This window comes from Lytechinus pictus, chromosome 6 (genome assembly GCF_037042905.1).
Source record: "Lytechinus pictus isolate F3 Inbred chromosome 6, Lp3.0, whole genome shotgun sequence".
Taxonomy (NCBI): domain Eukaryota; kingdom Metazoa; phylum Echinodermata; class Echinoidea; order Temnopleuroida; family Toxopneustidae; genus Lytechinus; species Lytechinus pictus.
Window position 1 is genome coordinate 19,072,936 of NC_087250.1, and position 72,089 is coordinate 19,145,024.

The 72,089-nt window shown below is 36.8% G+C and overlaps 2 protein-coding genes and 2 long non-coding RNA genes across 4 annotated transcripts; 3 read left to right on the forward strand and 1 right to left on the reverse strand.

Annotated features, from left to right (window-relative positions):
* Nucleotides 1-12,636: 12,636 nt before the first annotated feature.
* On the forward strand, nucleotides 12,637-15,944 carry LOC135154544 (uncharacterized). Its single transcript, XR_010293926.1, has 3 exons — nucleotides 12,637-12,741; nucleotides 14,246-14,362; nucleotides 14,900-15,944. It is a non-coding gene; the product is annotated as an uncharacterized LOC135154544 (long non-coding RNA).
* A 3,462-nt stretch (nucleotides 15,945-19,406) lies between these two features.
* Nucleotides 19,407-32,927, forward strand: LOC135154545 (uncharacterized). Its single transcript, XM_064101110.1, has 6 exons — nucleotides 19,407-19,835; nucleotides 21,736-21,846; nucleotides 25,221-25,298; nucleotides 25,783-25,860; nucleotides 26,149-26,223; nucleotides 27,053-32,927. Exons 1-6 carry the CDS (start codon nucleotides 19,482-19,484, stop codon nucleotides 29,111-29,113), a joined length of 2,757 nt encoding a protein of 918 aa, XP_063957180.1. The 5' UTR covers nucleotides 19,407-19,481; the 3' UTR covers nucleotides 29,114-32,927.
* A 2,445-nt stretch (nucleotides 32,928-35,372) lies between these two features.
* LOC129256458 (uncharacterized) lies at nucleotides 35,373-39,612 on the reverse strand. The gene is made up of 2 exons (XR_010293927.1): nucleotides 39,021-39,612; nucleotides 35,373-38,026 (listed from the first exon to the last, which is right to left on the reverse strand). It is a non-coding gene; the product is annotated as an uncharacterized LOC129256458 (long non-coding RNA).
* Nucleotides 39,613-41,558: 1,946 nt separating this feature from the next.
* On the forward strand, nucleotides 41,559-62,666 carry LOC129262862 (uncharacterized). The gene is made up of 12 exons (XM_064101111.1): nucleotides 41,559-41,622; nucleotides 46,826-47,033; nucleotides 47,529-47,726; nucleotides 48,387-48,764; nucleotides 50,799-50,902; nucleotides 51,441-51,483; nucleotides 52,979-53,070; nucleotides 54,863-55,036; nucleotides 56,668-56,884; nucleotides 57,666-57,920; nucleotides 59,899-60,008; nucleotides 60,435-62,666. The coding sequence occupies exons 1-12, from the start codon at nucleotides 41,578-41,580 to the stop codon at nucleotides 60,609-60,611; spliced, it is 2,001 nt and encodes a 666-aa protein (XP_063957181.1). The 5' UTR covers nucleotides 41,559-41,577; the 3' UTR covers nucleotides 60,612-62,666.
* Nucleotides 62,667-72,089: the final 9,423 nt, after the last annotated feature.

Here is a 72,089-nt window from a genome sequence, read left to right on the forward strand (position 1 = left end):
AGAAAAGGGAGGTGGTACAAATGATAATCGTGTATATATAGGTTTTACCATGGACCTATGGTTTTGCCCACTATTGACTTAGGTCATGTAGGAGGAATCGATGTTCCCAGCAGCGCCTTTTGTAACTTGCACTAACCTTGCTAAAATAAGTTCATTTCTCTTATAGAAGAGTCACAGAGGAACTCACCATATCGCTCTTGAGAAAACATTTAGACTTTTGAAAGGTATGTTACTTTTAATCTTTTCATCTTTATATCCTTTTAGCATCTTTAGCTCTAGCTTTAACAAGTATACTGAAGAGCTCTTAATCGTGTTGTTTAAAGGACAAGTCCACCCCAACATAAGGTTGATTTGAATAAAAAGAGAAAAATCCAACAAGTACAACACTGGAAATTTTATTATAATCGGATGTAAAATAAGGAAGTTATGACATTTTAAAGTTTCGCTTATTTTTCACAAAACAGTTATACTGCACATCCTTGTCGGTATGCAAATGAGGAGACTGATGCAGTTAAGTATTATTAACTGAAAATGTAAGTGTCTTTGCATTAATTTGATTTTTTTAATCTGTGATAAACACTTAAAAAATCAAGTATTATGTATTATACAACATGTACAGGTATATCATATTACATTTCATTGTATAACAATATCTATTATATTTCACATTTGTTTATTATATTAAATAACATTTCAACACAAAAGTTGATTAATTAAGAATTCATATATTACTTGTTCTTAAAGAATATAAGAGTTTTTCAAATATCAGATCTTTAATAAATTTATTGGCCACTGACGAAGAGTGTGACTTTTTCTTTCATTTTTGACAGCTGGGTCATTCCATGCCAATTCACCCAATGAATGTGCAATTTTGCACCCGACCCTCTCGGAATTCGTTGTAAATTTGATGATAAAAGTAAACACTTTACCATTAAACAAGAATATATATATATATATATGATATATATTGCTGAACATCAAAATGCCTAAACAGATACCTATTCATGAGCATAAATGTTTAATGTTTCATTTGTGAACTGATGAGCTTAATTTCTTTTCATGTGCATGCATACTGTAACTTAAGATTGGAAGAAATCATGTAACTGTTAAACACTTTTACTAACATGAATATTAGTATGTGGGACTAGAGTGAAATTTCATGGTATCTTTGGAAGGGTTTTAAAAGGTGAAGAAATAAAATATCATCATTGGTTTTAACATATTTTGTCAATATCATACAAATAATTAACATACACGAAAATCAAGTTAAAAAATTATTTGTCCGGGGGTCGAACTCAAGGTCAAAGTAAAGGTCAAAGGTCACGACCTTATAAATGGCTCCAATACATTATTTGATGCATGTTTTGGATTCCTCTCTGAATTTCCTAATAAATGGTACCAGTTTCATGAAAATTGGTCAACACGTTACGACGCAGTGGCCATTGAAAGTTGAAGGTCACGCCCCTTTTTTTCAAAACAAGGAGAAAAGGGCGGGCCGTAGCGCAAGAACCGACGGACCAATTGGACTTATTTTTTTTGTTTTGTACGTGGGCCATGGTGAATTTTATGTGTACCAAATTACAACGAATTCTGAGACGGTCGGGTGCAACCACTGGGTGAATCCAGATGGAATGACCCAGCTACGCTCCTTTAAAAATCTACCGGATCTTTTTTCTACTGCATTTGACTAAACCAATTGTGATTATTTTATACATACAAATTATATATATATATATATATATATATATATATATATATATATATATATATAGATAATTTTATTGGAACAAATTCCACATTCTCATCATGAAAAATCGTCATAAGGCTTGTAAAAGATACTTTCTGATAGACGATACAATTTTTTCACTAAATTTCACGGTTGAATAAACATTAGTTGAAATTTGCTATGAATGGATTTTTTTTTACACATTTCTATCAATAAAAATGATCGAATATGATGACAATTTTTTTTTCCGGAAGAGTATCTCCTACAATATTCATAATATCACGGTTCAATGAACATTTAATGAAAACCAAAAAAAAAATCAAATATCCTAGGCAAGTATTGTTTCATTTTGGGAACTAAAATTATCTCATCAAGCGTTTTTTTTCTCACAATGTCCATAACTAGTCAACATGCCTTAATGATTCTAAGGCGTTTAAAATTCACGCATGAATGAACATGAGGAATGTGAATAGCTCTTTTTTACGTTATTGGGAAAAAGTGCAATTGTTAACTATGAATATCTGTCACAAACCTTCTTGCATAGTTCATTTGATTTGATTTTTATGAAAATCCCAATGTCTATTGCTTCAGAGAGCACACAATATTCGAAAATTATGCAAATGGGAAGAAAGTTCAAGGCCTTGGCCCCACTTTGTGCCGTATCGAATGATTATTTCGGAGTGCGCGCCTTTTGGATATTGCCCGGGGGGGGGGCAGTCAAATATATTGCTGTACACACGCGTGACCAAGAAACTTCCAAACACCCCCTAAACATGCTAAACGAGTTTTTCTCTGTGTGCAAAACCCGGGGGGGGGGGCACTCGACCAAAAAAGTAGTGGGTATGTGCCGCAGGCGAGACAAAAAACGGGGGCCTTGGAGCGGGCTTGTTGTAAAAAGGAGGGTCCTCGGAACGGGCTTCGGAACGACAAATGTTTGTGAAAACGGGGGTCCAGCGTGTGATTGCGTATTCATCCCTATGGAACGGGCATACGGGCATGCAGCTAGCCCGGCGGCACGGGCGCCGGCTGCGCTAGCGCAGATGCGATGGTCGGACAGCGCTCGCGGCCGCTTTTCACCAAAATTGCGGCTCTTTGTAGCAGATCAATGCGGCTGGAACGCCGTAACGGAAAATATGCGAAGCTTTGGAGCGGATTTCTTTCTTCTTTTTTCTCGATAAGAAGAAAATAATATGCCTTGGAGCGTCCTTCTTTGTTCTTTTTCTCAATAAGACAAAAATGCTACGCCTTGGAACGGAAATTTGAGTGCAAAATTGGGGGTCCCCTCCGCGGCACATACCCACTATGCATTATATACTGAGTGCCCCCCCCCCCCCCAGGGTGCAAAATGACCCCCTAAACATACTTTGCGGGCTTTATTTACACATTTTGGCCCCTTAACAAGATGTCGCCAAAATATGACCTCGGGGGAAAAAGCTTGGCAAAAAACTTACCCTAAACACGTTTGGCTAGTCTTAAAAAAAAAGCTTTGGGGGAAAAAACATACCCTAAATACGTTTGACCCTGCAATTGACCATTGACCAGTCTTTCGAAACCACCCTTTTTCTTGAAAATCGGTGTTTTTGATACCCATAACGAGTCCACGCGCGGACCGCGTCCAAAGCTGAAAAAAAACACCCCTTTAAACGCGTTTTTTGGTCACGCGTGTGTAGGCCTACAGCAATATATTTGACTGCCCCTCCCCCCGGGGGGGGGGATATTGTCACTCTGAAGCCATTTCCGAAGCTTCATTAAACAAAATAAGGCAGAAGTAACAAAAATCGTCCATGAAACAATAGAGCTATTACAGAATAGCTCTATGATGAAACAAACCCTCATTTCATTCCTTTTAACATGTTTAAAATTTTGATTTCCTCTCTCTCAGACATTGTGTATACCATGGGTGCATTGTTTAAGAATAAGTAGCTCCTTATTCAATATGGTGGAACTTTTTTTTTCAAAATTGTCTTTCGCTTAATCATTTGGCAGTACACCTATGGGCGGAATTCTGTGCAAAAATGAAATTGATTTATTTATGGATGAGTGTAATATTTTATCCCCTGATTTACTATTAAATATCTAAAATATGGCAGAAATTGTACAATTTAAATCATAATCTTAATTGTGAGAACCACTCCATACTGTATTAGTAACACAATTGTAGCCAATTTGAAATATGATATATTTCATTTGTATGGATGGAAAGTTACAAACGACTATACACTGCAAAAACTCTGGTGTTGATTTAACACCAGCCTTGAATCTATATATTTCCACACCAGAGTAAACAACACCAGTTTCGTTTTGGTCTAACACCAGATAGGTGTTTATACAACACCAATTAGTATTAAAACAGCATCGGTTTTATTCAAAACTGGTTTTTTAATACTTCTCTGGTGTGGTCATATATAGATTCCGAGCTGGTGTTAAATCAACACCGGAGTTTTTGCAGTGTAGACATAAAGAATAGATAGATAATAGTAGAGATAAATGAATATAAATTGAACATGCATTTTCATTGTATTTTTTTTTTCAAATGCAATATATTTTCTTTTAATTTTATCTTCGTTTGTTTCTGTTTATAAAGAAAGTTTTATCGGCTCTCCGCTCTTTCTCCGACGAGAAAAAAACATGACAAGTTTGTATTTCCTGCGGTCGGTTGCAGTGTGTGTGCTTCTCCATTTGACTCATGGCGAGTATTGACTTTTTCTTCTTCAAACTTTCTCAAAAGTGATGAATTCAACACATTGAAAAATGATAACCTAAAGGCCACCGCACACTTTACGACTGTTCGCGATCCGATTTTATAACAAATCGCATTGTGCTCATTTTCTGAAAATGTGAATGGAACATATCATTTTATTTGAGGTTAAAATTAATTGACAGAACACTAATATAACCATTTTGAAAGATTGCAAGCTTTTATTTTGGAGTAAAGGCCATATTAGTTTCAATCGTACGACTGCTATGACGTCATTACGACTAGATATTAAATTCGCTTTTATTCTAAGAAGGATGATAGCATAGTCACATATTTGAACATTAAATAGTAAGATATTCAAATTCTATTACATTTTATTCTGAAATCGGGTCGCAGACCAATCGTAAGGTGTACGGTCGCCTTAAAATAGCAGATAATAAATAGGATTAGGAACGAGAAATGGTGATACAAACGTTACAAGCGCATGGAAGCAAAACGCTTTCAGATACCCAAATTGATTATTGAATCATGAATGGGGGTTTTCAGGGATGAGGCAGACCTGACTACCTTGCTTGTGAAAAATCAAATCATTTTTTAGATTGTATTCTCTATTCAAGTCTAAAATCATATTTTTTCTTAAAAAATTTTCTTAAAAATTTTTCTTAAAAAATTTGAAGAACCCATAATTATGTTATGGCCTTTGGTATTTACCTATGATACATTTCTTTTTCATCTGTATAAATTTGTATTGTGTTTGATATTCAATTATAATGTTTACTTTACATTTTGTTATGTTTCTATTTGTACATGTGAACATTCACTTAGTTCAGTCTTTGACTGCTTTTGATTGTATTTTGATAGTTTTTATTGCAATAAATCCAATATATAAAAAAACATCATTCTTACAAGTTTCCAAAATTCTATCTCGGGGGGGGGGGGCTGTTCGTAAGCCTTTCCCCTAAAAAATCTTATTGAATAGGTAAAGCTCCTACTAATTGGCAGCTCTGTTGAGGCTATTTTCTTTGAATCCCTTTTTTCATACCATTTGTGGCTACGTTTCACACTTTACTCGATGTCTTAATGGTTTCTCAATTATTTTGACCGGATGAAACATTGAAATGCGTCATGTGCCGACCAAGAAGATTGTCAGAAGAGTAGGCTACTGACACAAATCAAATAAAATCTGATGGCTTACGAATATTTCAGTGAAATAATAAAAATTAAAAAAAATGGTAGTTCTAAAAAAGCCTTCATAGGATATATTTAACAAGCAATTTTGAATCAATCATTAGCGCATGCGTATGGGTATCTACACTGTTAGAAAATTTATCCTTATTAAAGGTCAAGTCCACCCCAGAAAAATGTTGATTAGAATCAATAGAGAAAAATCAAACAAGCACAATGCTGAAAATTTCATCGAAATCGGATGTAAAATAAGAAAGTTATGTCATTTTAAAGTTTTGCTTATTTTCACACAACAGTTATATACTGGTTATATGCACAACTCAGTGACATGCAAATGAGAGAGTCGATGATGTCCATCACTCACTATTTCTTTTGTTTTTATTGTTTGAATTATACAATATTTCAATTTTTAACAATTTGACATTAAGGACCAAATTGACTGAACCATAAGATGTTATAACAATGGTAATACCGCATGTTCAGGGAGGAATAAAACTTTGTTTCACAGGTGTGACGATACTACAACAAATAACAAGTAAAATTTGAGTGTTGAAGTTGAATTTCCTTTTCTTTTATTGCAGGAAATTGATTATACATTAACAATCATAAATAAAACATAAATAAATATTGATCTTACGTCTCTTGAGATTAGTTCTGGCAATTACGGTATTCCAAATGATAGTATCCAGATAAAAGTCCAAGTTGGCTGACGAAAATTCACAATGATGGCGATGATGAAACTGATGTTGAAGCACGATGAAAAATAAGAGTCACTGTAACGAGTTGAAATGTCGGGGGGGGGCAATCGACCAAAAAAGTGGTAGGGGTGTGCCGCGGGCGAGGCAAAAAACGGGGGCCTTGGAGCGGGCTTATTGTAAACAGGTGGGTCCTCGGAACGGGCTTCAGAACTACAAATGTTTGTGAAAACGGGGGTCCTCGGAACGGATCTCCGTATCTCTGTGAGTGCGTATGCATCCCTATGGAACGGGCAATCGTGCATGACGCAGCTAGCGCGGCCTCCGCCGGGTGCGCTCCCGCTTAGGCGATGGTCGAAAAGCGCTCTACGGCCGCTTTTCACCAAAATTGTAGCAGATCAATGCGACCGGAACGGCGTAACGAAAAAAATGCGAAGCTTTGGAGCTGATTTCTTTCTTCTTTTTTCTCGATAAGAAGGAAATGCTATGCCTTGGAGCGGCTTTCTTTGTTCTTTTTCTCAATAAGACAAAAATGCTATGCCTTGGAACGGAAATTTGAGTGTAAAAATGGGGGTCCCCTCCGCGGCACATACCCACTATGCAATATATACTGAGTGCCCCCCCCCCCCCCCCGGGCCGTGAAGACGATGTTGATGATGATTAACAATCAATTTCAGTAATCCTTGGGTTGAAAAGCGTTCATTAAACAGGTTGATGATCTCGATGAGAACTGAGAATTCCTCTCTCAAAATAACTGCAAACTGTTCATTGATGGCGGGTAAATAATTCCACAGAAGATAAATGTTCCAGGTGGAAATAAACTCGGCTCTGACATAAAGTCTGGTGTGAAACTCTGAGTTCTGATCAGATATGATGAAGTGATCTGATATGATGTCCTTATATACAAATTATTCACTATTCTAGAGGTTTCTAGTATTCACTATTATGGAAGGTTCTAGTATTTAAAAAAAAAAACATTCTCCTTTCAGGGGCAGTCAAATTCCAGAAGACTCGTGAATGACCTCATTGAAATTAACAGTGTCAACAAAATAGCTAAGCCTATTGTTAATTTCCACTACCAATACAAGTCTATTATAAAGCAATCTCTATTCAGAAATAACAAAGAGTATTCAAAGATTAGTGTCCAACAAAGCTGTAGTGGAACATTCTTGATCATTCTATGCTATAAAATATCCTTATAAGAGGAAATAACTAAATAAATGAATGTAATTGCTCTTACAATTATTCTTATAAGTAACACAGGACAATGAGGAGAAAATTAGAATAATTCATATTTCATATAATAAAATACAAAAGAAATAGTGAGTGATGTCATCAGTCCCCTCATTTGCATACCGGCCAGGATGTGCATATAACTGTTTGTTGAAATTAAGCAAAACTTAAAATTGTCATAACTTTCTTATTTTACATCCGATTTTGATGAAATTTTCTGTGTTATGCTTGTTGGATTTTTCTCTTATTATTCAAATCAACTTTTGGCCGGGGTGGACTTGTCCTATAATAAAAGAAGTTCCTGCAGCGGAATCTCGAGAACACCTGTAATCTTATACCAGATTGCGTAATCTTACAGGAAAATAGGATTTGGTGTATGGAATCGTGGAGGCGTCGTGGTGTAGCGGTTCTGACTCTCGCCTTGTAATCAGAGGTTCGTGTGTTCGAATCCCACCATGGCCTAGCGTCCTTTGGCAAGGCGTTAATCCACACTTTGCCACTCTTCACCCAGGTGTTAAACGGGTACCCGGTAGGATGTGAAAGCCTATATGTAGTATGCCTAGCAATTGAGTCTTGGAACTCTTGTTGGAATGCTCCCCAGGGAGTGGAGAATGTGTATACATTGTATGCGGGCATCCCGGGGGGCCACTTCCATTGACGAGTGGATACCATGCGCGACCACGGGGTCTTGAAAAGCACCCTAAACACGTATTTTCCATATTCTTAAAATGCACCCCTTAACAAGTATTGGCGTGTGAAACCCTACCCTTAACGAGTATTGGAAACAAATACTATTGGCAAGTATTCCCAGAACTGAGCCCCTAAACAAGTACAGCGATGTATTTTCCATATTCTTAAAATGCACCCCTTAACAAGTATTGGAAACAAAACGATACTCCATCATACTCTTAGCAAGTATTCCCTGAAATGAACCCCTAAACAAGTACAGAGATATTTTATTGTTATGTCACGTGTCCGTCGATCGGTCGTCGGTTTTACCTTTAGACACCATTTTTTTGGTTTAGTACGGCCCCACCTTCCACACCTCGCGCAAATCGGACTCTAAACACGTAGTGTTGGGGCAAAAAGGCCAAAAAGGACATCCTTTAGAAAACATTTTGATTTTGTTTTATCATCCCCGCATATTTGACCCTAAACACGTATATTTTTCCGAGCGAAATAGATACCCTTTTTTCAATATTTTTGTGTTTTTGACACCCTTATCACGTTACGTACGTAACGTGCCCTATCTTGAAAAAGACACCCTTTTTACGTGTTTTTTTGGTCGCGCATGGTATCCACTCGTCAATGTAAGTGGCCCCCCCGGGGCGGGCATGCAAGGATCCGATGACCGGGGTAATAATATGTCTGTAAAGCGCTTAGAGACGTCGTTCCGATGTATTAAGCGCTATATAAATGCGGACTATTATTATTATCATTATTATGGAATCTTACAAATTTCCTTAACAAAACACCCTTTTCCCATTTTCGAACAGACCTGTTCTGTTAACTTGCAGAAAATTTCTGTTTTATGAATTTACAAAATGATTCTGTTATTGCTTTCTGCAAAATCTTCTCTCTTTTTTCTGTTAAATTACGGTTTTTTTTTTTTAACACCCTTATAAAAATCGCCAATGGTATTTGAATGGTGGCGAATGGTAGTTGAATGGTGATCTGAATGGTAAATGGTACGCGAATGGTATTTAAGTGGTGTTTCAATGGTAAGTTCTTAATGGTAAGTGGTAGTTGAATGGTGATCTGAATGGTAAATGGTACGCGAATGGTATTTAAGTGGTGTTTCAATGGTAAGTTCTTAATGGTAATTGGTAGTTTATTTAATGGTAAATGGTATACCATATACCCAATGGTGTCTCAGTGGTATGTGTCTAATGGTATGATTGGTATGATGAATGGTATACCATACCCAATGGTGTCTCAGTGGTATACAATGGTGTCTCAGTAGTATGTGCCTCTAATGGTATGATTGGTATGATGAATGGTATACCATATACCCAATGGTGTCTCAGTGGTATTCAATGGTGTCTCAGTAGTATGTGCCTCTAATGGTATGATTTGTATGGTGAATGGTATACCATATACCAATGGTGTCTCAGTGGTATACAATGGTGTCTCAGTAGTATGTGCCTCTAATGGTATGATTGGTATGATGAATGGTATACCATACCCAATGGTGTCTCAGTGGTATACAATGGTGTCTCAGACTCTCAGTAGTATATGTGCCTCTAATGGTATGATTGGTATGATGAATGATATACCATATACCAATGGTGTCTCAGTGGTATTCAATGGTGTCTCAGTAGTATGTGCCTCTATAATGATATGATTGGTATGGTGAATGGTATACCATATACCCAATGGTGTCTCAGTCGTATTCAATGGTGTCTCAGTAGTATGTGCCTATATAATGATATGATTGGTATGGTGAATGGTATACCATATACCCAATGGTGTCTCAGTGGTGTCCAATAGTCTCAGTGGTATATGTGTAATGGTATGATTTGTATCAATGGTATACCATATGGCCAATATGGTGTCTCAGTAGTATGTGTGCCTAATGGTATGATTGGTATGATGAATGGTATACCATATACCCAATGGTGTCTCAGTGGTATTCAATGGTGTCTCAGTAGTATGTGCCTCTAATGGTATGATTTGTATGGTGAATGGTATACCATATACCAATGGTGTCTCAGTGGTATACAATGGTGTCTCAGTAGTATGTGCCTCTAATGGTATGATTGGTATGATGAATGGTATACCATACCCAATGGTGTCTCAGTGGTATACAATGGTGTCTCAGACTCTCAGTAGTATATGTGCCTCTAATGGTATGATTGGTATGATGAATGGTATACCATATACCAATGGTGTCTCAGTGGTATTCAATGGTGTCTCAGTAGTATGTGCCTCTATAATGATATGATTGGTATGGTGAATGGTATACCATATACCCAATGGTGTCTCAGTCGTATTCAATGGTGTCTCAGTAGTATGTGCCTATATCATGATATGATTGGTATGGTGAATGGTATACCATATACCCAATGGTGTCTCAGTGGTGTCCAATAGTCTCAGTGGTATATGTGTAATGGTATGATTTGTATCAATGGTATACCATATGGCCAATATGGTGTCTCAGTAGTATGTGCCTATATAGTGGTATAATTAATGGATAGTTGTTGGATAATTGTAACGCAATTGTGGCTTAGTGGTGTGTGCCTAATGAATGCTATTTATGCTAATGGTGAATGGTATGCCCAATTGCATTACCCAATAACATAATTCCGAAGATTTAAAGAAAAAAAAGATCAAAGATTAAAAATTAGAATTATTAAAATTTTTGAGTTGTGACTTTTATGCGAGCAGCTTCCCCAAATCAGGCCCATTCGCTCATGATGGCAAACATGGTCTGTTGCATTCTTTTAAATTGTCTTTGTCTTTATTAAATAAAAGGCCTATATGTGTTTAAATATTATTGAACCAGTGCTTAAAATACAATTTGTTATATTTTACAATTGTACATATTACCTTCTAAATTTGTATCTGATGCATTGAGTGCAAAAATAAAAGGAGTCAATGAAATCTTATTTGATAAAAAGGGTTTTTATTGTACCTTAATATCAACGGACAAATTATTTCACAGCCGCTCCCGAAAGGGAAGAATATAATCATCATTTACCGTAAAAATCTTGAAATTAAAACATGCAAGTTTTAAAGAGCATGAACAAGATGTGTATTGTACTAAATAGAAAATTGTACATTTCACCATCCTTTCTTTTCTCTTTTTGTTTCTTGGTATAATTTGAACGGCACACCACCTCTCCTATCTGTACGGTATACAGTTTTTTTATGTAACCCCCCCCCTTCTTGAAAGTTTTGTTCTATTTTTAAAATTAATTTTCTTATTTAATTATGGCCACTTTTCATAAAGAGAGCTATGGGGTGTTGCAAGAAAATATTTGCAAATTTACAAGTGATAGACTAATTTCATCTAAAGTAAACCAATTTATAGATTTATTGATGGAAGAAACAATAAATCAGTTGCAAGTTTGCAATGAAAAGTAAGACTTTCAATTGATTTTGGAGTTTGAAATTGACTTGCGTTCAATTGCAAATTTCTTGCAATGTCCCATAGGTCATTATTTTGCTTAAAATGAATTCACTGTTGGTTGTCTTCCTCCCCCAACCCCTATTGAAATTCCCATCGACAGACCCTGATTTTGGTCTGCAACGACCAAAGCCCCCTCCCGGCCAATTTATATATCGCTACTACTTCTTTTGATCATAAACCGTTCCTCTTTTTTTTTCTTTACAAATTGTGTTTTGATTATGTTTTCTCACTCATGGATGGTGTTTATAAAGAGGAGAGCTATTCTAGGCCGGCCATTACTTGCTTAATTGAAATGATTTGTCTGTTATTGTCTTGCCCCCCCCCCCCCAGTATCAAAATTCCCTGCCGCCAGGCTAGTACAATATGTAACAGAAAAAAATCTAATGAACGAAATTCTCAATTGCAATTCAAAACAAAAGCGAAATTAAACAAAGAGAGAAAAGGAAAAAAGAAATAAGTAAAAAATATATATATCGAAAAACAGAAAAATAAATTTAAAAGAAGAAAAGAAAAAGACTAAGACAAAGAAAAGAAGAAAGACTGAACAGAAAAAAAGAAGGAAAAAGAAAAAAAGACAATGGAAAGAAAAAAAGAAAGACATGGAATTATAGAACAGAAAAAAATTGAGCAAAATTATTTTTTTCATAGATCCTTTCAAAGGATAAGCAGTGGCAAAAATTGACTGCATGGTTAATTGCCAACTGCCAGAACCAATCAAGAAAAAGACACCCCTGATTTGGTCTTACATGCAATTCACTCCTCCCCCATATCGGGATGTATCTTGGCTAAGAAGCCCCCTCCCCCTGATTTGGTCTTGATTTACCCCCCCCCCCCCCCAATATCGGGATGTGTTGGCTGCGCTGCTAGCTAGCTCGCTCTATGTATGTAAGTGTTGTTCTCGCACGCGCGCGCGCACGTACGCATGTAACCGCCAATTGCAATATTTGAAAAAAGAACCCGATCAACCACTGTTTTGCTGTCCAGAAGTCCGTCTATAATTCATCATAAACTAAAGGAACACAGGTCAGATTCGGACAGCGACTTCAAATCCATTCGCAGAATACGCTAAACAGTAAGTTAGATAACAATTTTCTTTGATATTGTTTTCGTAGTTAGTGGCTCGGCCTGATTTTCTAGAATGTTACTGTTAGTGTTACTGTTAGATGTCGTTGTACTGCCACGGGGTTTCACTGCCACCGTACCGCCACTGCCCCGTTGGCGCGGGCCGGGACACGTCTGTCTCTGGCGAGATGGATTATGGGTGCGTTAATATGCTTTGTATAGGCTGAGGTGAGCTGAGCCGAGCATTGTCATTGAGTAGTAATTCGCTCGTATGGCCTGATATCTATATTTCAATGTTTTACAAAACCATCTCTGAATACCGGTATGAATTTATGAATGAATGACTTGTTAAATTAATGCTGTACAGTGCAGTACTGTCATGACATTGACTGTCAAAGTGTCAATTAGGCCATTGGTTACTGCACAAGCCGCGAGCCGATGCAAGTTAATCGTGTTTTACACGCTATGAAAAAGCCGATTAAGTGTAAACACGGTATATATTTCCGTTAGAAATATTTGCTGTAACTTTCAAAAGGAGGGACACACTTGTGTAAAGACGCCATATTTACATTAAACACATTGACCCGAATTCACAAAGGTGGTTTTGAAAACCCACGGTTGAGTCCATGGTGTATGCAGATTTCCTGTATAAATTACGCTTAATTTAGCACGTATCTGGCGCGTGTGTAAAAAATGTCCAATTCTGATGCGCGCTTTTGTCGCAGTGCGCCAAATTGACGCCTGTTACCATGGTTAGATACGCTATTTTATTCATGAGTCCACTGTTTGAAGAGTGGACTCGTTAATTCAAAACAGTGGACTCGTGATTAAAATAGCGTGGATAACCACGGCAACAGGCGTCAATTTGGCGCACTGTGACAAAAGCGCGCATCAACATTGGACATATTTTGATATACGCTGTAAATAAGCTTAATTTATACAGGAAATCTCCATAAAACATGGACTCAACCGGGGTTTTCAAAACCACCTTTTTGAATTCGGGCCATTGACTATTGCTCTCAAGGGGGGGGGGGGGGCACAGGTCAATTGTGCCCATCTGGATCCGTTACTGTGATTGTCAATACCAAGAAAAGAAAATCATATTGAATGTTATCAATTAATTGATTAGGCTTACCTTTTGAAAACTGCTGCTCTGGAAATATGACTTCAGATCATTCTTTTTCTATTAGATAATTTTCTCTTGCATATCTACATGATTGCTGATCAAAACACGTTACGCAGCAGAGTAACTGTGTTATATTGATCTATATATTTCCAGCATGCACACACAGAAAATCTTTGGTGGGGGAATTTTATTTCTGTGACATCAATTTCAAACATATTTTCAAGTAAATTTGCTGTATATGTTGAAATAAAAATTATCATGATGCTGTATATGAGTGAATCATTGCATTTTGGAGCTTAAAGAAAGTATACTATATTAGTATTATATTTTTGTTTTTATCTGCACATGCATATTTTCCAACACTCAAATTGATTTTATTTCATTTAAGATTGGACGACGGATACACTGGATGATAATGTAGATGGTCCAGGATTATCTGGGAAGGAAACTACAGGTGTTGAACACAGAAAACCGTTTACAAGAAAACAACTGGAGTTTGTGAAAGGTAATTGTGTAAGAATTCACTTCAGTGGAAAAAATTGCAAAGCTTCATTCAATAAAACAGATTGTACTCCTGCAGTGGCATAGCTGAAAAAAAAACCTGCGAGGAATGGTAAAAATACTGAAAAAGACCAAATGTCATCCCCATTTATAGGATTACACGTCCTTTCTAACACCCCCCTGGAAAAAAATCAATATGCTGGCGGGGGGGGGGGGGGGGGTGGACACTTTGGCCCCAGGTATGCATGTGGTATGGTATTTGTCATCATTTGGGCAACCTCCCGTTAATATAACGGGTTATTTTCTGCTAATCTATGGTTAAACATGAATTTCTTTATCATATTGTACAAAATGTTTTGTTGATATTTGTTAATTGGTACTATTCAATTGAAGGGTAGTGTATTATGCAAATTTCTCGATATTTTAGAAAAATATATCAATTTCTCAAGAAAGCTTGCACGCACGACAAGCATTGATGTTTTGAACCCGTAGCTGACGTACTGTCCTTTGCATTGTTTTCATCCCATATTCCTTATTACAGCTGCAAGAAATTAATCTTGCCGGGTACGCATTCACTTCACCTTGGTCGAGTGCAGCACAGTGGATAAATGTGTTGCTGAAGGAAAACACCATTGCTAGGATTCAAACCCACGACACTCTGTTGAAAGGTGAGAGTCAGAACCACTAGACCACGACGCACCCACAGTTAACAAGCTGATGTCATACCCCCACTTGTTCTTTTGTATTTTATAACAAGAAGTCATGTTTATTCACATTTTGACCTCCAAGAACTAAAAAGTGGAGTGAAGATTTATTTAATGTAAACGCATGCATTGCTTGAAATCATTTTATGCTACGTGGGACATATCATACACACGTGTACGAAAATATGAAATTATTATGATTTCATTTTATAACATAAGCCTAACACATATTCCTGACGATCATGTGCACATACCAGTAATTTTTCCCAAAATGTTGCTAAACCTTCAAATCAAAGACTTTATTATCAGATTTTAACGAAATTGTCAACATTATGCTTTTCTGATTAATTCTCTTCCTACCTAAATCTCCCCTTTCCTCATGCTTTCTTTCTATGGACCCTTCATTCTCCTTATAACTATGTTATATGTAAAATGTAACCGGTCGTCCAACCCATTTGATTGAAGGGCTAGGTACTCTAGACTGAAAGTTATGTGATTTAAATTCAAAGAGTACATCAGACAAAAAAAAACACTGAAAATTTCATCAAAATTGAATGAGGATTAACGAAATTATGACGAATTAAAGTTGTTATTTTTTGGTAAAACTGTTCTCTGCAAGTCCTCATGAATATACAAGATCCCAATTTATATATTTTTTTGTATTATATGAATTCAAATTTTGTCAAAGCTAGGTTGTAAAAAATTACGATTGACTACTGATATACTGTGTAAGACAAAAATTATATTATTTCTCACACATAGTTGAGTTATTCATCTGATTCAACATAACAAAAATAGACAAAAAAGAAATAAGTGGGAATCTTGTATATTTGAACTATGGGAAATAGTTAAAAAAATAGATGTGCTACTAAGAATTATTTTCTATATGATTTGCAAAATATTAAAAAAAGATGTCGCTATTTTTCTAGTTTTTTTTCTATTTTCATGATATATTCTTTATTATTCTATTATTCTATATATTCTATTTTTGATATAGATATTATTTATTTCTTTACGTATCTTTAATGTATTTATGATAAACTTTTGGCATGTTTCTACAGAAAATCATTAAAAACGATTTATCTTTTCCGGACTCGAAAAACCTTATCGCCCTTAAACCAACCTGCTTCTACAAACCGAATAATCTGATTAACTCGCTTTTCGCGTTGCAAATACGGCGGAAATCGGAAAATTCAACCTATAACCTCACGTTGCATTGTACATATGTCCAAAATTGCATCTTAGGAAAATTTTCAAAATTTGTGGTAGATCTCACTCAATGTAGCAGGTATACGTGTTGCACGATCAGCTGGCGAGATCGAAAAGGCCAGAATGTGCAAATTTATGTACTGCGAAATTGAACTTTTGGGATTAAGCACTTCCGCCAGACACGATACGCTATTTTGCCGTGTGTTTTTACAGAAAAGTTGAACGGATTAACATGGCAATAACCACCTCTCAGAGATGGTTATGAGAAACCATATTTTGCTTGAAGCAGTTTATCAATAAACTGCATCGCGTCTGTTTCTACAAAATTCTACAGGAAAGTTTTCCAGGATTCTGGATACTTACGCGGGTAATACCTTTTAACGATTCTATGTAGAAACACGCCGTTTGATATATCTTTTAGGTGAAAAGAAAATAGAGAAATATTAGGAGGTTCTATTTTTATGGAGGTACTATTTCCCCCCCCCCCTTTTGGGGATATTTATTTCCTCTAAGTTTGGTACTCTTTACCTTTAATCATTTGGCCATGTGAAGGCTATCACACATTTTGAGTTTAATCTTCGAAATTTGGTGTTCATCAGTTTGTTGTCCAAACTCTGTCTTACATTTAGATTTGTTTATAGGAAGATTAACATAATATCTATGTGGAGTGCAATCATTGACCTCTTGTAGAGTCGTGCAGTCACATGTATTCATAATGCTGGTGCTTTTATGCCATACATGTACTTGTCAATACTGGGTTCCACTCTTTTGTACTTGAACTTATTAGTAAAACAAATATTTTATTAATGTCATTGAAGTAGCTGTGTGAAAGCAATTACACACAACAGATTTAAAATCAAGGTTATTTGTTTGCAGAACAGTGGTTTTGCCAAGTACTCAATCCACGTAAAAAGCCATCAGAGAGAACATGTTTATTCTTGGAAATGTTATTCATTTGTTGTGTTTTTCAATTAAACTCTGTCTTGATACATGTTTATTTTAGATACCAAGATTGACAGAGTATAGATGTCAACGAGGAGCAAAGTCATATATATTCATAACTTATGTGCTTTAATTATTAAGTCTATACTTGTGAATACTGTGTTCCATTTATGCTGTACTTAAACTTCTTATAGTAAAAACATTTGACGTTCTTGAAATAACTGTTTTCATCATTTTTTTCTTGTGCATACTTAATCCATTATCAAACCTACCATTAACCCGAGCTATATATGCTGTTCACCATTGGTCTACCATTCACTGTACATTATTGACCTACTATACATTGTACACCTTTGGTCTACTGTCTATCATTCAGTGTAAACCATTGGTCTACCATTCACAGTACACTTGTGGTCTATAATGTATGGCCAATGGTGTAAATTGAATGGTTGACCAATGGTATAGAGTGTATGGTATGACAATGGTGTACAGTGAACGGTAGGCCAATGGTGTACGGTAAATGGTAGGTCAACGGTGTGCGGTGTATGGTAGGCCAATGGTGTACAATGTATGGTAGGTCAATGGTGTATGGTGTATGGTAGGCCAATGGTGAACTGTAAATGGTAGGTCAATGGTGTGCGGTGTATGGTAGGCCAATGGTGTACAATGTATGGTAGGTCAATGGTGTATGGTAAATGATAGGGCAATGGTGAACGGTGTATGGTAGGTGAATGGTGTACGGTGAATGGTGTGCGGTGTATGGTGAATGGTAGGCGAATGGTTTATGGTGAATGGTACGCGAATGGTGTACGGTGAATGGTACGCGAATGGTGTACGGTGAATGGTAGGTGTACGGTGTATGGTGAATGGTAGGCGAATGGTGTATGGTGAATGGTACGTGAATGGTGTATGGTGAATGGTAGGCGAATGGTGAATGGTGTAAGGTGAATGGTGGACCAATGGTGTCCAGTGAACGGTGGCTGAATGGTAAATGGTAGGCCAGTGAATGGTGGCTGAATGGTGGTCAATGGTAAACCTGTCTATAGTGGCCATAGTAGATCAATGGTGAATGGTGTTTGATCAATGGTATATGAATGGTAAATGGTGCTCATGAATATGGTAATAGTAACGTCCCAATTATTTAAATTAGTTTGAATGGTATACCATTGGGGCTTGAATGGTATACCATTGGTGTATGATGGGTGCTGTGCGAATGGTATTCCAATGGTATATCAATGGTGCTTCAATGGTGTATGGTGTATGGTATTTCAATGGTATACCATTCAATTTTTTTTATAAGGGCAGTGTAGGTCCCTATAGATTATTATCTAGATTACCTTCTTATATACCATGCTGACGACAGAACACGTTTTGAATATTTATGTTGTGCCTCTATGACATTGCATATTTTTAGGTGTATTGAGAAAAGAATCTATTATATCAAACTTTTGTCCTTTTAAGGTTCTGTATTTGCTGTGCCTTATCAAATAAATGACGTCACTGAGAGCAATATATGGTCGCCAGTAGTCTCATCTACAGACCCGTTACCGAATGTTGGCGTCCCCGTTTATACGCCAATATTCAACGAAGGTATGTGTTGAATTTCAACTATTATAATATTACCATTAGTATAATGTTTTCTTGAATTAATTATCAGATAGAACAACATATATATAGCTTATGTTCATGATTATGAAACAAAATGTTCAAAGGAAATTTATGCCTACAAAAAAGTATTTTCTTTTATGCACTGGCGGATCCAAGGGGGGCACAGCCGCTCCCCCCCCCCCACCCACTTTGAGAGGCACAGTTAAAATGTGTAATGTTAAAATGCCATTAAAAACAAAAGTTTGGCCCCTATGAAAGTGAAGGCAATTTTTAATGCTTGTCACCAAATTTCATCATGGACGAAGTGTCCATAATTTTTGGTTGGAATCCTTTTTTTGCTGGTCAATTTTTTTCATGGACGAACTATCCTTAAAGGAGAATGAAACCCAAAATATAATACCACATAGTATCATTGATTAAATTTCACTGATCAAAATAAAATAAAAATGAGGCAAAACGGTTTCCTATTTCTCATGATATGCCAAGTCAAAGTTATCAATATTTAGATATTTGAAAGACCCGTGGAGGTCGCCATCTTGCTCAAACTCCCCATATCTTCGTGGGGGGTTGTGACGTCAGCAACGTACAACTCGGTGTCTGATCTAGCGCGCGCTTGTGATATATTGCTAGTGGATAACACATGGGACTAAGCTGATCAGGATGGTTTACTGCCAGGCGTTTGGCTGCCGAAATCGGTCAGGAAAGGGCGCAAAATGCAGCTTTTACCGCATTCCCGATCCGGAGAAGAGGCCAGAAATCTCTAAAAAATGGGTGGCTGCACTAAAGGTAGAGAAATACAACAAGCCTTCCTACAAAATCACGAGAATTGATGTTGTTTGTAGCGAGCACTTTACCGAGGACTGCTTTGAGAAGAACGTGATAGAGTTGCCTGGGAAAGCTACCCCAAAACGACTGAAATTGGATGCTGTCCCTTCAATTTTCCTCCATCATGCCCCCCAGCCGAAAGTCCGGGAAAGTACGGAGAAGAGATTGGCAAGGATAGAAGCTCAAAAAGTAAGTATAATGATTTTTTTCCTGTTTTGTCGCTTGTATGTATCTTTGCACTGCACTGAGGTGGCACGACGATCGTCTCAAGCAACGTCAGTCAGTCGCGTCGGTATACAATACTCGGCCTCGGCAGGTCTACCGCGCTACCATGGCCGTGCCATGGGGAGGGTGAGGGAAAGCCTCGGCATCCTCGCCGACATATTGCTGCAGCTGCACAGTGCACATGCACCCGTCCCGAGCTGAGGCTGTGCCCTGCGGGGACAAGTTGCTCACTACATCGTATCCCCGATTATTTAGTCAAGAAGTAAGACTTACATGTAAAACGGTGTTGAGAAACAGGCCTCAGTCAGTCAGTCATGCCTAGTTAGGGACAGGGTAGGCTGGCGCTTTGTAACTTAGAATCTTAGGCTTGGCTTTGTATCTTGGTCTCGTTTTGTATCTTAAAAGCTCCAAAACAGTGGAGGGATCATTCTAAGTCTAAGTAAGAGAGAGAGAGAGCTGCCTACCGGCAGAATTAGACAAGACTCTAAAAAAGTAAATGTGAATAATTTTGACTGTTTTTGTTAATTTTCATACCGGTACCAATGCAATGGCAAGATACTGGTACAGATTTTGAAGAAATTTGCGAGGCCAGCGTAGCCTTTATAACATTTATACTATAGCCTATAGGCCTACATCATACACAATTACATGTACATGTATAGTACTCGCACTAATGCAAGGTTAGTTGCACTAATGCCAACGGGCCTAGATTTATATTAGTGAAAACTAAGAACTGAAGTTGTTTTTGTTGTATTATTTTAATAATATTATCTCCTCCATGTCCATGTTATAAAATAAGTGTGATATCTTAGCATGGTTTTATTTTTGCAGTAGTAAGGTCCTCCTAATTTTAGATTGCATTTACATGTAATTCCTGATGTTATTGGATTTCATATTAAATCAGTACAGGCATTTTAAGCATACTGTCTTGTTGAAGAATTACATTACAAATTCTTTACAGTATTCAGGTACATGTAATTTGTTTTGCTTTTTTTTTTCTATGTTGTAATTTTATATTTTTTGAGAGAGAGGGGGAGGCCACAAACTGTAAATGGGATTTTGATTACCCGGTACACACACACAAAACCCCTGGCCGTAATGTTTATGTTCACTGTACTTAATGCGAGAGCTAATGTGTTCGGGTCTTTTAATGGTCCGCCCCGCAGTCCACGTCTGCCCCGTTTCAATTTTTTGATAACTTGTAATTCAAAAATCCTTTAACAGATCAACTAACTTCAAACTAGCCTTGAGGACTCCATGTCTGATATTTCTTAATATTTTGACATAAACTTCTTCAGACATAGAGCTTTGAACCACCGGCCATGAGACACATGTACAAAGATGGATTTCCCTAGGAAATCCATAGTTAGAGGGTTAAATCGGTTCGTAGGGGTGAATTTTATTTATGAACCTTCATGCGCCTAATGCGTATAAAGGAATAAAAAAAATTCACTATATATAAAAATAAGACGTTTCTTTATAACAGACCGATCGCCTGGAGATCCCTCAATCCATTTGTCAACAAAGCAAATACAATACAGCGTGACCCTTGAACCGCTTCGTTATGAGGTACATCCGATTAGCGATGCTGTTTTGAAGAACAATTTATAGATAAAAATTATTATTTCACAAATACTAACATTTAATACATGATTATAAATAATTAGTATACAGTAATAATACTAATTATTTATAATCACGTATTAAAAATAATAATTTGTATCTATAAATTGTCCTTCAAAAAGGCATCGGGGGGAGGTAGGCCATCAAGTTTTCTGATGTATGATACCTTACAAATTGATAACATACGATAGGGTAACTTGGATATATCATAATACCAATAATCTATAATTTTATGTTTCAGTATATCCAAACAGTCTTGTCAGCACCAACCAGTGGAAATGATGAACAAACTTTTCCGAGTAACATCCAATCTACACGTACATGCACCTCTGCTTTTGCATCTCCTGCACCGGTAAGAATATTACACATTTCATTGGAAAAAAATATGGGGAGTTATATGTACCTTTTGCCCCTATCTTTTAACTTCCATGTATAATGCCCATGAGTCTTGAAGTTGCCCCACATAATGGTGGTTTCGTTGCACTTTTTTTCAATGTTCATGGGGTTTTAGAATATGTCAGTTGAACATAGAGATCTTGTCATAAAATTGGTATCATTTTAAAGCTAGAAATAAAATGTATACCCTGTCATTTTTGAAAAACTAGCGCAATAGCACATAAATTCATGACACTGTGATTGATAGAGCAAGACATGGCGAGATTGGTTAAGGGGGTGGGGTACATGCGAGTCTGTGAAAGTCACATTTCATATTTTAAACATAACTGGTATACCGGGGGCTAGAGGCTTTATTTTGGTTTCATTTTAAAGCTTGAAGTGGGTAGTATATACATCTAACACTCTTCACAATTCATTTCAATTATTGAATAATTTTAATTAGCAATGAATTTAAAAAAGAATTCTACAGAATTTTTTTCTCAAAAATTCTTGATTGTTTGTGCTAAATGGAGATGTATGAAATTGGTAAAATAAAACAAGGGTCGTTAGAGGTGGTGGAAGCTGTGCAAATTACATGCATGATGTTAGTCACTACATGATGTATTTCATTGTTTTTTCTCGTGTGAAATGAGGTTTGTTTACCCATGTACATGTACATGTAAAAGTACATGTAGATATAGGAAAAATACATTTTGCTTTAATATATTTATTATAATGCACCCAAGGATTGTGGAATCACTAAATTGTCAGAGAAATTACATGTACATGTACATTGTAATAAGTGAGTCATATGCACTGCACACAGAAACGTATGTCCAATTTATGGGACTGCAGACAAATGTTTATTTAGCTGATATATGTCATATTTTGATTTTGTCAGGACATCTGAAGATAAATCATTTGCAGTCCTGCTTTGCCGTAATATTCTCCCTATGTAAACTTAAGTTGTTACGTTTATTTTTTTTAAATACATTTAACGCTATATATGTTATTTAAACTGGTGGGGTTCAGATAAAAACCTTCCCCCAAAATTGCTGAAATGTCGCATTTAATATCGTTAATCCAGGATACAGCCAGTAATTTTCCTATTTTCCCTGACTTTAGTTTTGTGTAGTTGGAAACAATCTACAAAATGAAAAATATTCCCTTCTTTCTCAACTCTGAAAGAGATGAACTACATGTACATGTACACGTACCATGTGTTGCTCATTTTCTGGACTTGAAAAATAAAAATCCTATCAATATCACCTTCAAGATAGATTGGTAGTGCATTATGGGTAAAGGAAAACTTGATATTGGAGTGGTGCTTTTTTTCAAGTGGAGAAAATGAGCCCAAATGCATAAATGGATTCAATGTTAATGATTCAAGGACTTACATTTGGCTTATTCTTTGGACAGCTCCAAGGTAAATGAGTGACATTCAGAAACAAATTTTAGCTTATACATGTACAAACAATTATTTGCAAAGAAATGTTACCTGACATTAGTTGCTGAAACCCACTTTTCAAAATAATAACATTTGTTATTTTGATCCCCTGATTTAATGAGATATGAATATTCATGAACATGGTTACATTGTGATGTAAAATTGACATTGCATATTTGAAGAGAAAACATATTGGTCAAATTCTTTGAACTTTAAATGGCTATCACAATTTTGAGTTATTGATTGGATTATATGTTGTTCTAGCTTTAATATGCTGCATTACATCAACAAATTTGTGGACGGTATTTTTCATGTAAAACATAAACGCATACCCAGTTACGGAGTGACATCCGAAATATTCACACAAAGGCAACGTGAAATAAACTTATACTTTAAAATTTTTCTCTTGATATGATGTAAAATGATGATCTTCAGATTATCCAAAGGAACATTTTAGCAAACAAGCAATAGTTTTCTCGTAAATAGAAATTCATGTACAAAACAATATATGTAGTCCCATGTGTAGAATTGTTTGTATGGATTAGATTTTCTTATAAGGAGATGCATAAGAAAAAATGACTTTGATTAGAAAAAAATTGATCCATATTTGAAATAGAGCCAATTAAATTTCTTGGGAAATGTCCACTTTTGCTTGGAATTGCCCCTTTGGAATAAAATGTAAGTGTAGGACTTAAGGTCTATTAAATAAGAATCTTATAGTTTGTACAGCCCAATTTTTTTGTGGTCCCACATGTAGACTTCCATGTTTATCTTGAGTGACCTCATCTCAAAGTACAGAGTCAAGAAAGAAGGGAATGATAGAATGAACTATGATAATCATTTTTTGGATGTAAAAGTGTGAAATTTCATCAACTTTTGTGGGGAGCTCTTTTTGTTTCAAGGGGAAGTTAACCATGACAGAAAATTTATTGTAAAAATAGCAGAAATGTGATAAAAAATATTGCTGAAAGTGTGAGACAAATCCATCAAAGGATAAAAAAGTTATTAAATTTTATTTGTTTGAATTGTGACGTCATGTGCAAACAGGATTCTTACCTCGCAAATGGTAAATAATCAATGAAATGTCATTTTCTCAGAATATTGAAAATGATTTTTACTGCACAATTTGTGTATCAATAGACATATCACTTCACACTGATCATGAAAGGAAACGAACATAAATCTTCAAGAGCCAGTAAAAAAATTAAATTAATGCATTTTATATTACGTAACACATAGGGCAGCTTCTTGTTTATGTCAGAAACCAAAAACTTCAATTAACGAAATCTTTGAATAGATTTTCCTCAAACCTTCAATATTTTTTATTATTCTGCTATATGTAGAACTAACTTGTCTTCAGGGTGAACTTGCCCTTTAACTTCTGTTAAAACGGTTGTCACAATAGATGAAAGTTCATGCCTGTAATGGTTGTTTGAACAGCATTTAAAGGTCAAGTCCATCCCAGAAAATGACGATTTGAATAGAGAATAATCAAACAAACATGATGCTGAAAATTTCATCAAAATTGGATGTGAAATAAGAAAGTTATGACATTTTTAAGTTTCGCTTATTTTTCACAACACAGTGATACATGTAAGCACAACTTACAACAACAGTGACATGCAAATGAGAGTCGATGATGCTCCTCACTATTTCGTTTTTTTTTTTATTGTTTGAATTATACAATATTTCATTTTTTAAAGATTTGACAATAAGGACCAACTTCATTGAACCGTAAAGTATTAAACAATGTTAATTGCACGTGTTCAGGGATGAATTAATTGTTGTTTCACACGACAACAGGGATGCATAAGTACATGAAGATGCTTTTTTTTCCATGTGTGATTCCAGTGAAATACAATGATTTTATTGACATTCTTTATTCTCTTTGTTGTTCTATACAGTCAACCAATTCTCATCCAACTAATGACGAGCTTCGAGAGTCTGCTGAAAAACTGCACATTCCTTCATCCCTATCAAAGGTTTGTCTTTAAAAAAAAACAATAAGCAGTGTATGTACACTAAATTCCTAGTTCAATGGAAATTTCAGTTATTTGAGAATTGTAATGAGAAAGGTAAAAATTGTGTCATGATATCATGTTACAGTTGTCTGTATTATATTTCTTTGTTGTTGTAGCATATAAAAGATGGGTTTTTTTTGCATTGCACCATTACTATTATTAGGAGCTTTATCACTTTCACAGTTCATTGTTTATTCATATTTTTGCCACATTCAATTCCTAGTTCAATGGAAATTTCAGTTATTTGAGATATGTGATGAGAAAGGTAAAAAAATGTGTCATGATATCATGTTACAGTTGTCTGTATCATGTATCATATTTCTTTGTTGTTGTAGCATATACAAAATTGTTTTTTTTTGCATTGCACCATTACTATTATTAGTAGCCTATCACTTTCACAGTTCATTGTTTATTCATATTTTTTTCCACATTTTAAATACTACAGCCAACACAATCTTATCCAGCCCGTAGCAAGCGTGAACTTACTAGCGATGAAGAACTCACTCCTTCATTCCCTATAAAGGTAAAACTTCTTATCAGTGTACACGCTCTTGAATTAATATAAAGTGGACTAATTCAAAGAAGGGGGGAGGGGGTCTTCTGAGGTGAGGTTAGAACATTGAATACTTTATTACCAAATTATTATTGTCGTAAGGGAGAATCGGTTGGGTACCAGAAAGATGCTCCTGTACTAAAGCTTATCTGTTATTAACCAGCTTCATATTAGAAATGTGACACTTTGCAGTGTAGCTTGTCAAAATCAATTTTATAATTGAATGATCTAACATGTACTTTATTGTAATCCTTACAGGACCACCTTTCGCTACAATCTCGGCCTCGTAAGAAGCGCAGACGAGGATCTAAAAAGAAGATGTGCTCCGATAAGGTAATATTCCCTTAATTTTAATTATGTTGACTAATAAAATGTTTGATGGAATCACAAGGGAAAATAAACTAATTTTCTTCAGTAATTTCCATGTGGAATCATATTTCAAATTGGAATTCTTACATGAATGTGTCTTAATTGGATTCATTTTCAAAAGTTACATTCTGGGGTAATATTTTCATACAATTTGTTTTCAGAGAGCATAGAATTTAGTTATTATAGTAAGACATTCTCTGTCCAAAAGAGCACTTGGATTTCATCAATGTGCTGAAGTACACTTGGATAGTGATTAACCACACATTTAATGAACATCCTTGGTTTTCTGTCAAAAGAGCTGAGCAAATTGTGAGTTTGTTGGGAATGCAACATCATGATTTGAATATTTATATCAAATTTAATTATCTATGAAGACATGATTGAAATAAATTGAATAAAGAGAATTTCTGGCATTCATTATACTTGTACGTGTGCACAAGTTTCCTCCCGCATTAAAATGATCTGAATGGTGGAACTGTGGGCAATTTTTCTAAAATTTTACCTCTAAATTTTGTTGATTCAATAAAAGAATATATCTATCTTAGTAATTGCTATATGTTTTTGTTACTTTATTTTTGTATGATAACATCAATAATTATAATTGTTAGTATAATATTAGTGATAGAAGTATTAGCATTGCTGCTGCTACTATTACTAATATTGGCAGCTATTTTTAATAACTTTTAATTATCAACATCATTGTAAATAGTACGTTCAGAGTTTGTGCTATTGTTATCTTGATTATTAGTTTACAAGTTTAGGGAACTAATCTATGATTCCATTTTCTTTTCAGGAAAGAACCTTCCAATCTTCAGACTCAAGCACACAGACATGCCTTGAAGACATTGATGACAATGGACTGAGGGAGGAGAGCACACAGTGGCCTCCAGACTTTGATGCTATCAACATTGACCATAATTACCCACAAACACAGTTGCCAGTTGTGTGGCCATGTTGTGCAAAAAGTAAACTCAACAGCAAGACTCAAGGGTCATCACCTTTGACCGAGCCATCGATGGCTATGCCTCCACCTCCACCACCAAGCCAATCACCATCTGGCTCCCCACCCACTGCACCTGGACCACCATTACCCAGCATGACCGTAACTACCTCTCAAGAATCGGTATCAATATCACCTAGACCTTCACCAGAATCAGAATTGCACGTTCAGCCCAGTGAAATATTGACACCTCTTTTGTCTCCCAAGAATTCTTCGATGTCAGATGAATCATCTTCTGATGAACTAACATCGTCGCAAGATAGTTCTTCTAGTTCAACTTCCCTTTACAACACCGGCACATCAAGTGACCCTTCTTACCTACCTTCTGATGAGGAATCCTCCAGCTCAGAACCAGAAGATGAGCCACCACAGCTTCGCTATGTGAAGGAAAAGAAGTTTCTAGTGTTTGAGGAATGTCTTGACACTTTGTTATATTCACAGAAGTGTGCTAAGTGTGGTTCTGGACAGATATGCGAGATAAAGAAGTACTGTGTGGGCACAATGCTTGTAGCAGACCTCACATGCTTTTGTGGAAACGTGTTCAAATGGTCTTCACAACCGAAGATTGGGAAACAACCAGTTGGCAACCTTCTGACAGCGTCTGCAATACTTCTCAGTGGCAAGACTTATGAACAGTTGCGATTCTTTGCGGAACTTCTCAACCTCCAATTCCTATCCCACACCACCTTCAACTCCATCCAAAATGCAGCCCTCCTCCCCACCATAAATCACTTTTACGAAGAAAACATCTCTTCTGTAAAAAGGGAAGTAAAGTGTAGAAATGACCAGGTAGTCTTGTGCGGAGATGGGAGGTGTGACAGTCCCGGATACAACGCCAAATACTGTACATATACATTTATTGACATGAAGTCCAACAAAATCCTGGACATGTCCGTTGTCCAGGTGACTGAGGCATCAAGCTCTGTTGCCATGGAGAAGATCGGTTGTCAGCGGACATTAGAGAAGATATTACAGGACGGCATCAACGTTGCGACAGTAGCAACCGACAGGCATACGGGAATCCGTAAGATGCTCAGGGAACTTTACCCGTACATCATCCACCAATTTGATGTCTGGCATCTCACCAAATCCATAGGAAAGCGGCTAATAACAAAGTCCAAGCAGAAAGAATGTAGTGAGCTTTGTCAGTGGACCCAGGCCATAAACAATCATATCTGGTGGGCTGCTCAACATTGTAGAGGAGATCCGGATTTGATCATTGAAATGATCCAGTCGATCACCCATCACATATGTAATATACATCAATGGAATTCTTGTGACCAGTATCATAACTGCGCACATAGAGAATTCACCGAAGAGGAGATCGAGGCAAGAAAATGGTTTGTTCCAGGATCCAAGGCGCACACAGCTCTCCAGGAAGTCTTATTCGACACCAGGTTGGTCAAGGACATGAGACACCTAACCCAGGCTTGCCATACAGGGTCCATAGAGGCTTACCACAACCTGTATCTCAAATATGCTCCCAAGCGTCTCCACTTTAAGTATCCAGCAATGCTTGGGCGTGCCCAGCTTGCTGTTCTGGATCACAACCACAACGTGGAAACCAAACAAGCCACTGTCAAGTGCCCAAGGAGAGGTACAGCACCAAAGGGTAGCCCGAGATATCGGTATGTGTTCTCCAAACACACTAAGGAGTGGATCCGGAAGAAGGTCCCAGAAGACAAGGACTACACTTACCTCTGGGAAGTTATGGTTGCAGTGCTTGAGGTGAAAATGGGCGAATTTCTACCAGAAGATCCCATCATTCCACATCTTCCAGAGAACATTGCGCCAGTACCTCGTCCTCCTCGTGCTGAAATTGACTCTCGTGCAACGACTAGGTTCACCTCTTAGGAAGAAGTTAACTACAGGTTGGATGAGAGGTCACCATGTAACTTCTGGTGATTGACCCCCAGCCAGTACCTCGTCCTCCTCGTGCTGAAATTGACTCTCGTGCAACGACTAGGTTCACCTCTTAGGAAGAAGTTAACTACAGGTTGGATGAGAGGTCACCATGTAACTTCTGGTGATTGACCCCCAGCCAGTACCTTGTTCTCCTCGTGCTGAAATTGACTCTCGTGCAACGACTAGGTTCACCTCTTAGGAAGATGTTAGCTACAGGTTGGATGAGAGGTCACCATGTAACTTCTGGTGATTGACCCCCAGCCAGTACCTTGTTCTCCTCGTGCTGAAATTGACTCTCGTGCAACGACTAGCTTCACCTCTTAGGAAGATGTTAGCTTCAGGTTGGATGAGAGGTCACCATGTAACTTCTGGTGATTGACCCCCAGCCAGTACCTTGTTCTCCTCGTGCTGAAATTGACTCTCGTGCAACGACTAGCTTCACCTCTTAGGAAGATGTTAGCTTCAGGTTGGATGAGAGGTCACCATGTAACTTCTGGTGATTGACCCCCAGCCAGTACCTTGTTCTCCTCGTGCTGAAATTGACTCTCGTGCAACGACTAGCTTCACCTCTTAGGAAGATGTTAATTAGCTTCAGGTTGGATGAGAGGTCACCATGTAACTTCTGGTGATTGACCCCCAACCACAAACATGGTCTCTTCAATGTCATTTATATGAATACTACAGTAATTGAAATTTATATGTGGACCATTTATGTTTCACTTGCAGAAAGATACTGATGAGGTACAGATTTATAATACTTGATTTTATCACATTACTTCCAGAATTGACTCTAAAAAGTATATGATTTCTATTCATTGATGTCATGTATATGAATTCAAGACGAGAACAAGCGTTACTTTACCTTGCAGAAAGGTGACGCGCTTCATATTGGATGAGAGGTCATTACGGTTACATAACTTATGGTGAGGGACTCCTTACGAACACATGCAGTATTTTCTCTTTAAATGTTAAGCATAAAAGTTCACGAAGGAGATGCATCCAACGTAGTTGCTGGATAGTTACCTATGCAAATTCATTTACGTAAATGGGCCTCATGTGTAAAAATTTCACTGATGTAGCCAACAGGTTGTTGTAAGTGTCAACAAGTCATACATTGTGGGATTGAAGATCCAATACATTATTAGACATGAAAGTCATATGTGTTATGGACAAAGTATTTGAGATATTTTTGAGACAGGAAATATACATTATTGTATTTTCAGTTATTTTGTGTTCCCATTCACTCCTGGTGTTGATCTACTGTATCAGGAAGTAAATTTTTGATGTTCAGATGCCAGAATCACAGAAATAACACTGCCGAAAGATTTTATTGATGCAGTTTATACTCTGATAATTGTAGGTTGTTAATTGAATTAGTGATGTAATTTATATTCATATTTTATTAGTTTCTATGTAAAAAGGACCTCAAAATCCCAAAGTCTTACAACTGGCTATGAATGGATACCAATTTTCAGACAAAAGTAGGAACACTCTCTTACAAAAGAAGGGCCCATTTTTTTGTAATTTGTCTTTATTTTGATCCTACATGCAAGTAGCATCCTACATGTTCTTTTACATCTGTGGGAGTTGGCAATGCAGTTATTGTATTCCATCTAATATGCGCAGGCACATTAGGGTACACTACTACAATTGTCAGAGTTCCCAGCCCATCAGGGATTTTATTTTTATTTTTTTCCATTTGGAAAAAATCAGGGAATTTGATCAGACCCAAAAGTCGAAAGTACATGTACCTCAAATCAGGGAATATGCCTCAAACGAGGGAAAAATAGGAATTTTGATCAGCCCAAAAGTCGAAATCATGGTAGTCAGTCCGACTCTGTTATATATCAACATATCAACCTCTTGCTGTATAAGGTGAGAAAATGATGGCTGTATGGGGAGAAAGGAGGCCATAACATGCCTGTGTAATAGTACCAACTGAATCGTACATTATTGTTTTTATACAGAAATACATGTACATGTATTTCACGGCAACGACATAGAAAACATGCAAACCTGGGAATGGGTATAATCAGGGAATTTGTTTTATCGAAAAGCTGTGAACCCTGATTGTAATGTTTGTGAGGTTGGACTCCCACATACATGTAGCTGTGCAGCATTTACATGTAGTTACATATATCTCTTCATTGCATGTCAAAATGGTTTTTACCTAAGTTTACTTATGGAAAATAAAGTTTGTCACAAGTTACGTGTAATTTCAACATGTGTTCAATCGATTACAGTGCACTTGAACTTGGTAGTGAAAAGTGTTACATGAATGTAAAGTTTGACAGAAAATAGTTTAGTGTGTTAAAAAAAAAAATCAGTCACACCACACACTTGTGTGACTACATTTTGGTCTGAGACTGCCAAATCGAAGCGTTATCTTTCTGTGAATGATATTCTCAAAAAGTGCACCTTAGAGAATACACAACATGAGATTGGCAATTGTCACTCATGTGATTCTAACAGAATCTATTAGAATATAAACTGTTTTTAAATGTAGAATTTGATACTTTGTATTATAATGATTCCTACGGAAATTGCTCAATAATTTGCAAAACAACTGTCTGTTTTTCTGTCAGGCCTTTCCCCATCTCTCTGTTATATTACAACACCTGGCCACACGTTCGTTTACAAACTTATTTCAGCTTGCTGTTACTCGGTTTTCACACATTTTCCTTATTGATTTGCAAATCTTTTTTCTTGAAATTGTTGCTCCATCTGACTAGGCAACTTTGCCTCCGAGTAAGAACCGCCTGTTTAATTTGTACATACATTCAGAAGATTATTTTTTAATATATATAATGGTATTAGTATTTCTGTTGTCAGCCTCAAGGTACACAGAAGAGTGAACTCATATTACTCTTGGTTATGTATGTAATCTATGTTGACTAGAGATGATATGATGTGCCCTTTTTCCATGAGAGGACAAAATTTGTCATACTTATGTGTTTTTTATTGGAAATATTCTGTTTTTTATACATTTACTTTGTTTTGATGAAATTACATTTTTTGCTATGGTAAAATTAGTTTGACAAGAAGTGATGAATAAATCTGTACTAAAATGTTCTTTTTAGTAGATATGTGAATTGTAAATTTTAGTTGGGACAGCTCCCCCATTTAGTTATTGTGCCTGTAATGTTTAGTTTTACAGATTGTCACCAATGCCTTTCCTTATGGCCAGTGATTGAATGATAGAAGGCATCATGCCCAGTCCAACTTGTGGGAAGTTGAACTTAGATCATGTGTACTTAAAAAATTCTTTGCTCCTAATTTTCCATGTAGTTGTATGCATAATTACTACAACTTTTTAGAATTTGTAACACTCTATAATGAACCTGTCAGGGTTTGCTTGAATTCTCATTTAACTGTTTCTCTGCATTTTCTTGTTTTATATGTAAATTACTGTTGAACATGTAAGGGAGTAACTAATTTTCTCAATGAATCATTTCCGGCTACTTCAACATTCCCAATCTCAAATTTTGTTTTAAAACATTGTGTTTCTCATGCAGTTTAGTTTTTCCCCCTTTACTGATGAGTGACTGCCACTTTTCCTTCTCCCTATAAAGAATGAATTGTATCTGGGAGGGGGGGGGGGGTAAATTTAGCTGGAACATGTATTCTGTAAGATTAAAGGATGGTGATTGAGGAGTATGTGCATGTATATTCTGTCTTTTTGTGGTTTTGATGGGTTTCCCCCAGTTAATATAATTACTGCACTGTTTGTGAATTTTACAAAGTAAAAGTTTTTTTCATAGTATTGCTATGTGTTCTGCCTTGTTTGTCCTTTTTTCTGGTGATGGTTTACATTCATTATCACATTTTAGTGAGGAATAGTGCATAGAAATATAACCTGAAGCATGTTAAAAAGCAATGAAAATTATAACAGTAATACAAAAATTATAGACATTAATGATTAATTATTGCTGCTAATAGTTATGTTGACAAAAAAATTCAAGCACCAAACTTTTTGATCAGTACTCAAGGAGAGAGGGCCAAAAATAGCTGAAGATGTAAAAGGGAGAAGAGCAGAGTGAGCGAGAGAAGGTGAGAGTGAGGGAGAGAGATGTAAACTGGCGAAGTTGAGCTCATCTTGTTATGGTAATATGGAAATGTGTACAAGTTGAAATAAAAGGTCAATTCCACCCAACATCAAGTTTATTCATTCTATTTGGAACAAAGGGGCTACATGAAGAAGGTCCTGAAAGTCTTGCAAAATACATGTACACAAGAAAGATATTTCCAAATTATGATGACATTGTACATGTACAGCAGTTTTGGAGAGCAGTTATAAAATGACATAGTCATAAAAAAATTGGCATCAAGAGACTGCGAAAAAGGTTCTCAATGTCACACCCTTAATGTATATATGTTTTAATTACCTTCAATTTTATATATATTTATATGCGACTTGTATATGTTGGGATCAACTTGATGTTGGGGTGGATTTACTTTCGAACTGCACCATTGGAAAAAAAAAATGCTTACAAGGGCTTACCCTGTGACCTGCTTACTCAAATGTTCGTGTTATCAGTTTACACGTGTCCATGTATGTTGAAATACATATGAAGAGCTTGATTCCAAAAGGGGCTAAATGCACTTTTGACCAAAATTGGTCTTGGGTAAAAAATTTTACCCAAAGAGTGGGAAGGTTGGTAAAATTTTTTGGTAAAATGTTTTGTTCCAAAAAGAGCTAAATCCAAAACAGTTTTGTTCCATAAGGAGCTTAATCCTTTACCAGGTCAATTACTTTTCATATAGTCATGCATTTTAATTTTTAGGTACATGATGTGGATACAAGTGCACACCATCAGTGCATATTTTGTTGAAAATTACAGAATTTTACAATTCTCATATTTTTTTATTTAGCTGCTTTTGGAATAAAAGATCAAAAGGTAGCTGTCTGTAGAAAAGGTTTTTTTTCTTTTTAAAATTATAAATGGATAAACATCCAAAATGATGTAAAATGTACTCTGATTACGTGTTGCTTGTTAAATTTCCAATGTTGAAATGGACAAAAATGGGCATTCAACCATTCCAAAAGGAGCTAAATGCATGATTTTCTTTTATTATTAATAGATATTGAATGCTATATTTTTTCAAACATGATTTAATTCATTTGAGATGACAGCACTATCGTATATATAAATACTGTATATATATGAAGAGTTTAGTTGCAAAGGGGTTAGGTCCACTTTTTCCATTCCAAGAAAAACCATGTTTTTTATTCTCACTGCAATACTCTGAGAAACTAAATTGTCATGATGTACTACTCTATCATGTGAACATAAAATTGGGTATAAAAAAATCTACCCATCTTCAATTTTTTCTATATATTCTTTTAAAAATTATCATTGTGGACCTAACCCCTTTTGCAACTAAACTGAAATGAATCCAATCTATTTTGATTAAATAGGTGATTTTTCTTTGCCACTTTTATTCACGTTTTTATGTGAATTTCAAATTTTCGTTGTTTTCATCAGAACGACTAAAATTTAGAGGATTTGAGACAGAAAACAATAAAAATTTATGAACAATGGACCTAACCCTTTTTGACAAATGAGCTCTTTACAGCTCATTTGTCAAAAAGCTTTAGAGCTCATCAGTTTGCAAAAGGGGATAGGTCCACGCCAAGAAAATTATTTTTTTAATTCTCCCATATTGCAATATTCTTATGCGAAACTAAATTTTCATGATACCCTACCATGAGAAAATAAAATGGGGTATAAAGAAATCCACCTGTCTTGATATTTTTGTAAACTATTCTTTTCCAAAAAAATTCTGTGTGGTCCTAACCCCTTTTGCAACTAAACTGAAATGGACCTAACCCCTTTTGAAAAAAAAGTGATTTTTCGTTGCCATTTTATATCACTTTTTAATGGGAATTTCAACTTTTCTTTGGTATCATCTTATAGAGCTACTAAAAATCTATACATTGAGAAAAAAAAATCAAATTTGATGAAAAATGGACCTAATCCCTTTTGCAAGTGAGCTCTTCATATATCAAAATAAAATAGCAGTGGATCAGGGAAAATGGTGAATTAAAAATCCTTGATTTACAGAATAGCTCCAAAAGTGGATTTAGCTCCTAATGGAATAAAATTCTTCATATCCATGTACACAAGACTACGTCCTCTTTCTCACACAGGTATGATTGTTACCCAACAGTCTACATAATGCACATCAATATGTTTTGAGTCAAATATGTTTTGAGTCAAGTATTTTTCAAATTTTATTAACATAAAATGACACACATATATGATAGAAATTGTAACTTTTTTCTACAATAATGATTTTAATATACATGTAAAACAAATTAAAATGGCATTTATTTACATGTACAGAAACAACTGAAAATAAATTGGTGATTGATAATCCTAGCCCCATGAGTATGGAACAGTTCACAAGCACTTTACAAAAAAGGAAAATAAGCAGTTATCTCTGTTTTAGTGACTGTTACTAAATGTCCGATATATTCTAAAAGTGTGTTGTGCACCTTTTCATTCAAAGACTAATGATACAGTACTTAGTGTGTGCTGCATTTTCTAAACGATACTACAAAATTAAAAAAAGAAATTTGATCTTCATTTTTTACCATAAGCATTGTAATAACAGGTTGCCATTACAGCAAATCCATTTCAAAACACACATGCATGCATAATGTAGGTCGCATGTATGATGTACATTCTAACTCGAGTGTGTCAATTTAAATTAAAATTGCTTTACAAAGTAATACAAGTTAGTGTACCAACATCTATTACAAAATGCAACATTTCATTCCTATTTTAATATATTCCAACTGTACATGTATTTGTCATAACAATGGCAGTGCAACCATATATATTTTTTCTGCATAATCATATCTCATCTGAGAAATATGTCGAAAATAAATGTAATTACTTCAAAGAAAAAAAGGAAGGGACAGAGTGCCTGAACTGCATGTCATTTTATCTGCAAAATAGAATGACTGAGGCAAGGCTGACCACCCACCCACCCATTTCCCTAAAGATGCATTAAAATTTGGAGAAAAAAAATTATTAACATAAACATATATGAGGGGTGAGCAAGATTTGCAACAAATATGACCAGTCACCACTGAATACTGGTTTAAATGTATATGTATATCAAGGTTTTGACAAAGGTGAACAGCCATGCAACATTTAAAACCTCCCAACTGGAGCAATTGACCTTGCATTCAACAACAACAACAAAAAGCTTTATAAACATAATTTTTCTCACTAAAATGTGTATGCCAGGAGCCAATGTGAAACAAATAATTTTCACAATGTCTTTTTTTATATGGTTCCAGACAGTCATGTGTAAATTGACAATTTTTTCTCTCGTAGAAACAAGACAATGCTATTCTGCACTCAAGTGATGGTAGTTTTCTTGACCTTTAAAAAAATAAAAACTTACATGTACATGCAGCCTTCAACAATATAATGTATCCGTTGTTAAAAGTACAACATGTAGACAAATCCAGAGAGAACACCTTACAGGTACATGTAGAGTCATTAATCTTTCATAATGCAATGTACATGTACAACCTTTTAATTTTTTTATAAACATTGAACTGCATGCAATGAATGACCTACTCCCATTGTGTTGCCAAAACCTTCTTTGTCAAATTTGTCATATAAAAACGTAATGCATAAAACAAACATAAGTAAATCTTACATGTACTGCAATACAGAAAACAAATTAAAATGAAAGATTATAAGAAAGCTAACGTGGGCATCCTCCAGCTTATAATTTGGAAATTCAAACTGTAAATTTGCCCTTCTGTCAAGTTCTGTGTACCGTAAGTTCTTACATGCAAGTACCAGGTAATTTCTTTCACACAATATGTTTTCATATTACAGAATTTAATGTTCTGTGTATTACGAATCAGACAATGGATTCAAACTTTAAAAACATGTACATGTATTCTTAAATTACAAAAACTAGACACATGCTCAAACATTATGGTACAGTAGTACATGATGTGAATTCTGCATGTACAATGTATGAACCGCCATTGTCTCTAAAGCTCTAGATATTCCTGTCTGACCCTAAAATTTTAGAATGAATGCAAGAGTTATATGTACATGTAATTTCATTTTTAATCCTGGAAAGGTGTAAAATCACTATTTTGATGTAATTCATTATACAGTATACAAAAATATATATGAAAACTTCAATTACATGTAGACACATTTACAATAAAATGAATAGGCATTTGATACAGCAAAGTAGGAAAATAATGTATGGACATACATTATGGGACATTATACTGTACATGTGTACTGCATACTGAATCTTTTCAACATGCACTCATTATCAGAGTGAAATCTCATGAGCTAAAAGAATGTTGCTACAAAATGTTTTCAGACTTATATAGCATTTGTTTTGTTCTACATACTAGCATTATGTTCAATGATGTGATTTTATTCTTCAAAAAGCTTTAGTTTGTCAGTTTTTAATGCTATTTTCTGAATTACAAAGTGGGAAGAAAAAAATCACTTTCAAAGCTCCCATTTGATTCCCAACTTCATCCCATGACAGCTTATCACAAAATTGTCTTAATGTACACATATTAACTGAGAGCAAAAGAAGGCAGGAGTTTCATTTGGGATATAAGAAGGGTCATATAACTGTATGCTGTAGGCTAGCAAAAAGGTTCATATTGCAAAATGTTCTGGTACCATCTGCTGCTCACCATCATCACCAATACTAAATCCTGTATAAACACCGTCCGCTGCTGGGTAGATGGAATGAATTTTCAAGACGGCGCAAGATGGTATCACCTTCCTCACACCCCTTCCCAGAAGACCATGAATCCAATAGGTGAAGAGACGATATGCAGAGTATCTGTAGGATCTGGTGGGGAAAGATGTCCAAAATAGAAAAAATTATTAACAAATTGTAGTATTTAAACATTTGTAAAAATAAAAAAAAATTTCTAAAGTGCATTGATTTTCTACAGCACATGATCTTAAGAGACTTCATCTTGGTGAGTCAGCCCTTGTAATATTTCTTTCATGTTGGTCATGCGTGTAATGTGATTTTGATTGTTTGATTACGCCTACGGTATTCAATTTTGACCTGGTGTGACTACAGGTGGACTGGACAAATCCCCATCCGGGCTAGCCAGGCGGCTTCTCGAGAGTAAAAATCATTTATTTCCGACATTTCTGCGCCATCGGGCAAGTCTCTTCTGTCTTGTCATATTTTTCTCATTTTTTTGATGAATTCTTGTTTAAAAATAAAATCGATGGCGCAGAAAGGTCGGAAATGAAGTTGCATCCCATGTATACCCAGTTGATGTGTGTCCGGACGATCAATTTTAGAAAGTCATTTGGAAAAATTTACAAGGCCAAGGGAAGTTTTATCAATTTTTAGTACAAAATGTCAGGAAATATTATAGAGAACAAGAAGATGATTACAACTATTGAATTCATATTTTTAGTGTAATCCAAAGACAAAAAAGAAGGCTTCAAAAATATAAAGTGTCCGGACACCCGACCCCCCATCCTACATGATTTAGGGCTAACGTTAACATTAGATCTTTTAGAAGTAGAAATCTCGGGGGAGAAAGTTTCAGGTTTTGGCGGCCTACATGCACGTGAATGGATAGGAATACCTGGCTTCATTGGGAGTAATCTTACGTCAGTAAATGATTTTTACTCTCTAACACTAACAGTTAGAGGCCGCCTGGCTAATCCAGACGTCCCCCAATTTATACTGTACTGTACATGTATATGAAAGTCACAAATGATTGAATTGATTGTTGCAATGATTTCTCTGTAGGCCTGTGCACCAAACTATTTGGATTTTGGACATAAATGTCAATAAGAATTTTATGCTATCTTACTCATTTTCAAGGATCCTTGGCAAATTGCCTCGGTGACCTCGCTTGTCCAGGCGGGCAACAAGCGCAGTTCTCAGCACCGCACGCTCCAGGCAAACTTTTGAAAAATCTTCATTATCTATAATACAGTTCACAGACGGAGACAAAAATTGGCGGCAGTTTCCTATCTCGTGGCAACATATGCACTCTATTTGCGTTGGCATCACTCTACAATTTCCACAACTGCACCAGTTATCGTTGTCCAGTCTATCTGGTGGTGGTGGCGGTGGCTCAACATCGGCTCCGTTATTGTCTCTCTCGCTGCTGCAACCCGTGCGCCGACGTTCCTCTGCTCGTTGAGCAATTTCTTCGGCCGAGTATTGCGGCTCGAAGTCGTAGGGTCTCGGGCCTTCCATTTCACTCAGTACAAACCGTCCGCGATTGCCGCGATAAGTTTAGTTTTATTTAAAATCAAAGGTAACAAATAATGAAAATGTTAGATAAACAGAAATAAAGCACGATAGTCAATCAGTCAAAACTTCCAACACGATAACTCGGTTCAGCCTTCCGTACGCGGTGTTTGCAGCTAGCTAGCTAGCTAGCGGTAAGCTTTGTCAAATTGGCCAATTTGAATATCGTAAATAAATGTGTAAAAAAAACTCATCAAAGCTCATCAATTTGTGTTTTTATACCATAAAATAATTAAAATACCTTATTTATAATATTTTTAAGAGTATTAGATCTATATTTTATTTATTTTTGGTAGAAAGGTATCTATATTATGCAAACATCGTGGCGGTTTCAACCCGTATAGCTATGCACATTGAAAGTGCTACCGAGACAGTTGTACGTCGATGACGTCACGAATTTGAACGAACCCCGAAACAATGGCGACCTCCATTCAGAGACTTCGAACCTGAAAAAGCCCAACTTTGAAGAGGTGGTACTCGATACTGGGAAATCGGATTTGGGTATAACTGGAATCATTTTGATTGTCATGTTCTTATCAATGATACTATGTGGTATTATATTTTGGGTTTCATTCTCCTTTAATTTCGGGTTGAAACCCTTTTCTGTTTATTTTCATTTTTTTCATCTTTTTTATTTTCTATTTTTGGGGGGCTTGTCAAATTTTATCTCCGGAAAATGTGCCCGCCCCCTTTAAAAATCCTGGATTCGCCCCTGCTCTAGAGCTTCTTCACAAGCCAATAGGAGAAACATGAGAAAGGATGCGAGATAATACGTAGGCCTACGGAGTAGACTATACTGTAATCAAATATAAAAGTCTTACAATGGGCTAAAACAGAAAAAATAAACGATGGATTATGCTTTTACATTTTTATAAATGATAATAAAAGGGGGTATCCACCCTTTCACTGCTCGCAACATTTTTTCCCAAACGTCCTATTGCTCCCACCACACTTCAATTCTGGTGTAGGGAGATCTATCTACTGGCCTATATAAATCCAATTATTCAATCAGTAACAACATTGATTCTTACTGCATGTATATCAATATATAAAATACTTAAGGGAGTAATAGGGTTTGGGCATTATAGGGTATTAGGGAAAAATATGGAAGCCAAGAATACGACTTTTCCTTTCTTTATTTGAATTGTATGGTAGCTAAATCTTAGTCTGATATGTTTATAATTGTGCGTCCCAGAAAAAACGAAACTGAGATTTATCGATGATTTATCATAACTTAATCACAAATACAATAGACAAGTGACCTACCATTGTAAAGCTTAGTATCTCCTCCTTTATCTGGAATTACTTGAATTATTTCTCATTCACGCATGAGTGAGCAAAAACAATTTGAAGAGGGGATACTAAAAAGTCATTTAGCAGGTTGTATCTGGGTTTCAAAAAAGAAAACCCCATTTTCAAAAAGTTCAATATCTGCTCTTAAACTGATACCTCAATTACAGAAAATGGTCAAGAAATAACAAAGTTCTGGTTATTTGAAATAAAGCTTGAATTTCAATAATTTCATAAAATAATGAGGCTTTACAGGCTAGCATTCTGAGTCACTCGAACTTCGTTTTGTTGACGATCAGCCATGCATTAAAGTCTTTTGTAAACCGTGCGATAGCTTCTTTGGGAAACCGGTGAAAACACGTTTATTTAATGAAATTATGGGAATACAAGCATTGTTTCGAGGGAACAGAACTCTTTTTATTTCTTGACCATTTTCTGTGATTAAGGTATCAAATAAAAGAGCAGATATTGAACTTTTTAGGCATGTGATTTTCTTTTTGAAATTCAGATTACCCCCGTCAAATTAGTTTTTGGTATCCTTTCTTCAAATTGTTTTTGCTCACTCATGCGTGAATTGTCTATTGTATTTGTGATTAAGTTATGATAAATCATCGATAAATCTCGGTTTCGTTTTTTGTGGGACGCAGCTATAGCTAGAAAGCGTGAATAATCATCTAGATTTAACATTCTTAATTTTATGCTACAATAAATAAATCAGACTATTTCTTAAATGATAGTCTCAAATTTCTCCAGCCTTAGTTCTGTTTAAAGTTATAATATCGCTAATCTTTCCTACAGATGCAGATAAGCAATGGGAAAGGATGCGAACATTTCCCCGTGTTTCTTTCGATGATGAATCCGGCTCGGTAAATTTCAATTCGATTTCTATGAATACATATGTTTTCTGACGTATTCCCCATTTTTTACATACATTTGCACTGTGTAATTACTTTTTGTACGGTATATAGTAGACTATTCGCGAATTCGGCGTGGACGTAAAGAATTGATCATGTCATATAGCAACAGCACATTTCTCAATCTGAAATCTGTGGCAGCAGAGTCGATTTGACAGTCCCATAGGCTCAATACACCAACCTAGAAATGTTCTTTCCGATGAAGTTTTTTTCTTGATTCGTGTTCCTATGGCGTCCTAGAACAAATTTAGCTTGGTTGCCCAAAGTTGCCGCTTGGGCAATTTTGATAATTTGCATGAATTCAAAATTGCCGCCAGATGCCATCTTGAAAAATTGAATTTTGATCCCCTTGCCCAAGAATGCCGAGTAATACCTCTGTTTAGGGGTTTTGGAGTATGTAGAATCTCTTTCTGCTTTCTATTTTGCAAGGTAATGTCATCTTCAGGTCAAATCCAAGATGGCCGGCAGATGATGCCATTTTGATAAATTAACTTCTCAACCCTTTTTCCCAGAATCATGAATAATACCTCTTTTCGTGAGTTATTTGGTATGTTGATTCCATTTCTGTTAATAATTTTGCAATATAGGATCATCTCCAGATCAATGTGCAAGATGGCCGCTAAACGCCATATTAAAAAAAATACTTCCCGAGACTATTGAACCTTGAAGAAGTACTCTCCCCAATGAGGCTAGTATGTATAGGAGCTCAAGTAATGGGATTTCAGTAAGAATTATTCATTTCTTTTAATCACTCCATTTTTAGTTCGAGGTCAAGTCAAATCTAAGACGGTCAGATGGTTGATAGATTTCGTCATTAACCGCTCACTTTAGAATGAAAACATTCAAGGTTTGGGCTATGATCTATTTCGGGAGCTTTAATTAATCCTTTTTGTTCTGTCAAACCATACTTTTCTAGTGAAAGGACTTCAAAGTATTACTTGAATTAAAAAGTGATTTTTCCGTATTTTTTTCCAAAAAATAGTTAACTTACTAACTTCTTTTATAATTACCATTGGACTTTTCGTACTGAGCCATTGACTTGGTCAGCAGGAGTGCACTCTTTATAGTCTCCTGCAAAAGTTAGGCTCCCCAAGACTGTTCCATGGTCATTTCATTCAATGAGTACACTTTGCTACATCGCTGGAACATCTGGAAGCCTCCCTCAGTTCCTGTGAGCAGTGGCGTGAAGCAAGAAAGGGTGCGCCTGGCCCTGACACTCTTTGGGATTGCTTCCCCAGTATGCATTTGGCAAATGCAAAGAAGGCTTCTAGGAAACTCTTCAACTTCGACCGACTAGGTACTAAGCAATGGACAGGATGGTTCCCATTCGTGAGATGTTGTACGGACACGATATCACCCCTGCCTCTCAAGAAGTGGGACTACAAGACCTAGTCATATACAGCTACCTGGCCTGTGCATGTAAGGAGTTTGAATCACCCATCAGCCTGTGAGACAGAAATCCTGATCGACTCAAGACACTGATTGTCCTCTAGATACCTCTATCAACAGCATGCAGACGTCTGGTTGTGGTGGACTCCTCACCTACCTATCTGTCTCTAGCTCCCTTTCACTGGACAGGGAGATAAGCACCAGGATAGGAAAATCTGTCAGTCATGGCCAAGCTCCTGTACGGAAGTAAGTCCTAGAAAACGTACGCCGACCAAGAAAAGTGGCTTAACACCTTCCATATGTCATCTGCGCTTCAAGACAGTGGTTGTGGCATGTTCGCCGCATGAAACCTTGGCGAATCCCTTCTTGAATTTGCCAAGGTAAGGTGAGCTGTGTGATTGGTCTCACCCCATCGGTAGATCACACTTCGGTTCAGTGGCGTACCTTGGGTCATGGTATTGGGGGGGGGGCACCAGCAAAAATTTCGAGTCACTTAGTTGCCAGTTATACTGACCTAATAAAGATATTTTAAGGACATGCAGTGCCATTAAACGGATATGTATCTCACTGATTAAATAATGCGAGCGCGAAGCGCGAGCTCAAACTTTTTGATATTCAGAGCTAAAAAGGGACATTATAAGCACATTTTTTGTAATCATGATACGTAACTGTCTCGCTAAACAAACAATGCGAGCGCGTAGCGCAAACTAAAATTTTTGTATATATTGACCCTAAACAGGGACATCTTAAGGACTATATTTCCGAATCCATTAAGAGTATAAATATCTCACCATAGTCATCTAATGCAAGTGCCATCCTTTGCTATCATACGCATCTTACTAATCAAATACTGCAAGCGCGAAGCGCGAGCTGAAAATTTAGGAAATTCAGACCTGAAGGGGGGCATTCTAAGGCTTGTTTGTAGGAATTCACTATTAAAGACCCTACGTATTTTACTAACCAAATGATGCGAGCGCGAAGCGCGAGCTGAAAATTTTTGATATTCAGATCAGAAAAATTGACATTTTAAGGACTGATTATAGGAGTTCATGAAGAGCAGAAATCTCACCAATCCACTAATGCGAACGTAAGCACGGACAGGCAATGTTTTATATTAAAACCTTAAAATAGAGCAATCACTTTAAGTAGTCATGAAAAAATAAATGTCACTACATAAAACAATAATAACTGGAATTGCGAGGAAATATATTTGGTGTATATTTATTTGAAAACGGGAGGTTTTAGTACAACAGGATTATATATCTCGTTAAACAGTCTATGCGAGCACCAGGAACAATGAAGACACAATGAAGGAAATTATGTTTCATAAAGTTATGAAAGAAATGCTTCTTATATAACATAACATAATATAACATTGTTATGAACAATAATTTTCTTTCTTTTTTTTTTGGGGGGGGGCGGCCGATGGGGGGGGGGCACGTGCCCCCATGCCCCCCCCCCCCCCCCCGCAGTTACGCCACTGCCTCTGTTACAGAGACACATACAAACGTGACATAAAACTCGCCGGCATATACACTAACACTTTTGGAGATGTAGATGATAGTCGCAATTCCATGGAAAGCTACTAAGTGCAGGTGTCAAGACATCAGAAAATAGTCGGAATGCTAGATTGGCAGACCAAAGACCTAGCAGGAAAGCTAGGGCAGCATCTCTATCTAAACCTGTCTCAGCGCCATCCTCCTTTATCTGTAAAAATTTGCTCTAGAGACTGCCACTCTAAAGCGGAGCTCTACAGTCACTCACGAAAATGTAAGACTTAGCGCTACACCATCGTCTTTTAAGGCGAATTGAAACCTACCAATCATTGGACACATTGATTAAAAAAAAAAATATTGAGAAAACACTTAAAATAAGACTCTAAGCCTCTTCAGTACAAAAGTATGGATGGACAGTAAAACAAATAAAAATACATGCGAAATGTATCATAGCCCAAACCTAAAGAGGATTTATCCTAAGGTGAGCAGTTAATGTCGAAATCTGACATCTCAGATGTGACTCCATCTTGACCTAAAACTTACTGAAATCCGTTTACATTAGCTCTTACACGTATAAGCCTCGGAGAGTTTTTTTTTCAAGATGGCGGTTTGCGGCCATCGTAGATTTGATCTGAAGATTATCCTTTATGCAAAATTACAATATTAATTGAATCAACATACCAAATGACTCACGAATAGAATTATTATTCATGATTCTAGGACAAAGGGTTCAAAAGTTTATATTTCAAGATGGCGTCATCTGGCGGCCATCTTGGATTTGACCTGAAGATGACATTATATTGCAAAATAGATAGCAGAAATGGATTCTACACATCCCAAAACCCCGAAACAAAGGTATTACTCATTATTCTGGGGCAAGGGGATCAACTCTAATTTTTCAAGTTGGCATCTGGCGGCCATATTGGATTTGACCTGAAGATGACCTTATATTGCAAAAATGATAACAGAAATCGATTCTACACCCCTCTAAACCCCTATAAAGAGTCATTACTCATCATTTTGGGGAAAGGGGTTCAAAAGTTAGGTTTTCAAGATGGCATCTGGCGGCCATTTTGGATTTATGCAAATTAGCAAAATCGCCCAAACGGCAACTTTGGGCAACCAAGCTGAATTTGTTCTGGGACCCCAAAGGAACACGAATCAGGAAAAAAACTTCATCTGAAAGAACATTTCTAGGTTCGGAAAATGTCAAATCGACTAACATCTACGTCCGCGAACAAGACGGTCAAGATATTAGGACGCACCGCCAGTGTTCCATACCATGAAAGTTGATATGCCAGGCATACTCGATACATGCCTCGTCCTGTTTCACTCTACCAACTGAAGGGGAAGGTGGGGGTAAGTTGAGCCATTGTTTGCCTTTTTCCTGATAGAAGTTATATGATTCATAATCTTGTGGAAATAAGCACCTTGACTTAGATTTTTGGGAAACACCTTTATACCTACATATAACATTCTACCACCACACTGAAAGTCGCTGTCACCTTTGGAAAAAAAATACTTGGCTCAAGTTGCCCTACCCATGGGATAAGTTGAGCCACCTTCTGGAGTAAGTTGAGCCACAAGAAGTCAGAACTATGTACAAAAGGTATGGGACAAGAACCAGCATGACAATTTTTTACTTGGCTCAACCTACCCCAGTCCAAACTTAGTGTGATATTTTCACATCCACATATTCCTTAGGCATCCATCATGCAAAAGACTAAAACAAGAATGAGGATCCATACCTGGACTAACAATATTGTTATTATGCCTTCACTATACTTAAAGATGCATATGGGTAAAGCGCTTATCTATTTCACCCACTTTTGGGGGGGGGCTGAAATTTATATTTTTTCCTCTGAAATTTTTTTATTTTTTGTTTCAACGTTGAAAACAATATGGTGGGGTTAGGGAGTTATGCAATGGGTCATCAATATATGACACCACTCATTATCGGCCTGGGGGTGGTGGCCTAACTTAAAGTAACCCCGCCTTCCCCTACTGTGAACATAGAGCAGGCTTTATGACGTAACTCCGTATTGATCAGTCCACTAGTGGAGTAACAAATGGAAAAGTAGCTGTTTGTTTTTTGCTTTACACCCGATTTTCATCTTGCCTGTAATAATTCTTGACTCTAATCAGGATAGCAATTAATGAGCAACGTCCTATTATAGTCACTATTTCAATTATGGGCAAAAACTCGAATGGAGAATATTCAATTGGGCAAGTTAATATTCCAAAAATATTTTTTATTCCAAAATACCTAGGCTCGCATATCATGCCGTACTTTTACAAACATGACACAGAAGCGAATCTATGAGGTTTTTCGTCATTTCTACGTTTACGATGCTTTTGTGAGAGACGTGCAGACTGGGACACGAGCGATGTTGCAGTCAAGCTTTTCTCGGGAAGAGGGTCTCCAGCGAGTGACAAAAGCTTTGATTGACAGGCTCATATCTACCGGACAGATGACAGGTACTAAAATTGTATTGTTCTATTTATCATTTAGAATTTAGCCCTATACCAAATGCAGACGGCCAATTATGCCTCTTCAAATTCAATCCGACCAAAGACAAAATAAAAAAAAACTGCTCGGTAGCGACCACCTTTGGCTCTTTTCTCCCTGTTTTGATCTTAAAATATGTTTTCTTGACATAAATCTATATTTTTATGTTTGTTCTTCCATCATAATTTTCCTATCTGGAGAATTTTTTTGTAGTACGCGTTTTTCTCCTGTTCTTTATTTCATGTCCCTTTTGCTAAAACCTCGGTAGGCCTATCCCCCGTACCACACGCGGAAAGGACTGAGAGTGGGGTCGTAAGTTATTGCAGAAACTTATTTTTTTTATTTTGTTTCGATAGTAATTTTTGTTTGCATTTGAAAACAATTGCAAGATAAATTTATGGACCAATGAAAAATTATCTGAAATATATAAACAGAAATAAATATATATATCTCTTAATCGGTAGAATCATCATCATGCTTGGTGCCCGCTTACTCATCCCCTCTCCTGCTCATCCAAGGAGCTTGCCCGCCAGAACTTGGAATCAAGTGCGACACAGTATGCGAGTTTGCTTGCAGTGACAGCAGCTACACATTGGTGGGGAGTTCTACAATAAGATGCCAGCCAAACGGAACTCTTTCGGATAAATTTCCCCATTGTAAAGGTGCGTGTGTGTTAGCTTGATCAATTAAGTACACTCTTATAATAGTTGGGCAAAAAATGCCCAACTCTTTAATAACCCTGGGCAACATACTGTCCACACTAGTATTTTTAGAGCTAAATTTCCCTTGGTGGGTACAGAGGCTCGCTTATAGCGAGGGCTATTTCATATTAGACGTTGACAGAGGGGTTGACTTCCTGATTTCCTCAGCCAGTGTTCACTGGGTTGAGTTCGGGGTCCGTTCGGGGTCCGTGGGAACAATTGCTCTCTCAAATGTTAGCTTGGGGAAAGAAATATTTTTTATATCGACGTCCAATCCCGTCCAATCTGGACTAGGCCATGGTCTTGAAGGGATGCAGTGCCAAGGTCGTTGAGACTCCAAATTCTAGTCTTTCGGATCCTAAAGCCCTACTGTTTTAGAGAACCAACTTTAAAGCACACTGAATGTTTTGATGAAAAACGTATTTGTTTTCCCTTTCAAAAACGCAAGTTATCACACATTCCAATTCCAAATGAGTGAACTTAACCGATCAGAAATTTATTTGGGTTCATCCATCCTCTCCGTCATTGTAGGCCAATGCTCTATCGGAGACAAATCCTCAAGATTAGATCTAATGTCCGATAATTTCCATTCTTTGATTTCCTCATTATTTCATTAAACAGCAAATGAGGAACATACCACACAGGTCACCACGACAAAGACAACATCTACTCCACATCATGTTGTACACACCACTTTACCATCCACGACAACAAATACACATTCCACCCCGAGGAGATTTACCACAAGAACGGCGCAACCTGAAAATGGCACTACACCGGGAAGTCGCACAGGTCATACCACACCATCGACAACAGGAATGCCTTCGACGACTGGTTCATCAACTACCTCCGAAGATATTAGTACAACCACACGTTCTCCTACAAAGAAGGACCCAACGTCAAAGGCGGTACCTACCATGTCTACCAAGGCGGATAGACCTACAGACAAGAGTTCTTCTACTGTGTCTTCTACAAGTTCTGTTCCTGGCTTGCCCCATAGTAAGTTCTGCGATGTTCGGAAACAGACAAATTCTCGACCTGTTTTTCATCCTATGTTTCTTCCCCCCGACGCATAATGCAAGGTATATGCCCCCCTTCCTCCCAAAATCCTGGATCCGCCCCGTCTCCATCACAATCTCACCTCCTAAAAACAATTTTGCCTACAGATCTTAAAAAATGCTGAGTGAATACATATTTCACATAAATATCTCGGGTGGTATTCTGAGATCTATTTTATCTTAGAAGAAAATATTTATTCTCCGTTAAAATAAGTGAGATAAATACCCTTAAAATCTCTCCGAATTTGTATTCTAAAAACCATTTGATCTTCATTTTATCTCTGTAAGACACCTATTTTTGAAGCAATATCCAATGAGAAATGCGGTTTTATACAGTGCGTCCCACAAAAAACGAAACCGAGATTTATCGATGATTTATCATAACTTAGTCACAAATACAATGGACAAATGACCCACCATTGTAAAGCTTAGAATTTCCTCTTTCATCTGAAAGTACGAAGATTATTTCTAATTCACGCATGAGTGAGCAAAAACAATTTGAAGAGGGGATACCAAAAAGTCATTTGGCGGGCTATATCTGAGTTTCAAAAAGAAAACCACATTTTCAAATAGTTCAATATCTGCTCTTTAATTTGATACCTCAATTACAGAAAATGGTCAAGAAATAACAAAGTTCTGGTTATTTGAAATAAGGCTTGAATTTCAATAATTTCATAAAAATTAAGAGGTTCTCCAGGCTAGCGTTCAAACTCACTTGACACTCCGTTTTGTTGACGATCAGCCATGCATTAAGTCTTTTGTAAACCATGCGTAAGCTTCTGTGGGAAACCGGTGAAAACACGTTTATTTAATGAAATTATGGAAATGCAAGCATTGTTTCGAGGGAACATAACTATTTTACTTCTTGACCATTTTTTATGATTAAGGTATCAAATAAAAAAGCAGGTATTGAACTTTTTAGGCATGTGATTTTATTTTTGAAATTCAGATACCACACGCCAAATGAGATTTTGGTATCCTTTCTTAAAATTGTTTTTGCTCACTCATGCGTGAATAGGGAATAATCTAAGTAATATCAGATGAAAGAAGAGGTTCTAAGCTTTACATTGGTAGGTCATTTGTCTATTGTATTTGTGATTAAGTTATGATATATCCTCGCTTAAACTCGGTTTCGTTTTTTCTGGGACGCACTGTATAGCTCTCTCATCTCATTCAACCAATGAAAATCCATTCCTTTATCAAAATGCCATTTCGACATTTTGATGGGTGTCACGTGACGTATTGCATGAGGAATCTGCTGCGATATTACGATTCGTGACAGGTGACGTAATGTATCGTCATGTGTCAGAAAGCTGTGGTAGTAATGGACGGTCAACACATAATGCCACATTCTGCAACAATGATAATTTGATCGTTGGCGTTGCATTGCCGGTAGTAGCAGAACCTCTCAATGCAAAGGTTTCTTAATATACAACTGGTTTAAATTTCTTGCCTGTATTTATGTAATAACAATATGTTCCTTTGAATAGCGCAGCTACTATAATTGCATATACTCTACTGAGCTTGATACTTGGTATCATATCATTTACCCCGGCTGTAGCTGAGGCGCCGTATTGTCGCTAAAGCATTCAAGGAATAAATCCTACCGGGTACCATTCACCTCACCTGGATTGAGTGCAGCACAATGTGGGTATAACTAAATTTCTTGCAGAAGGAAAACACGCCATGGCTGGGATTCGAACCCACGTCTCTCTGATTGAAAGACGAGAGTCGTAACCACTCGAACACGACGCCCTCACATTTTTTTTTAATGCAAGCTTAAATAAATGTCACGCGTACTAGTATTTGAAATTAGGGTGATATGATATCATCATAACCGTTAAACGTGTATTGTAGCCGGGTTTTTTTTTCTTCATTTCAACCGACAACAACTACAACAACAACTACAACAACTAAAGCACCCGCCACCACTAAAAAAATTACTTCGATCAATGTCGTTTCGTTTTTCTTTTAGGATTCAGTTCGTTGGCATTCATTGGTTTATCGGGAGTTCCTCTACTTCTTCTGCCAGTGATTTTCGCTATATACAAATTAGTTTACAGACACCGCAGGAAAAAGGTAACCGTACAATACATTTTGAATAATTTTCCTTTAAAATAACTATATCCCCCCCTTCTCGCTCGAAACTGATATTTTTGGTCTAACGCATTAAATTACAGTAATAACGAATGCATGCGTTGTATATGATCAGGTCCACTTATTCCAATATGTATATGTTTGATGAAAGTATCATACTAAATAATTAGGGCTTTGATTACTGTGCAAAGAATACATGAACTGTGCTCTCAAACTTATTTTTGGGATGTGGCAATTGTAGCATTTTGGTTTTGAACATAAATGATGAAGATTATAGTATTATCAGTAATGTATTTGCCGAAAGTAATGAACTTTTTCGTCCCTTCCTCTTATTTTTTTCTTCCAGATATACACATTCCCAAACCCCAACCCTAAAACAGAACACGAAACATTGGATATCCTCCTAGTTTTGAGTAAATGGTTTCTTTTTTTTTTCTTACGATAATTACAGAACACGATAATGAAACCGATTACTGTTAATAATGTTAATGCTTAGTACAATTTCCACCTTTATTTGCAGTATTTGATACTTGATGAAACTTCGGGGGAAGATGATTTAGATGGTGAGTACATCGATGTAAAAAAAAAATGGATATAGCAACAACGCACTCCTTGAGGCCACCGGAAACGCTAAAAAAGTATGATGGTGGTCCCAAAGTCTGCGCACCTAACGATTTTAGTTAAGATTTAAATTAATTTCTTTTTATTTCACAAAATCTATCAGTTGATAATGTTTCTTGTATTATTATGAGTGTGCCAAATATAAAAAAATTGAAAGAAAAATATGATTTTCTTGGAAAAAAAAACCTCGGGCAGTCATTTTCAGACTGAACAAAAAAAATGGTGCCCTATGACTACACACCCATTCACTTTGTACGCCCCTCGGGGATTTTGATTAGAAAGGCTGCATTTTGAGACTGTCAAATGTACATGAAATGCCCCCGGTTCATTATTTTCCACCATTTTGAGTCGGAGTTTTTTAAAATTAATATCTGTACTGCATGTGTATAGTGTTCGTTGCGTATCTTCTTTTATTAGAATTACGCATATGCACAAAACAAGGGGGACTGCGCAGACTTGGGGGAACTCGCCAGAATAAAAAAAAAGGTGAAGCGCGCACAAAGTTCCACACTTTTCGCTTCCATGTGCATGTTTTTTTTTTCATTATTAGCGTTGGCATGGTCCTATATACTGTTGATCGTTCAAGATTGTGTGTGCACAACGAGCTCTATCCATTTTTTTTTAAATCAATGGGTAACATTATCTTCTCGCTCTCACATACCACGAAGGTACGAAGGCTAATGGTTCATTTATTTCACTGCTCACTTACGACGGACTTGAATTGAGTTTAATTGAACTGGTTTATTAAAACCAACACAAAGAGGCAGCTCTCAGGCTGAATAACAAAATCAGGAGAAATTCTATAATTATGAAAAGGTAAGACACAAATCATGAAGCAGGTTACTTAAAAATTATATCTAAAAATTGATAAAATGCAAAATGGTAATGAAATAAGATAATAAATGAATAATTAGTCGGGGTTTTTTTTATAAGAGTTTGATATCAAAATACAGAAACAAAAAAATGGAGCGAATCCAACAATAATATATAGATATACAATCCAAAAAGTGTATGATCAGTTAATACCTAAATCAGTGTAATTGATTTAGATAAATAATAAAGAAACCGTTGAAAAGATTAAATTGGATCCCAATTGGAGCTCAATTTTAAAAAAATGCGGTTCTACTTAATACTCCAATACTTCATTTTTTAAAAGAAAATAGTCCTGTAATCCTTCCATTATCACCATACTGTAGGACCCATATAACAGAGCATAAAATCCAGTATGTCGTAATTTGAGTAATATTTTTAGTACATGTAGTAATACTAGGACATACAGAGTATTAGGCCATGTGTGTCTTTCCCTCTCTCCCTTCCTCTCTCTGTCTATCTCTCTCTCTCACACACACACTTACATTTTCTCGACCTTGCTCTTTCTCACACACACACACACACATACATTTAATTCTATTTTTTTGTCGTGTCTTGTTCACACAGACGTTCCATTTGATTGCGATGGATCCTATACCGCCCAAGAAATCAAGCAAGCCATCCTGACAGATATGTCTATAGAACTGAACCGGAAAATGGTAATTGCTTTTATTTTGTATCAGATGTTTCTATCCTGTTCTCTTATTATTATTATTATTATTGTACTTCTTCTGCTAGTTCTTCTCCTTCTCCTTATTCTATTATTTTTTTTCATTATTATCATCTTTACGATCATCATTACTATTCTTCTTCTCTTCATCCTTCTTCTTCTCCTTCTTCTCCTTCCCCTTCTTCTTCTTCTTCATCTTCCCGGGGGGGGGGGGAATACTTGTCTTGTTTCCAATACTTGTTAAGGGTGCATTTTCAGAATATGGAAAATATGTGTTTAGTGTGCTTTTCGAGACCCCGTGGTCGCGCATGGTATCCACTCGTCAATGGAAGTGGCCCCCCGGGCTTCTTCCCCTTCTTCTTCCCCATCCTCCACCACTGAGGTCGGAGATCAGTAGCAGGGTGATGATGCATGAAGGGGTGCCCATCAGCAATCAATATATGGCATTTCATGGCATTAATCTATGAAATTGTGGTTTTATTAATGACAACCTGTATGACTGTATGGCATTTTGGATACAATGATTGGACCTGAAGTGACATTATAGTCCTTATTCTGAAGTCGGGTTTAACTTAAACTCGGGTTTAAAAATGTGGTTTAAGTATGGATAGACAACTGTTACATAAATTACTAACAGTAGAGATATCATATTTCAGCTCACTTGGCTCTCAACTCTCAAGTTATTCATAATTGTCCAGGAAGTATACATAGATGATTATCTTCACCATTGAAGAATCAGGAAAGAGCACAGTAAATGTAAGAAATATACAACTTAATAAAATTTTTGAGATATTGGCTTCCCATTATTTTATCATAGAGTTAGACCATGGTTTAAGTTCACCCTGTCTTCAGGATACGGGCCATTGCGCCCATTTAGAGAAAGAGCGGATATTATTGATGCAATGTTAAGAAAAATAAATGAAGGGCTGGGTCTCAAATGTGTGTTTGAAATTGGTTGCACGTAGAGTTGTGTATGGAGTTTCGGTTTAATTATTTCTGAAGTGGGGCCCTGACTGACAAAGCTAGATACTAATTGTAAAGATGAAATTAAAGGGATGGTCCAGGCTGGAGATATTTATATATCAATAAATAGAGTAAAATTCACAGAAAAATTGATCAAAATCGATAACAAATAACGAAGTTATTGAATTTTAAAGATATGCATTATTCAGGTGAAACAGTTCTAGGCAGGTCTTCATGCATGTTCATTAGGTGGGCTGATGATGTCATATCCCCACTTGTTCTTTTGCATTTTATTATATGAAATTTTTCTACCAAGAACTAAAACAATTGGATTGACAACTGATTAAATGCATTAGTTATTTATTTCCGCGACTAATTTCATCATAATGGAGACATATCATTTACACATGTATGAAAAAATGAAACAATTATGATTTCATGTAATAACATAATAAAAAAGAAAGTGATGTGACATCATTAGCACACCTAATGAAAATTTATGACGATGTGCATATAATTGTTTTCACAAAATATTGATAAACTTAAAATTCAATAACTTTGCTAGTTGTTATCTGATTTTGATTAAATTTTCAGCATTTTGCTTTGTGAATTCTATTCTATTTATTTAGATATAATTATTTTCAGCCCGGACCATCCCTCTAAAATGTCGAAAACGCATTGCACACGGTAATAGAAAATAGGTGTCAAAATATAACAGATTATGTTAGGTGATTGTTTGTAATTTCTGTGGTTTATTTGATGATTTTTTTCAACTTCTGGTACCTTCTGGTCTCTTATTACATCATACTATCTTTTAGTGCTACGCCATGGACAAACCAGACAAGGGAGTTGCTTTCATCTTGAACAACTACATATTTGATACCTACAGAGCGAATGAAAGGAAGGGATCTGATATTGATTTGATCAACGTGAGGCATGTCTTTAAGGAGATTGGATATGCCCCTGAAGAAGCTCAAAATCTAACTGCTGAGGTAATACTTTTTGCCTATGAACTATGTGAATATTGAAGTACCCTCCCCCCCTCCCCCATTAAGTTATAATTGCTGATCCTATAGACACACTTTCTTACATCTTACGTACAACACGCTCCTGCGACCTCAGTGACCCACACACGTTACTTTGTGAATTCATCCAAATTAGCAAAATCCACACCCACACGAACACACTAACCATTAGACACATAGCTTATCCCTTCCAGTATGTGTACCCCACGCCCTCACTCAACACACTCACATCCACGCTGACCCTAGAAAACACAGATTTGTATCTATTCAGCATGCGCACTTCACACCCACACACACCCACTAACCCTACAAGAAACACAGATGTTGTATTTATAACAGCATGTATACGCGTACCCCACACCCTCACCCACACACAACCAATTACCCTTAGAAACACAGAATTGTATCTATTTCAGAATGTGCACCCATATTGTCACACTCACGCTGACCCTAGGAAACACAGACATATGTATCTATTCTAGCATGTGCACCCCACGCCCTCACCCACACACACCCACTCACCCTAAGAAACGCAGACCTGTGTCCATTCCAGCATGCACATCTAACACCCTGACCACAAGACACACTGGATTGCATATACTAGTATCCATTCCCATACAGCATGCACATCCCACACAAACACACACACCCTCCCTCTTTCAACACACCCCGCTGACCCTTCTCTGTGTTTTACTCACCCACCCTAATCAGGTTAAGAACAAAGAGAGAGAGAGGGGGAGGGGAAAAGTGGTTGGGAGGGGAGGCAACAACATATGTACATGCATATTTATATATCTTTTCATTTCTCGTTTACCGTGTATCCTTATCCCGATCTAGAGAAGAGGTGTTATGTAGAAAATTTGGATATTATCTAAATAAACCATGGAGGTAAAAAATTTAGGTAAATGAGTATTAACCTTGTCAATATGCATTTTTGTCTCCCCTGTATCAAACACGCCGAAGTTCTTAATCGTCTTAAATAAGATATATAAGAGTGCGTCCCACAATAATGATAGATTTAACAATTATTAAATATATTGTTTACTATAAATTTGATACTCATGGCAAAATTGGAATCTCATCCCGAATTTGAAACCAACAGCCAAGCACATCGTTCACGCATGTCAGATTACAAACAATAAAAAAATATTGACGCTTATTAGAAACGATCTGCGCAGAAACTTACGTGTATATCTTAATCCACTCTCATTTCAGGGATCGTCGAACAAGCACGGTCGTCGTATCTTGAAGAAAGATAATTGAATTATATGATTATGTAAATAAAATATCATGATTTATTTGCCTTCGAAGAAAAAAAGACATGGGTAATCCCGGTTTTCTTTTTTTCTGAGACGCACTGTATACATACATACCCACACCAACACATGTATATATATGTATATATATATATATATATACATATATGTGTGTGAGGGTGTGTGTGTGTGTGTGTGAGTGTGCGTGGGTGTGTGTGTATATAAAATTTGAAATACAAAATATACTGAATGTTTGATGTGAATGTCTTAAGGGTCTGTGGCTGATTCGCCAAAGGAGAATTTGATATTAACCTCTATATCTTCTTGTCATTTTTTTCAAAGGAAATAAGAATGGAGCTAAATAGCTTAAAACAGAAAATCCTGCCCTCCCACACCTCAGTCGTCTTGGTCTTCATGAGCCATGGGGTTCCAGAGGGCATTCTTGGTACTGACCAGAAGGTCGTAACCGTCGAGGAAATCAAGAACATGTTCTCGGGGAACAACTGTCAAGCCTTGATCGGAAAACCAAAGATCATGTTCTTTCAGGCCTGCAGAGGAGGTAATTATGCAAGAAAGGGCCCATGCCCACCCCCTTCCCCCTATAAAAAAAAAATGTTGTATTTCCCCCTGCAATAATGCAAACATTTCATATACTTCATAGGATGTGAATTCATCGTATCAATTTATTTCGATTCAGTGGAGCCTTATCATAAAAAATTATATCTTTATATTTCATATTATAAAATACAAAGAGTCTGTATGTGATATCGGCTCCCTTGTTCATGTCATTTGCATACTGACCTAGATGTGTACATATAACTGCTTTGTAAAATTAAGTGAAACTACAAAAATGGCTCACCTTTCTGACCTTAACATCAGCTTTTGGGGGGTTTTCAGTTACATGCTTACCTCTCGTTTTCCCCTATTTGTTCAAATCATCTTATTGTTTATGGACTTATAGCTTTTATAAGAGTTTGGAGACAGGGAACAAATTTGATGGGTAAATCGATAATATTGAACCTATTATTCAATTTTAACCAATCATATATCTTATATGTGCATGTGAAAGCAATTGCCACCAACCATGGACCTGTACGACCACACACCATCAAACCGAGGACGTTAATTTCGTAATACGTGGACAGTACTCAATTCTGTAGACACTCTAAATGCTTCAAATCCAATTCAGAGGGCGCTACAGCACTGTAAAATAGTAAATTGTATTCTCCCCTATCATACCCGGATGCAACTCACAAGTGTCCACTCTTGTAAGAGTGTGTGTCCCCGCTTTCCTACGTTATGGCAGGGAGCCTGTTGTACCTTTTCGTCTTTCTTTACAGATAAAGTTACTCCATGTGCTTCCTCGAATAACACACCCCCTGAAGCAGGGACCGAGAAGTGCGATGGCATCGTGAGCACTGATGGGTTAACACGTGGTGGAAGAGTTGCACTGGCCACAGACGATGTGGAAAGTTTGAAACCAGATGGGTCCATGGACAAACCATCACCTGGTAACATCAAAAGAAGTGAGGTGGATACGGACGGTGGGGTACCAGATAATGCCGATGTCTACATTGCTCATGCTACTTCAGAAGGTAAGCGCAGTGGTTTATTCTCATTTGGTCCAATGTCAATTCGTCGAATATCCACATGGTCTAATTGCCATTTCGTCTAATAGCCAGTTGGTCCAATATCCATTCAATCTGTACACCATTTGGTCTAATTAGACTTAATGTTAATTGTGCAAAATGAATGAAAATAAAATGGATATTAGACTAACTGGTTACGAGACGAAATGGTCATAGACGAACTGGTGACTCGACGAAGTGATGATTTGACAGTGGACGAATTGGCAATTTACCAGCGTGGTAAGGGAGAATAGAAAGAGAGGAAGAGAGTGGAGTTTCTATATAGTTTGGCTCTTACCAAGCTTACGAAAGAGTGGACCTCCCAAGGCTTGTGTGGGATTGTAAAGATATGTGTGAGAGATAGAGGGAGGGGGTAGAGAAATATGGTGTATCAGTTAGGGGCGGCGGCCAGGGGGCACTAGGATTTGGATGGGTAAGCGTGTACGTGTTGCCCCAAAAATATGAAACCACACCCTTGACAACGGACGTTGGGGGCTCTTTGGCCCACTGCAAATGGGGCGTTTGAGAACTGGAATTTAACATGAAATGAGGGTCTTTAGAACTGACGACTGAAATGAGCGGCTAAAGAACGGGATGGTCAATGAAAAGTGATGAAAAATTATATGCTTGGGAACTTCTAGCTAGCAAGGCGTTAAAAGGGGGTCTTAATTGTAAAAAAATACTGTCGCTATACGTCAGTGCCGCCCCCTCCCCCCCCCCCCGAGGCCCACGGGTGAGATGAGTGATAGGTCTTGTGTGGGGGTCGTAAAGATATGTGGGAGAGGAGGAGGTAGAGAAAGATGGTTTGTATGTTAGGGGGAAGGACGTGAGTAGACATGTGTGTTACGGTGGGCATGATCGGTGTGCCATACTGATTTTTCTATATATTTATAGTTAACAAAATTATATTGCAAAGTGAGGCCCAGAGAGTATTAATTTGAGAGGTGCAGCCAGGAAATAATTACACACAGGAACACATTCATGATGATATGACGTAGAAGATGAGCTCACTAGGTGAAAGGAGAGGGGGAGGGGGCTAATGGAGCATTCCAAGCAGTGGCGGATAAAAGTAGAGGCACATTCCCGGACCGTGCCCCTACCCATTTTGTGAGGCATACATAATATTTCTTTTTGTCGAATATGTCGTGTCTACGCAAGTGGGGACATTCCTTCTTTTCTTTTTTTTTTGCTTGTCAAACTTTTCCTGAAACAAAATGACCTGCATTTTGGAGTGAAAACATTCTATTATTTTTTTGTTTGTAAAAAAAAAATCCCTTCCATAAATCACCATTAATTGGCGGTGAAGACCTTTTTGAGGGGACTTATTATATTTCGTAAAAAATCCCCCAACTTTTTAAAACCTTTGGTCCCCCCCCCTCATTATTTTAAACTTAATCACAATCTTTGAATTAATTGCTAAATTTACAATTGATTGCTCGTCTACTACTTGCGACAAGTATAAATTGATTTGTTTTCGTTACGATTTACGTATAACTTTTATATTTTCAATTGACGGTGTGAGAGGAGGCAGACAGAGAGGGTTGGTAAAAAGAAACACTACAAAAAGGGAAGGACAAAAGAACGTTTAAGTTAATGAATGCCATCGTATCTCTTATGTAATGACATAAGCTCAGAACCCCGTCTTACGAAGAGTTGCGATTGATCTGATCAATCTTACCTCAATAGAAATCCATCAATGTCATAATTTTTTTTATACAGAAAATATGCACAATGTATTTTTGGAAACAAAGGCCACGCTTAACGATTAAGAAAACAATAAAAGTATGAAATATACATCATATCTAAATATACATATATTTTGAACAAACATGAATTTTAGTTGTTGACGTTACTGGCTTTCCATAGTTGTGGCTGATCGGATCAATCGTAAGTCTTTGTAAGACATGGTCCTGGTTAACTTTGCAAAATGTTCTTCGATTGGCAGGCTATTTCTCGCTACGTGACAAGCAAAACGGATCGTGGTTCATCCAAGCCCTTTGTGAGGAGTTAATCGCTAGTGCGCATGCCCATCATCTTGATGACATCATGATGAATGTGAGATGTCTGTCAATATTTTGTCTCCTTTTATTAAACCTATATTTTGGGTCTATTTCTATAATAATCATAATTGATAATAAATATATCTGCTTTTTACTTTATCAGAAGTCTCTAAGTGCTCTCAAGTAATGCAGCAGAACAATGATCACGTATGGCGTTATATTTTATTTTTTAATCAATAAAGAGCGGTTCTTTTGTGGAAAAATATATGAAAATGGGTAGTTTGAAATTTCGAAACCCGTTTGCACTGTATATTATTTGTCGTAGAGACTATCACATTATTTGTAAGGTTTGCATTAAAACAGATCTTTATTTTTAAGATGCTGAATAAACGTAATAAAATAAACTCATTCTGGATGAAAGGTGAAAAAGAGATACTTAAATGAATAATACAAATATCTTTATAAAATATGATGCATGCAGGTAACAGATAGAGTAAAGCAACACGAAGCTAATATTGTGGTAAGAGGAAAACGAAGACTCACTCTACAGACCCCGCAGATTGTCAAACAAGGAATAGGAAAGAAGATCTACTTCTTACCAAAATATCAACCGGTGCACCGACGATCCAAGGCCACTGAACTTAAGTCTCATTTGTGAGCTTGCAATTTAAGACGGGGTTTCAGGAATGCCCGGCATCTGTCAGGAACGGTCAAGGGTCAAATCAAATGTTGAAGGAATCGATCTTGTCAATACTACCCAGTACATAATCAAGCTATCTTTTTTTTCCACTGTTACTTTTTGTGTAATACGCTGTAAAACTCTGATTACTATATGAACTATAGCTGTTAAATAGTTCAAACAACTCGAGGTTAAACAACTAGGGGAATGTAATAGTTTAAGCTATTAAATAAGTTTAGTTGTACGATAAATGTGTTCATAATTTAGCACATTCTTACCTTCAGGTAAACTTAACCAATCCAAATGATGTACATGAACATCATACCAGACAGAGAGACAGTGGATATTTACGCGTGCCCAAGTTTCGCACTGATTGTTATAAGTATTACAAGTATTCTGAATAAAAGGTTAACAACTTATCTTGAAGGCAATGATATACTTGGTGAAGAACAAGCTGGTTTCAGAAATGGTCATTCGACTCTTGATCATATTTTTGTACTGCATTCAATAATTGATTTGTACTTATCTGAGAGCGAAAGGGTATATTGTGCATTCATCGATTACAAAAAAAGCATTTAATCTAGTAGATAGATCGGCTCTTTGGTTGAAATTAATGAATAGCAATGTAAATGGAAGTTTTTCAAAATAATAGATAATATGTATGGCCAGGCAAAATCGTGTGTAATAAAAGATAACGAAATATCTTCCCTATTTGAATGTAATATTGGAGAAAACCTAACACCTATGCTCTTTGCTCTCTTTCTAAATGACTTCAGTTGTTTTCTCCAGGATAAATGTCATGGCTTGAATGTTTTACCAAAAATAATTAATACACATGCTCGACAAAATGAGATACAATTTACATTAAGTTGTTCACATTGCTTTATGCCGATGATACTTTGATTTTAGCTGAATCTTCTGATGATTTACAAACTGCCTTAAATGCGTTATATGAATATTGTAATATTTGGTCTTTACATGTCAATTCAGATGAGATAAAGGTTGTTGATTTTTCTGGGGTTAAAGTGCGGAAATTACCGTCCTTTCATTTCAACAATCATGAACTATCAGTAGTTGGTGAGTATGTATATTTAGGAATAACCTTCAATTATAATAACAGATTTTAAAAAGCGCAGACGAAACAATTGAACCAAGCCAGAACAGCTTGTTGACAAAGTCATATTCATTGGACTTGCCTATTGATATAATGTTATAATTATTTGACCAACTTGTTATTCCAGTTCTTCTGTATGGCAGTGAAATCTGGGGATTCGAAGTTATACGAGATCTTGATATATTTCACATGAAGTTTTGTAAGCAAATTTTAAAGTTGAAAAAATCAACAGCTAATTGTATGGTGTTAGGCGAACTAGGTAGATATGGTCTTGATAAATATATCTCTAATAGAAAATGATTAATTTCTGGTGTAGTATAGAACATGCTGGGGAAAACATTTTTATCGGGAATGATATATAGAATTTTGAAGGTTTTGTATAATGAGAAGGTATATAAAACTTCATGGCTTAAAAAAAAATTAAACTACTATCGATATGCTAGGGATGTCTGATTTATGGTATACATGTGAAACCACAAACAGTACTTGGATCAAACGTACAATTGATCAACGTTTAAAAGATTGCCTATTTCAAAATTGGTACTCGGAAATGTATGATAATCCTCAATGTATAAATTATCGGATCTATAAAAAGTGTCTTGAATTAGAAAAATACATGATTGTTTTTTCTAAAAAATATCGTATATGCTTTTCAAAATTCCGCTGTGAAAACCATCGTCTACCAATAGTTACAGGGAGGTATGAAAACGTTGAAAGAAATAATAGAATTTGCAATCTGTGTCAATCACAACTTATAGGCGATGGATACAATTATTTGTTTGTCTGTCCGGCTTTCAAATTTCAAATTCAAATTTATTTATTTCACTTCCATCAATTGTACATACATGAATTGTATACCATATATAAACATAAATATTTGTATACGTTGCAAAAAAAGAAAATAATGATACATATGTTGTGAAAAAAAAAAAAAAAAAAAAAAACACTTAGACAATTTTGGCAACACATTGTAGGTTTTAAATAAGTATACTATTTTTCAATAGAAATTAAATTAAGATGGAAATGGAGGGACCCACTAAAAAGCAATGCTTGTACAATGTGGGCCCCTCAAAAAAATAGATAACACAACAAATAACAAAATAACAAAATAGCAAAGTATAAATACAGATAATCAAATGAGAAAAAAATCAATAACTGAGAGGGAAATACTCACAAAATAAATACAAAGTTATCAAAAATATACAGTTAGATAAAGGACAAAACAACCCGTCCTAAAAATATCCACCCTTCCCCACCCCACCCCCCCCCCCAGAAAAAGAGAAGGAAAAAAAAAAAAAGAAAAAAAAAAGGGGAGAATGCCCTGAGAAGATGGATGGGTGTTGTTGTATGTAGATAGAACACATGCCGTCGTGGACTCAAGCAAACTGGATTCAATGATGTGTATAAAAGGAGAAAAAGTATATAAAATAACCTGGAAAGAATATAATGCACGAAAAATGTGATTGATGCCGTAAACAAATAACCGGTAGGAAGGCGGATAAGCGGACAGGATAGGAGAAAATAGAGGAGAGGATAGACACAATAATGTATGAGGTTCAATAATGAGCACATCGGAGAAGGACTTGTGTCAGATTTTTTTTAATAAAAAAAGGATAATAATTATTTTATGTTTTAATTGTAGTCTTTAAAGTAATAATGATGACTTGACAGAGATGATGAATTAAACTTAATTTGGGAGTATATTATAAGGTTTTAATAGAGATAATTTGAATTTAGTCTTAAAAGAGTTCAAAGATGTTGCATTTGTTATATCATTATGAAGTGAGTTCCATAACTTCGGTCCATCATATATAAATGTGTTCTGAGCCCGCAAAGTTCTTAAAAGTGGTAAATGAAATTCACCCAATCGCCTTGTTGGATAGTTGTGAATGGATTGATTTTTTGGAAAAATTGAATTAAATACATTTGGGAGGTTGTTGTTGTTATAGTTATACATAAACTGACCGAGATTAAACAAATATAAGTCTTTAATTTTCAATATTTTATTTTCAAAAAATAATGGGTCAGTATGAGACAAATATGCCGTGTGACATATAATACGTAGAGATTTCTTTTGTAATAGGAGTAATTTGTCTAAAAGTGTTTGTTGTGTATTACCCCACGCTAAAATTCCATAATTTAAATAAGGCAATATAAGGGATGAATATAATGTCAGCAGAGACGATAATGGTAAACAAAATTTAAGCTTGTTAATTATACCAATGTTGCGTGAAATAGTTTTACATATGTTATCTATGTGAAATTTCCATGAGAGCTTATTATCGACTATCATTCCAAGAAACTTAATATGGGATACATTTTCCAAGGGAGTTCCATCAAATATAATATCAACAGGAAGTGTATTTATAGAGTTGCTAAACAACATATATTTTGTTTTTTGAAGATTTAGTGACAATTTATTTGCTCTAATCCATTCGGTGACATTTTCTAGTTCAGAGTTGATTATATTAGCAAGGTGAAGAGGATTTTTATGTGAAAAAAATAAATTGGAGTCGTCCGCAAAGAGAATGAAAGAAAGAACATCTGATGATCTACAAAAATCATTAATATAAACTATAAACAAAATCGGGCCTAAAATACTACCCTGGGGAACTCCACAATAATTTTTTTTTCATTTGAGAACTGCAACCGTTTAAAAAGATATATTGCTTCCTATTCATGAGGCTTTTTCAGCAGAGAAAAAATTATATTTAGACAATTACTTCACAAAGAGGCCAAACACTTACAAAATGGAAAAATTATTCAACACAGCTAAATTAAACAATTCTAAATCTGGCTAAATTTTGTAAAATAATTATGCTTCGCTTCTGATAGAGTAATCAAAGAATAGAAGTATTCATTTATTTCGTTTATTTGTCTTTTAATAATTTATCTTGATTACTATATAGATATAGATATCACATATGTATTATTTGATAAACTGTTTAATCTTTGTATTTAGTTTGCTGCTGGTGCCTTTGTACGCATCATTATTTCCTTTTTTCTGTTAATTCTAAAATTTAGTAATTCAAGAAATAATGTATTTATATCTTATTATAATATGTTATTATAATATTTCAGGGAAATATGTGGGTTTCTTGTTTGTATTTTTTGTTCATTTATATTTTTTTTTAAATATGTTTAAAATTTAAATGCAAATATATGTTTCAAATGTTGTGTTCTCCAATACCCGTTGGGGTGATCTGAGAATAAATATTACTGTAAATACTGTCATTACCTTCATTTTTACTGAGCGCAATGAATTAAATCGTATTTACCATGTTTACATGTGATCGGCTTTTGCATCGGCTCGCGGTTCTGAACCGATGCAGCGTGTAAACGCGGTGCAAGATATAAACCCAAAAGCCGATTCTGCATCGGCTCTTGGTCCTGAACCAAAAGCCGATCACATGTAAGCACGGTAATTGTGACGTCACCTCATAAAGCCGTGCAACGGTACATTTTGGATGGTACGTCTTTTGTGCAACGGTACGAATGTTTGACATTCAGCCTCCCATTTTCTCGCGTACAACAAGCTAAGTAGGCGTTGGACAAAACACATTAGTGGACAATGACAGTCATCGAATAACCTTCAATCAAGAGCATTTATGTACAATGTCCACCACGTCTGGGTCCCGTTTCAAACAGACTTGTTATAGTAAGGAATTCCCAATTTATATAACGAGTGTACTATCAGCCAATCAAATCGAAGGATTTCCGTAGCTTTAAACTGTTATTGCAAATTTGTTATTATAAGACATTTTATGAAACAGGCCCATGTAGTACATAGGATGTAAAGTAATCACTATTACCAATGTTTGTCAAAATTATCGCTTATCTACATGAGTAATATATACATTTTAAAAATAAATTTAGGTATTCAAAAATATAAATGTATCGCATCGTTCTCTTTACTTGATAATTTGAGTCTATTCTTTTATATTTTCTTATGTCTGGAACGTCAGGGAGATTGTGATTACATGAATACATGTTGATTATTTCGATGTTGGAACTGTGAGATAAGACCGCGTAGACTCATATTTCACAAATCACCATCTCCCAGCCAAGATTTAATTAATGGTTAAGACCTCGTAGGCTCAAAATTCACAGGTCACCATCTCCCAGCCAAATATAAAGTGAAGGAGAGAGAGAGAGATAGAAATACTGGGTGTGCCGTTCACTTACAATTTAAAGGATACGACCTCGTAGGCTCATAATTCACAGTTCACCATCTCCCAGCCAAGTATAAGGTGAAGGAGAGAGAGAGAAAGAGATAGAAAAGAACTACTGGGTGTGCCGTTCACCTACAATTTAAAGGATAAGCCCTCGTAGGCTCATAATTCACAGGTCACCATCTCCCATCCAAGTATATAGTGAAGGAGAGAGAGAGAGAGAGATAGAAAGAAAACACTGGGTGTGCCGAATTTAAAGGATAAGACCTCGTAGGCTCATAATTCGCTGGTCACCATCTCCCAGCCAAGTATAAAGTGAAGGAGAGAGAAAGAGAGAGAGAGAGATAGAAAGAAAACACTGGGTGTGCCGAATTTAAAGGATAAGACCTCGTAGGCTCATAATTCACAGGTCACCATCTCCCAGCCAAGTATAAAGTGAAGGAGAGAGAGAGAAAAAGATAGAAAGTAAATACTGGGTGTGCCGTTCACCTACGATTTAAAGTATAAGACCTCGTAGTCTCATAATTCACAGGTTAAGACCTCGTAGGCTCATAATTCACAGGTCACCATCTCCCAGCCAAGTATAAAGTGAAGGTGAGAGAAAGAGATAGAAAGTAAATACTGGGTGTGCCGTTCACCTACAATTTAAAGTATAAGACCTCGTAGGCGCATTATCACAGGCCACCATCTCCCAGCCAAGTATAAAGTGAAGGAGAAAGAGATAAAAAGAAAGGAAATACTGGGTGTGCCGTTCACCTACAATTTAAAGGATAAGACCTCGTAGGCTCATAATTCACAGGTTAAGACCTCGTAGGCTCATAATTCACAGGTCACCATCTCCCAGCCAAGTATAAAGTGCAGGAGAGAGAGAGTTAGAAATACTGGGTGTGCCGTTCACCTACAATTTAAAGGTTAAGACCTCGTAGGCTCATAATTCACAGGTCACCATCTCCCAGCCAAGTATAAAGTGTAGGAGAGAGAGAGAGAGAGAGATATAGAAAGAAAACACTATGTGTGCTGAATTTAAAGGATAAGACCTCGTTGGCTCATAATTCACAGGTCACCATCTCCCAGCAAAATATAAAGTGAAGGAGAGAGAGAGAGAAAGAGATAGAAAGTAAATACTGGGTGTGCCGTTCACTTACAATTTAAAGTATAAGACCTCGTAGGCTCATAATCACAGGCCACCATCTCCCAGCCAAGTATAAAGTGAAGGAGAAAGAGATAAAAAGAAAGGATATACTGGGTGTGCCGTTCACCTACAATTTAAAGGATAAGACCTCGTAGGCTCATAATTCACAGGTTAAGACCTCGTAGGCTCATAATTCACAGGTCACCATCTCCCAGCCAAGTATAAAGTGCAGGAGAGAGAGAGTTAGAAATACTGGGTGTGCCGTTCACCTACAATTTAAAGGTTAAGACCTCGTAGGCTCATAATTCACAGGTCACCATCTCCCAGCCAAGTATAAAGTGAAGGAGAGAGAGAGAGAGAGAGATATAGAAAGAAAACACTATGTGTGCTGAATTTAAAGGATAAGACCTCGTTGGCTCATAATTCACAGGTCACCATCTCCCAGCAAAATATAAAGTGAAGGAGAGAGAGAGAGAAAGAGATAGAAAGTAAATACTGGGTGTGCCGTTCACCTACAATTTAAAGGATAAGACCTCGTAGGCTCATAATTCAAAGGTTAAGACCTCGTAGGCTCATAATTCACAGGCCACCATCTCCCAGCCGAGTATAAAGTGAAGGAGAGAGAGAGTTAGAAATACTGGGTGTGCCGTCACCTACAATTTAAAGTATAAGACCTCGTAGGCTCATAATTCAAAGGTTAAGACCTCGTAGGCTCATAATTTACAGGTCACCATCTCCCAGCCAAGTATAAAGTGAAGGAGATAAAGAGTTAGAAATACTGGGTGTGCCGTTCACCTACAATTTAAAGTATAAGACCTCGTAGGCGCATTATCACAGGCCACCATCTCCCAGCCAAGTATAAAGTGAAGGAGAAAGAGATAAAAAGAAAGGAAATACTGGGTGTGCCGTTCACCTACAATTTAAAGGATAAGACCTCGTAGGCTCATAATTCACAGGTTAAGACCTCGTAGGCTCATAATTCACAGGTCACCATCTCCCAGCCAAGTATAAAGTGCAGGAGAGAGAGAGTTAGAAATACTGGGTGTGCCGTTCACCTACAATTTAAAGGTTAAGACCTCGTAGGCTCATAATTCACAGGTCACCATCTCCCAGCCAAGTATAAAGTGAAGGAGAGAGAGAGAGATATAGAAAGAAAACACTATGTGTGCTGAATTTAAAGGATAAGACCTCGTTGGCTCATAATTCACAGGTCACCATCTCCCAGCAAAATATAAAGTGAAGGAGAGAGAGAGAGAAAGAGATAGAAAGTAAATACTGGGTGTGCCGTTCACCTACAATTTAAAGGATAAGACCTCGTAGGCTCATAATTCAAAGGTTAAGACCTCGTAGGCTCATAATTCACAGGCCACCATCTCCCAGCCGAGTATAAAGTGAAGGAGAGAGAGAGTTAGAAATACTGGGTGTGCCGTCACCTACAATTTAAAGTATAAGACCTCGTAGGCACATAATCACAGGCCACCATCTCCCAGCCAAGTATAAAGTGAAGGAGAAAGAGATAGAAAGAAAGGAAATACTGAATGTGCCGTTCACCTACAATTTAAAGGATAAGACCTCGTAGGCTCATAATTTAAAGGATAAGACCTCGTAGGCTCATAATTCACAGGTTAAGACCTCGTAGGCACATAATCACAGGCCACCATCTCCCAGCCAAGTATAAAGTGAAGGAGAAAGAGTTAAAAGAAAGGAAATACTGGGTGTGCCGTTCACCTACAATTTAAAGGATAAGACCTCGTAGGCTCATAATTCACAGGTTAAGACCTCGTAGGCTCATAATTCACAGGTCACCATCTCCCAGCCAAGTATAAAGTGAAGGAGAGAGAGAGTTAGAAATACTGGGTGTGCCGTTCACCTACAATTTAAAGGATAAGACCTCGTAGGCTCGTAATTCATAGGTCACCATCTCCCAGCCAATTATAAAGTGAAGGAGAGAGAGAGAAAGAGAGGGGAAGAAAACACTGGGTGTGCCGAATTTAAAGGATAAGACCTCGTAGGCTCATAATTCACAGTTCACCATCTCCCAGCCAAGTATAAAGTGAAGGAGAGAGAGAGAGACAGAGAGAAAGAAAACACTAGGTGTGCCGAATATAAAGGATAATACCTCGTTGGCTCATTATTCACAGGTCACCATCTCCCAGCCAAATATAAAGTGAAGGAGAGAGAGAGAGAAAGAGATAGAAAGTAAATACTGGGTGTGCCGTTCACCTACAATTTAAAGGATAAGACCTAGTAGGCACGTAATTCACAGGTTAAGACCTCGTAGACTTATAATTCACAGGTCACCATCTCCCAGCCAAGTATAAAGTGAAGGAGAGAGAGAGTTAGAAATACTGGGTGTGCCGTTCACCTACAATTTAAAGTATAAGAACTCGTAGGCTCATAATTCACAGGTTAAGACCTCGTAGGCTCATAATTCATAGGTCACCATCTCCCAGCCAAGTATAAAGTGAAGGAGAGAAAGAGAAAGAGATAGAAAGTAAATACTGGGTGTGCCGTTCACCTACAATTTAAAGTATAAGACCTCGTAGGCTCATAATTCACAGGTTAAGACCTCGTAGGCTCATAATTCACAGGTCACCATCTCCCAGCCAAGTATAAAGTGAAGGAGAGAGAGAGAAAGAGATAGAAAGTAAATACTGGGTGTGCCGTTCACCTACAATTTAAAGGATAAGAACTCGTAGGCTCATAATTCACAGGTTAAGACCTCGTAGGCTCATAATTCACAGGTCACCATCTCCTAGCCGAGTATAAAGTGAAGGAGAGAGAGAGTTAGAAATACTAGGTGTGCCGTTTACCTACAATTTAAAGAATAAGACCTCGTAGGCTCATAATTCATAGGTCACCATCTCCCAGCCAATTATAAAGTGAAGGAGAGAGAGAGAAAGAGAGGGGAAGAAAACACTGGGTGTGCCGAATTTAAAGGATAAGACCTCGTAGGCTCATAATTCACAGTTTACCATCTCCAAGCCAAGTATAAAGTGAAGGAGAGAGAGAGAGAGAGAGATAAAAAGAAAACACTAGGTGTGCCGAATTTAAAGGATAAGACCTCGTTGGCTCATAATTCACAGGTCACCATCTCCTAGCCAAATATAAAGTGAAGGAGAGAGAGAGAGAAAGAGATAGAAAGTAAATACTGGATGTGCCGTTCACCTACAATTTAAAGGATAAGACCTCGTAGGCTCATAATTCACAGGTTAAGACCTCGTAGACTCATAATTCACAGGTCACCATCTCCCAGCCAAGTATAAAGTGAAGGAGAGAGAGAGTTAGAAATACTGGGTGTGCCGTTCACCTACAATTTAAAGGATAAGACCTCGTAGGCACATAATTCACAGGTTAAGACCTCGTAGACTCATAATTCACAGGTCACCATCTCCCAGCCAAGTATAAAGTGAAGGAGAGAGAGAGTTAGAAATACTGGGTGTGCCGTTCACCTACAATTTAAAGTATAAGAACTCGTAGGCTCATAATTCACAGGTTAAGACCTCGTAGGCCCATAATTCATAGGTCACCATCTCCCAGCCAAGTATAAAGTGAAGGAGAGAAAGAGAAAGAGATAGAAAGTAAATACTGGGTGTGCCGTTCACCTACAATTTAAAGTATAAGACCTCGTAGGCTCATAATTCACAGGTTAAGACCTCGTAGGCTCATAATTCACAGGTCACCATCTCCCAGCCAAGTATAAAGTGAAGGAGAGAAAGAGAAAGAGATAGAAAGTAAATACTGGGTGTGCCGTTCACCTACAATTTAAAGGATAATAACTCGTAGGCTCATAATTCACAGGTTAAGACCTCGTAGGCTCATAATTCACAGGTCACCATCTCCCAGCCGAGTATAAAGTGAAGGAGAGAGAGAGTTAGAAATACTGGGTGTGCCGTTCACCTACAATTTAATGTATAAGACCTCGTAGGCACATAATCACAGGCCACCATCTCCCAGTCAAGTATAAAGTGAAGGAGAAAGAGATAGAAAGAAAGGAAATACTGAATGTGCCGTTCACCTGCAATTTAAAGGATAAGACCTCGGAGGCTCATAATTCATAGGTCACCATCTCCCAGCCAATTATAAAGTGAAGGAGAGAGAGAGAAAGAGAGGGGAAGAAAGGAATTACTGGGTGTGCCGTTCACCTACAATTTAAAGGATAAGACCTCGTAGGCTCATAATTCATAGGTCACCATCTCCCAAGCCAATTACAAAGTGAAGGAGAGAGAGAGAAAGAGAGAGATAGAAAGGAAATACTTGGCGTGCCGTTCACCTACAATTTAAAGTTTAAGACCTCGTAGGCTAATAATTCACAGGTCACCATCTCCCATCCAAGTATAAAGTGAAGGAGAAAAAGAGAGAGAAATATATATATAAAGGAAATACTGGGTGTGCCGTTCACCTACAATTTAAAGGATTAGACCTCGTAGGCTCATAATTCACAGTTTATAATCCCCCAGCCAAGGATAGAATGAAAGAAAGAGATAAAAAGAAAGTACTGGGTGTGTCGTTCGCCCACAATTTAAAGGATATGACCTCGTAGGCTCATAATTTACCGGTCACCATCTCCCAGCCATGTATACAGTGAATGAGAGAGAGAGAGAGATTGAAAGGAAATACTGGGTGAGCCGTTCACCTTAAAGGATAAGACCTCGTTGGCTCATAAACTGTGTTCACCTACAATTTAAAGGATAATACCTCGTAGGCTAATAATTCACAGGTCACAATCTCCCAGCCAAGTATAAAGTGAAGGAGAGAGAGAGAGAGAGATAGAAAGTAAATACTGGGAGTGCCATTCACCTACGATTTAAAGTATAAGACCTCGCAGGCTCATAATTCACAGGTTAAGACCTCGTAGGCTCATAATTCACAGGTCACCATCTCCCAGCCAAGTATAAAGTGAAGGAGAGAGAAAGAGATAAAAAGAAAGGAAATACTGGGTGTGCCGTTCACCTACAATTTAAAGGATAGGACCTCGTAGGCTCATAACTCACAGGTTAAGACCTCGTAGGCTCATAATTCACAGGTCACCATCTCCC

Bases quoted from the DNA above. Each gene is read 5' to 3' on its own strand.
- LOC135154545 (XM_064101110.1), top strand. From the start codon at position 19,482: ATGGTTTACTGCCAGGCGTTTGGCTGCCGAAATCGGTCAGGAAAGGGC. The intron at 21,847-25,220 runs GTAAGAATATTA...TGTTCTATACAG, and splicing joins CTTTTGCATCTCCTGCACCG to TCAACCAATTCTCATCCAAC. The intron at 25,861-26,148 runs GTAAAACTTCTT...TAATCCTTACAG, and splicing joins CTCCTTCATTCCCTATAAAG to GACCACCTTTCGCTACAATC.
- LOC129262862 (XM_064101111.1), top strand. From the start codon at position 41,578: ATGCGAACATTTCCCCGTGTTTCTTTCGATGATGAATCCGGCTCG. The intron at 41,623-46,825 runs GTAAATTTCAAT...CAAAATACCTAG, and splicing joins TCGATGATGAATCCGGCTCG to GCTCGCATATCATGCCGTAC. The intron at 60,009-60,434 runs GTGAGATGTCTG...TGATGCATGCAG, and splicing joins TTGATGACATCATGATGAAT to GTAACAGATAGAGTAAAGCA.